This window comes from Phaseolus vulgaris, chromosome 2 (assembly GCF_051622355.1).
Source record: "Phaseolus vulgaris cultivar YP4 chromosome 2, ASM5162235v1, whole genome shotgun sequence".
Lineage (NCBI taxonomy): Eukaryota > Viridiplantae > Streptophyta > Magnoliopsida > Fabales > Fabaceae > Phaseolus > Phaseolus vulgaris.
The window spans coordinates 25,644,780-25,716,868 of NC_143499.1; the positions used below are offsets into that span (position 1 = coordinate 25,644,780).

At 32.6% G+C, this 72,089-nt stretch overlaps 4 protein-coding genes and 1 pseudogene across 7 annotated transcripts in view; all 5 read right to left on the reverse strand.

Annotated features, from left to right (window-relative positions):
* Positions 1-1,956, reverse strand: part of LOC137811078 (putative apyrase 7) — a 3,811-nt gene extending 1,855 nt beyond the window's left edge. Inside the window, exon 1 of one of the 2 annotated variants that reach the window (XM_068612664.2) lies at positions 1-1,956. This exon is cut by the window's left edge and continues 176 nt beyond it. In XM_068612664.2, the coding sequence (XP_068468765.2) occupies positions 1-1,631 (1,631 nt within the window). In that variant the 5' untranslated portion in view covers positions 1,632-1,956. The other variant, XM_068612663.2, reaches the window with a different exon arrangement.
* A 19,580-nt stretch (positions 1,957-21,536) lies between these two features.
* LOC137811079 (WAT1-related protein At4g19185) lies at positions 21,537-26,776 on the reverse strand. 2 transcript variants are annotated; one of them, XM_090298431.1, is made up of 7 exons: positions 26,410-26,776; positions 25,517-25,579; positions 25,310-25,426; positions 24,848-25,128; positions 23,971-24,126; positions 22,097-22,248; positions 21,537-21,966 (listed from the first exon to the last, which is right to left on the reverse strand). In XM_090298431.1, exons 4-7 carry the CDS (start codon positions 25,049-25,051, stop codon positions 21,762-21,764), a joined length of 717 nt encoding a protein of 238 aa, XP_090154557.1. In that variant the 5' UTR covers positions 25,052-25,128; positions 25,310-25,426; positions 25,517-25,579; positions 26,410-26,776; the 3' UTR covers positions 21,537-21,761. The 2 variants fall into 2 exon arrangements, with proteins under 2 accessions (XP_090154557.1, XP_068468766.1); XM_068612665.1 differs by having other exon boundaries at positions 24,848-25,133; positions 26,410-26,768.
* Positions 26,777-28,435: 1,659 nt separating this feature from the next.
* On the reverse strand, positions 28,436-36,033 carry LOC137811081 (WAT1-related protein At4g19185-like; annotated as a pseudogene). Its single transcript, XR_016518559.1, has 7 exons — positions 35,763-36,033; positions 31,844-31,906; positions 31,622-31,738; positions 31,134-31,419; positions 30,372-30,527; positions 29,176-29,327; positions 28,436-28,786 (listed from the first exon to the last, which is right to left on the reverse strand). The product of XR_016518559.1 is annotated as a WAT1-related protein At4g19185-like (transcript).
* Positions 36,034-40,782: 4,749 nt separating this feature from the next.
* On the reverse strand, positions 40,783-46,028 carry LOC137811080 (WAT1-related protein At4g19185). Its single transcript, XM_068612667.2, is given in 8 exon segments — positions 40,783-41,045; positions 41,048-41,192; positions 41,580-41,731; positions 42,676-42,831; positions 43,476-43,761; positions 43,973-44,089; positions 44,210-44,272; positions 45,419-46,028. Coding segments are annotated over 8 exon segments (1,209 nt in total). The 5' UTR covers positions 45,634-46,028; the 3' UTR covers positions 40,783-40,970.
* Positions 46,029-63,693: 17,665 nt separating this feature from the next.
* LOC137809265 (uncharacterized) lies at positions 63,694-64,392 on the reverse strand. The gene has a single exon (XM_090297921.1). The coding sequence runs from the start codon at positions 64,390-64,392 to the stop codon at positions 63,694-63,696; it is 699 nt and encodes a 232-aa protein (XP_090154047.1).
* Positions 64,393-72,089: the final 7,697 nt, after the last annotated feature.

A 72,089-nucleotide genomic window follows, 5' to 3' on the forward strand; every position in this document is an offset into this window, starting at 1 on the left:
ATGGGCACAAGAGCAAGAGGATTTATCTTGATCCGGAAAAACTTCAAATCATGAAGCCCAAATCTAGTGGAAAATGCCTTTCCAGCTTCCAACAAGGCAACCCCTAGTGTCCAAGTGATATTTCCAGAGCCAACAGTTATCTGATTATCATTAATGTGCAAACCCTCCCTCAGCAGAGAGGCAATGTACGGTGCCCTAAAGCAGTACTGCTCAATAAAGGGTTGCGGAGCAACATTTTTCTTTGCAACATCCCATCTCTTTTCACAAAAATTCTTACCCTTTGCCAACACATCATCAAGAGTAGCCTCAGAAGTCAAGTTGAAAAACCTATATACAACATAAAATCCAGAAATCACATAAAAATGTCCATAGGGGCGAGGCAGATTATCACGCAACGCACAAGGCTGCGCTCCACAATCAAGCCCTGCTCCAAGATCAGACCATTCAGACAAATTCACAGCAACTTTGGCTAGTGCACTGCATTCCTTCCAATTAGGAGCACCAACAAGCACTAATGGAGTTCCCACCCCTCCATCCCCACCCAATTCTTTCCCACCTTTGTTATTTGATGAACAACGAGAACAAAAGTATTCATCCCTATACCCATCCTGCAAGCAAGGATGTTTCAACTCAATATTTCCACCACTACCTACATCAACATTACCTAAAGCAAACTCCTTCCTATATAGATACTCCACAGACTTACCAAACGCCTCATTCAGACCGTACCCCGGGAGGGAATACGCAGTGAGATGATGGCTCACAGATCCAATGCTAACATACAAACTAGTCTCACTATTCATCTGTTCATCACTCTCAAACGTGACCTGCAAGGAAGAACCACCCAAGTCAAGTGCCCCATAAGTAGCCTTCCTAGGCCTAACCCCCAAAATACCACTATCATAATTAAGCGCAATCCACCCAAAATAAGCCTCCTCGGGGCCAGAGATAATCTTAACCCAATCCCTCTCACACACAAAGGGAGAGTTTTTAAGCACAGACCAAGCATTATCTAACAGCCACGTAGAATCAATAACCGGAAGCCTCCTCACCCCAGCAGTGGCATAAAGAAACAACGAAGTAGACTTATGAGCATGGACTGGAATCTGCTTCTTGGCCCACCTAAGCAACGGCTTCAACGCATTGTTCAACCCAGACACGTTGCGCACTAGTTTATCAATTCCAGGCTCGGTCTCCACTCGATCATAGGCGCGACCGCTAGGCTTCTTGTGCAAGGTATTCCTCAACGATTTAACGGCAATTGGAAGACTGCTACGACGTTGGAACCGAATGGAAGCGTGGTAGACATAAACGCGCGTGCCGGTGCTGCCGCAATCGAGTACAACGTAGTACTTGCCGGAACCGTGGTTCCAATAGGAGTAAAGGAGGAAGAAGAGAAAGTAGGTTAGGAGGAGGAAGGAGGCGAGAAAGAATGCGATTTTGAGGCATCTGTGGCGCGAGGAAGAGGAGGGTGGTGGGGGCTTGTAAAGGGGTTGCGTGGCGTCGACATGGCGGTACGAGGAGAGGTCCTGGAGAGAGGAAGAGATTCGGATGTTGTTGGGGAGAGAAGGGGAAGAGTTTGAATTGGGAAATTTGGTGGAGACAAGTGAAGCGATTTTAGCAAAGACCATGTCTTTTTGCGATTGCGGGAATACCCAGAAGGATTAGAGAAGTGGGGTTAAGTGGGGGATGAAGAAAGCATGGCATTTGGGGAGTGGGATTTTAGGGGTAAGAAGGGTTTGGGTTGATGGCCATTTTTGAGAGATGGGTGGATCTGGTTCCGGTGGACTTCAGTTTGTTGGGAAAGAAACAGAACCAAATCAATGTGATTGGTTGCGTCGTCTTCTTGATCCATAGGAACTATGAAGGAGTTATAACAGGCTAAACTGCCACAATGCACATCCTTTACAATCACTCAGAGGGTCATAAGATAAGGAAAATAATGGTAACATGAATGAAAAAAATTGTTTTTTGTAATGAATTATGATGTCTTTCGTGTCCTGCAATTTTTTGTAATAAAGTTCTTTTTTCTTGGATACTGATCAGTCAGACTTGTATGAAAAGTACTATTTCTAGATTTAAATACAAATAAAATCAATTAACTTTTGTGTTAATTAAGAAAGAAAGTTAGTTAAAATGTTTTTAAGTTTGTTAAATTCGTTTAAACATATTACTCTGTTGTCTAAAATGTTTTTATTAAAACTTGACATCAGAATTTAAAGAAGTCATTAACGCAGTCAAGAATTAGAAAAACATAATTTAAAATAGAATATTATGTAATTAAAGAATATGTTTGAATCATAAATTAGAGACAACTCTTTTTTTTATATATTTACTGATACTTTATAATGCATGAACGAGTATATGTACAAATATCTTAGAATATTGATTATCTAAATTATAAAGAAAAACGATTTACACCAGTATAAGATATACTCATCTTCACACCATTAATCGTCTTGTGTAAACGTGCTTTTTTATCAAACGTAATTATATTGACATAATATCTGGTCCAAATTAATAAAAATTGAATAATAATAATAATAAAAATAAATATTCAAAATATTACTATCTTTATATGTTTCTAAATTATTATTTTTACGTAAATTAAGGTTTCACTTTGGCTGATAAAATAAATGAAGGCATCACATGATTTTACATCAATACAATTTGTTTTTACATATATAAATAAGAACATTTTATCCAATTGTAAGATTGAGAATGAAATTTAGTAAAAAGAAAAATTAACTCTCCAAAATTAACATGATCAATCCTTTTAATTCTTAGGAGCCATGGTTAAATTCGCCTTTACATTATTCAAAAACAAATTTAGAGATTTACTCAGGTAATGTCTGAATTTGGATTTGACAAAATATTATTAGTGGAATGCTTAAATTAAAATGAAATTGTTTGTATATTACTAGTATCTTGACGTGCAATGCACGAAAATATTTTAAATATTTCATATTTAAATTATAATATTATAATTTTAAATAATAAATAAATTATATATTTAAATAATTTTTTTTTCTAAAATATAATATATTAAATTATAATATTAATTATACAATAATTTATAAGTTCAAATTAAATGAATTAAAAATCATATAAATGTAAAACACATACCATGGTTATATTAAAAATACAATATAAAAAAATTGAAGATTAATTAATATTTTAAAATACTTAAAACACGAAAAAATGAAATGAATAATATTTAATCGCACTATCATATTTTTAAAATTATAAACTTAATTTGTAAACCATATTAAAGAAGTAAAGAAAAATAATGTTAATATATTATATTTAATATTGTATTGAATATCATAATTATAAATCAAAATTACATCAATTATTAATTACATAATCTAAATATAGATAAAATCTACCAAAAACAAAAGTATTATGATATAAATTAATCATCTATACCATATAGCATGGAAAAGAAATACAAGATATAATTATTTATGAAATATTATTATCATATTAATAAAAAATAAATATTTGTAATTTACGCAGAGTTTACAAAAAGTCATGATTCTCAAATATATTATAATAAACTTTCAATCAAATCATTTTCATAATGATAATCTAAAAGTGTTGTCATATATGCTCATCATTTGTCTCAAAAATAATTTTATCCTTCTCCTGAAAGTGAGTGTTTTTTTATAATTTTTTTCATCCATCTGTTCGTTCGGACCATGCAAAGTGACATTTTGAAATCTACCTCTTCGTATATAAATGCGAAAGGCAGAGGCAAACCCTACACAACAATATAAAGTTAAATATTTGCATTTGTGGAAAAAATTACATTTTCATTTAATATATTTAATATATATAAAGCGAAAGTCTGTTATAAAAAAAAAATACCAGATGACTTGCTGTGCATTGGCAAGCAGTCAAAGTTAGTGTAAAATGCACAAGTGCAAGATATGTTAGTGAGCTTCGACTTCCAATCTCTAGAAAGAAATCTACGATAGTATCTTTCGACAATGTATCCTCAAATATTATTGCATCAAAACAACTCTCCCCCACATAACGGAAGATAATTTGATGAGATCCTTCTCTTAATGTGTACAAGTTATGCATTTCATTGCAGTCATAAACGATCAAGGGATTGTGGAGGTCCATGTTATAACGTACCTTGAATATATTTCCTCTTTGATCGGCAAGGGTCCATATAGGATCCAATTCCGTACCAAATATTATTCCAAAGGCCCGATCCACAAAAAGATCATCCTATGATAATATAAGAATGATATGAAAATGCAAACATAGAATAGTTAACCCTAAAATGGAAAGAAGGAAAAAAACATATGGACAAGTTCTTTTGGAAACCATTTGGTTGACAATAAATATGAGAACTATGATCTATGATGGTCTTGAATGTACCTAGTGTTTTCCAACTTATGATTTTCGTTGGGTTTGTGTTGTTCATTTTGTTTGTTTAAACCTTAATGAAGCACTCAAGTGGTTTACCAGAGGAAAGTATACATACAGGGGAGGGATATTATAGTTAAAAAACTTTTTAGAAATCCAAACTAATGGTGTGATTGTGGAAAGGAGTAAGATTTATAAATAATAAATAATAAGTAATAAGTAATAATTAATAGTTTTTATGATAATGAAAGAAGGAAAAAAATGTTTAATTTCATGGTATTGAAATGATGAATGGAAATTTTTAGAAATGACAGTTATACTAAATAAATTGCTATTTTCGATTATGAATGAGAAGTGTACTGACCAATGCCCAGTTCTCGATATTATTTTCGTATGCTCGGTTCCTTTGCGCCGTAAGGGACCTACTCGGTGCTTGAGCCTAAGCAAACCTGGGTCAATGACCTTAGTCAGGTTGGGCCTAGATAGCATGATGAGTACACAAAGTAATTTCATTTATGTGCCCCTTAAAAGATATATTTGGGTGGTAGATATAATTTTGTTATTATTGTTAATATGTGGCAATATTTTCTCTGTTACGTATATGTTACATGTTTCTGTTGCATATCTGTTACATGTGGCTAAGTTGCTATTAACCCTAGTAATATAGGGAGACGCTTGGGTAACAGAAAGTGGGCCTGCAGATAGCACTTGAAGATCATTGGTGCCCGTGGTAGGTGGTTTTCTGTTACCAATAAAAGTTTAATGTAATTATTTTCAATTAGGATTCACTGAGCTCCAGGGAGAGTGGTTGCATGTTGCATGTTGCATGAGCAGTGATAAAAAGGAGAATAGGTCTCCAGGAAAAGGTACGTTGTTTTTCGCACATCTTACTAAATTGTTACTTTTCGATGAGCCCTAGCTGACTTGATCGTCGGAGTGTAATCAATAGGTAGGGCGCTTCCAACGGTGCCATACTATAAGCAGCTAAGAAAGACGTTGAAGAAGGTGTGTTCATCCTAGGACAACGACAGTACAGTCAACCGGCAAGAACAAAAAGTGTAAGAATTGATGGCTTAAATAAGAGGGGGGTGAATTGTTTTATCAAAGATTTTCGCAAATGCTTGGTCTAGAATGAATATTTAACAAACAACTCAGATGAGCACTTAAGGAGGCAATAAAACAATCCAAAAGAAACCGATAACATAATTTTAACCGGTTAAAACTGCGTTTTAATCGATTGTTTATAGCAGCGAAAATTTCAAATAGTTTAAGAGTTTGAGAGAAAGAGAGATTTACACACAAGGTTTATACTGGTTCACTCAATCCCTGAGCTACATCCAGTTCTCAGACAAACCTCTGATTTTCCACTAGTAATCAACACAGATTACAAACACACACCACAAATAAGTGACTTTGAATCCCACAAAGCCTACTCACCCCTTTGCAAAACTTCACACCTCAAGACAGAACAACCTCTGTCTTTACAGGATTTCAAACACAAACAGTAAGTAAAAGAAGTACAATTACAAGACACTAAGTAAGGATAGAAAACACGTGGAATTACAAAACCAGAGATCCTATGATCAACACTTGTCACCACAACAAAGCTTGAAAGCACTCTTGCTCTTTTTGAAAACACTTTCAAAAACCAAATCTCTTTCTCATCAATACTTGTTGTATTTGTTGTATATTTTGATTTGAATGAAAGCCTTATTTATAGCCTTTGAAAAGGAGTCGTTTAAGGTAGATTTGAACAATTGAATCAGTTAAAACAAGTTTTCAAAAAACTGTTATGAAAACACACATTTAACCGGTTGAAACCACGATTTAACTGGTTGAATGAGTCAAGCAGTTACACAACTGATTTAAAAAGCAGTTTCAAAACTTCCAGCCAGCTAAGTGACAAACAACTGATTATTTCGACAAATCAACCGGTTGTTTTCCCTTGAAAAAACACTTAGTTTCTTAAAATAGATTTAATCAAGCTTTGTGTAGGCTTCAAGGACTGATCTTAACAAAGATTCTAAACAGCTTAAACTGAACCCAAACCCAGAAAGCAACACAACTTCAAGCTTCATGTGGATTTGATACATCAAAGCTCCCATCTTCAACAATCTCCCCCTATTTGATGGAGACAAATCCTTGGGATGCTTTTAGGAATGTTCTTTGTTCAGAATATGTTGAATCCTGCATTCATTGAGCAAACACAGGGTAATCTAATCCAAAACAGATAAGCATCATAAACTAGTTCTCACTAGGTGATTTCCAGAAGGAACATCGGCCAAATTAGATGAGAACCAACACACATACATAAGTTCATAACATATAAACAGTCGGTTATTTCGTAGGAATTACCGGTTGAAATTTTATAAATAAGAATTTTAACAGTTTAACAAAACTCAAATTTAAACCAGTTTAAGCAGTTTATTATAGCAATGTTTAAACCAGAATAAGTGCTTAAACATTACAAAACATTAACATTACAAAACAATACTTCTCCCCCTATTTGTCTCATCAAATAGACAAATGGTAGGATTAAAAAATAACATAAGGAAAAAGAAATTCGAAAGCAATGAACTAGAAAGAAGGACTATCCTTCCTTTCAAATTGTAGCTCCAAAATCTGTCTCTGGACTTCTTCAATTTGCTCATCCAGTGTTGAAAAGTGTGTATCCATGTTGCTAAACCTTGATTCACACATGCCATAGAGGTTCCTTTGATTGTCAGCAAAGGTGTCCATACGATTAATCATCAGCCTTTCAAAAGGTGACATTGTAGTCATCCTTTCTCCCATGTTGGTGTCATTGTGATCATCCTCTTGAGCCGCAATAGCTGGTTCATCTTGCATTGCTGCCTCCTCAGGTTCATCATCTTCATTTGTTCCACTTGGGCCAGCTTGGTCGTCATCCTTGCTTACCCATCTTCCACCAATTTTAGTAAATCCCAGTTGATCTTCACTTTATTCATGATACAGTAGATCAACATGAGATCTTCTTCAGAGAGAGTTGAATGATTGCTCCCATTAGGTGTGAGGATCCATGAAACTATGAAAGCCACAAGCCTTTCATCAAACTTTAGTCCACCAACTGAAAAATTCCTTACTTTGGAGTGGGGATTCTTGAGACATCCTTTGTAGAACTATATTTTGTTGAACTCTTCAACAACTCCAAGATTTCCTCTATTGATCCTCAGTCCAGTGGATTTTAGCCCAGTCACAGCAACCCATACATCACTTGTGATGACCATATCTACACCTTTTACATGTGAAACAAGTGAGTCACCATTAAATTGGAGGTTTGTGTAAAATACCTTCACCAAATTTGGATATATGTTGCCAGTGAGCTCTAGGAATCTCTTTAGTCTTTGCTCCTTGAGAATACTTCTCACAGAATCCAGATTTTGTTGTTTCATCCAAGTGAAGGAGACCACCTTGGGTGTGTTCGCACTCTTTCTACTTGTTTCAAGTAGATACTTGTTTATGAGATCAACATCACTTGAAAACCAACCTTCTAGTTTTCCACTACTCTTAACACCCCTGGATTTCATTCTCTTATCTGAGGGAGGAGTTCCAGCCATTTCAAAAACTCATAAACAAGCTTTGGCACACTGCAGAAAAAGCTTAAAACAAAGAGAAGAAAAAACAGATTGTAGGTGTGGGAGATAACAACTAATTGCATTGCCTTATATAGCCAGAGTTCATGGTCAAAGATGGCACAAAGAGAGATGTTTTCAAACCGAAAAATGAATCAAATTTGAACCATAAAGCTAACATTGTCAGTCAAATCAGAAAGGTACAAATTCACATGTGATTTTGACCAAACATTAAAGTCAGTTTTGATTTTCAAGATTTGGAGGAATCTGATCTATTGATAGCAGATGCAACAGAGTTAAACTGTATTCAAACATGCAATTAATGCAATTTTGGCCATAGACTTTACTGGGTTTGAACAAAATCAGAAATTAGAATTTAAATTGAAAAAACATATTTGCTCAGTATTTGTCAGAGAGAAAACAATCGGTTGTTTCGAGGAAACAATCGGTTGAATTTCTGCAATGATGGAAAACAAATAGAGTTTCAATTTCACATGTTGTATACAATCATTATTGCTTATCATGTTTACAAGATATCAATTGTACAAGGAATAGATAGAACACATAGTACTTACAAATAAGACATAGAGTATAACCACTGAATTGAATTTAGGAAGCACTTGTTTTTAACAAAGAATAAGAATTTTATTCTCAGATTTCAGATTGCAAAAATACAGGTAGTTCATGAAATCAGCACTAGACTTTGGCATGTACAAAAATCCTTTTGAGTTCCTGTTCTTACTGAACCTTCAAGCTAAGTCAGAATTCTACAAAACAAAACTTTGTCAAATTACAAGATTTGATCCCTTAAAAAATTTGGGACCTTTTGCGTTAAATTTTTCTTTTGAACCAATAATACATCTAGGAATCCATTTAAAGGTGCCTTTAGGCACAATGCATTTACAAAACCTGCAGTACCTGATAGAGTGACCTTTCTTCATGCAATAGAAGCATGTAACAACCGGTTGAATCGTCCTTTTTAACCGATTGTTTTTTTGGAGCATGTGAAAAAGGTTTTGAAATTCTATTTTTCTTGCTCTGGGAATAGAAGCCTAAACCTTATTTTCCAAAAACACAGTTTTGAGATGCAAGAACATCTTCAAAATTGGACTTTCTAGTTGTAAGCTTGTCCAAGGTTTTCAAAAGATAGTGAATATTCTTTTCAAGAATTTCACAATCTTTTATCTTACAACTGCAAGAAGAATTTTTGTAAACTAACTCCAGATTTTCAAAATCTTCTTTTGTTTTTCTTAGCTCTTCCTCTAGAGACTTAATCTATTTTCTAACCAGTTATTCAGACCTTTCAACCGTTTGAGAGGAAGTGCCAATCGGTTGGCTTCATCATGGGTTTCATTAAAAGCATCAAGCAATTGATAGTAATTGTTACATTTACTTGATGATGAGGAACTCATGCTACTCGTTACTAAAGCTTAAAGGCATAGATTAGCTTCCTTATCATCTGAAGAACTTGAAGATGAGACATCATTGTCATCCCATGCTACGTAGGCCTTCTTAGTTTTTCCCTTTTCCTTCTTGAAGTCTTCCTTTTCTTTGACTTCATTGTTGGGACATTCATCCTTAATATGACCCTGTTTTCCACAGCCATAACAAGTATACTTATTAGAATTAAATTCACTAGGTTTCTTTGAACCATATCTTTTAGAAGCTTGTCTTTTCTTCAAGAATTTGCTTAATTTACTTGATAACAAACTTATGTTTTCCTCTTAACTTCCTCTGGAATATGGTTGCTGCTTGCAAGCCTTAAGAGCTATGCTCTTGTTGTGCTTGTCTTCACTCTCTTGGATAACAAGCCTATGTATTTCAAGTTCATGCTCTCTAAGATTACCAAACAGAGATGCAACCGACATTGAGGTGAGATCCTTTGATTCAGAGATGGCAGTGACCTTTGGCTGCCATGTTCTATCAAGACACTTCAGTATCTTGATGTCAAACTCCTCCTCATCAAAACGTCTTACCAAGACTCATAAGATGGTTAACAATGTGAGAAAACCTTCTTTGCACATCAGAGCATGCTTGAATCAGAGCATGCTTCCTAGCTCGCTTGACATTAGTTGTGCCTTCATGTGTGACTTCTAAGATGTCCCACATTTCCTTGGTAGAGCTGCACTGTGAGACCTTGAAAAATTCATCACAACTTAAAGCAGATGTTATTATGTTTTTGGCTATCCAATCAAACTTGGATTTTTTGTTTTCAGCCTCAGTCCACTCAGATAAAGGTTTATCAACAAAAACCTCATCTCTCTTGACTTGAGGTATGAAGGGACCGTTTTCAATTGATTCCCAAATACCCTTATCAGTTGAGTGTATAAAGATTTTCATTTTCACCTTCCAAAACTGGTAATTAACCCTACAAAATAGTGGTGACCTATTTATGGAAGCACCTTTCCTAAAAGGCATTTTGTCAACCATAATTTTTTTTAAAAAAAAAAAACATAAACAAGGACTTGAGTAATTTTCAAGAACCTAGCTCTTGATGTCAATTGTAAGAATTGATGGCTTAAACAAAGGGAGGGGGGGGGGGGTGAATTGTTTTATCAAAGATTTTCGCAAATGCTTGGTCTAGAATGAATCTTTAACAAACAACTCAGATAAGCACTTAAGGAAGGAAATCAAACAATCCAAAAGAAACAGATATAAGAATTTTAACCGGTTAAAACTGCGTTTTAATCGGTTGTTTATAGCAGTGCAAATATCAAACAATTAGAGAGAAAAAGAGATTTACACACAAGGTTTATACTGGTTCACTCAATCCCTAAGCTACATCCAGTTCTCAGACAAATCTTTGAGTTTCTACTAGTAATCAACACAGATTACCAACAGACACCACAAAGAGGTGACTTTGAATCCCACAAAGCCTACTCACCCCCTTTGCAAAACTTCACACCTCAAGATAGAACAACCTCTGTCTATACAGGATTTCAAAAAGCACTCTTGCTCTTTTTGAAAACACTTTCAAAAACCAAATCTCTTTCTCAAATCTGAATCAATACTTGTTGTATTTGTTGTATATTTTGATTTGAATGAAAGCCTTATTTATAGCCTTTGAAAAGCATACATTTAAGGTAGATTTGAACAATTGAATCAGTTAAAACAAGTTTTCAAAAAACTGTTATGAAAACACACATTTAACCGGTTGAATGAGTCAAGAAGTTACACAACTGATTCAAAAAGCAGTTTCAAAACTTCCAGCCAGCTAAGTGACAAACAACCGATTATTTCGAGAAATCAACTGGTTGTTTTCCCTTTGCTTGGAAAAACACTTAGTTTCTTAAAACAGATTTAATCAAGCTTTGTGTAGGCTTCAAGGACTGATCTTAACAAAGATTCTAAACAGCTTAACCTAAACCCAAACCCAGAAAGCAGCACAACTTCAGGCTTCATGTGGATTTGATACATCAAAACTCCCATCTTCAACAAGAAGTATAGACAACCATAAAAAGGAACATTGGGTAAACAATAAGTTTGAAATGCAAGAGTTTGAAAAAGTCTTTAGAGGTTAGGTATACGTTTTACTTTGAAAAAGTTTCAATATCACTTTTTTTTAAAGACCTACATTGTTATCAAAATAATGAAATAATTATATAAGATTTATAAAATACAAAAATAATAAAAAAATCATGAACTAAATATACCTTTTATTTAAACATTCTTGGTAACCAAATGAGCTTCGTGAATGATGTGTTATTTTCATATATGATGTTTAATTCATTTGATATCTGCAAAAAATAAAGCATGTGGAATCTTTTAGATACAATGTCCATGACATACTAATGAAGAAAGTAATTTTAGAAATGATATATTCATGTAGTTACCTTATACATGTTAGAAAATGGTAAACACATTATTCCAAAAACAGCAAGCCAAAACTTAAAATATATACTCGTACATGTATGCATAATTTTGGAAAACATTGTATGTTGTTTTTATATTACTAAATAAAGACTTTTGACATAGTAATTGTCACATAACACAACATGTCTTGAATTATAGGAAATACTGTTATAGAATAATGCAACAAATTCACTACTTTTGACCAACTCTATTTAACGCTCAATCCATACAACAATTTTTCATCAATTTCATAGAAAATGTAAAATAATTTCCAAAACAAAAGAAGTCAGATGTATTGCTAAATTTAAGTTTGATAAAAGAAGAAATACTCAGTAAAAGAATAGAACATACTAAAAAAATTACAAAATGGACTACATAACTGCTTTTCTTTTGGTGCTATAATATGAGTGTTGATCAATATTGTATTTAATGTCAACACATCTCAATTCGCACAACACGTAAAGTGCATTATTGCAAAAAGTAAAAATTAAAAGAGAAATCTCAATATAACCATGGACAATTAATAAAATCAAGGAACTATTTAAAATTATGAGGAATGATTGAGTACCTGTCATAATGACCAAAGATGAAACCTTTACTTACCTTCTCGATTCATGTAGAAATATAAAGCACAAAATCTGCTTGTGATGATAAATCACTGTATACAAAAAGTCGTAACAGAGTAAGGATCCTGCAACAATGTAGACAACACAATAAAGAAATCTCTAAGAAGGCATGGAAGTAAATGCATTCTTTAAGAAAGGCTCTTTATGCGTTGGAAAAAGTATGAGTTGCCTTTAATTGACTCTTCGTGAACTTAAAAAAAAGGACAATAAATTGACACTACACTACAAGAATAATAAGATTTAGCTGCAATAGAAAGTGTGGGTCACACTATTTGTGTAGGTTAAGCCTACACAAAATGAAGAAGAAAAAAAATAGTGTCCGTCAAACACACGAAAAATCCACACTAAAAGAAAAAAAAAAGTAATTAGTTTCCACATATTTGTGGGGGCCAAATGTGGACGCATTTTTCGTCGACCAAACCCACTTAAAACGGATGCAAACTTAAAAAAAAATTATAATAATAAAATTTTAAATTTTTAAAGGTTTAGTCCACGCTATGCTTTTGAAGTTAAGTCCCCGTTATGCCTTTGAAGCTAAGTCCCCGCTACTTAAACGTTTTGAAGGTTCAGCCCACGCTATGATTTTAAAATTAAAAATAATAAAATTATAATTAATTTATTTCAAAATTTCTAGTTGTTGAAAGGTGTTGAACTTGAATATGAGCCAGAGAGCCCACAAAACTGTTGAGCGAACATTTCTTCCTCCACTCCTTTTTCTTCTTCCTCCACTCCACAAAACTCTGTGACGGTAACCGTGCTTCGACCGTGAACGTGCGACCGTGAACATTCATCCTCCACTCCTTCTTCTTCTTTGACCATGACCATGCTTAGACCGTGAACGTGCGACCATGAACGGTGAGTTTCACTTTTCTTCCTCCATTCCTTCTTCTTCTTTGACGACCGTTAATGAGTAACCCTAGGTTCTTGATGTAGGTTTCTGATATACTTACTTTTTCTTACAATTATGATGTTGATTTGTATAACCCTAGGATGATTTTTCTTACATGTTGATTTAAGAGGATGCTAAGTTCTCGAATGATTTTGATGATAAGTTCCTTGTAGGTCATTGATAGAGGACTGTGAATATCTTAGCCTTGTGAGGTTGGATTTTAGCAGGATGGTCCTTTAAGTGGATTTTAGTAGGATGGTCCTTAGTTTTCTAGGAGTGGAAGCATAGTTGAATCTCTAATGTCATTATATTATTGACTACCCGAATACAAATAGTCCTTTACCTGACATGTTACGAATAATTTGTGTAAAAAGGGTATAAGTCAATACACATTGGATTACTGAGGGAGTTAGGAGTAACAATGGTCCTTTGCGTTATTCAAATTGTTTGTGGTAGGCAACAAGAATCAAATTCCCCTCAACACCTTTCGAAAATGATTTCTGCTATTTTAATATACCTTCTAAAGTTTGACAACAAGAGCCTTGTGAGATCACAAATTACTATATATGCTGCAATGTTTGATTTTCTTTACCATTCATTTGTGTTCTGATAGTGTATTTGTGTATTATTTGTGTTGACAGACTACAACAAAGAAGAAAACTTCTTCTGCTTTCTCGTTTCCTGCTGAACTTGATATGCGGCATAGAATGTCTGAGTTGTCTCATTTCGACTTGGTGTATGACTTGTCAGCTGTACTGATTCACAAGGGAATTGGTGCTAATAGTGGTCATTACATTGCTCATATTAAGGATGTAAACACTGGGCAATGGTGGGAATTTGATGATGAGCATGTTACTAATTTGGGTTGTCATCCATTTGGCGAAGGGTCTTCAAATTCTACCTCTAAATCCATCAAGACTGATGCAATTCATTCTAATTGTTCTCAAGCGATAGTAGCTGACAGTAATGGAAATGGTTTGCATGCCTCTCATTCAAAATCTTCACTTGTGGAGACATTTTTGTCTAGTGATGCGTACATGTTGATGTACCATCTTAAACATAAAAAAATGTTGGTGAAATTGGGAGTGTAATTTGTGGTGCTAAGCATGATGAAAGAGAGGGTGTGGAAGTTGCTTTGCAAAATGGTGTTTCTCTTGCATCTCATCTTTGTAATGAGATTCAAAATTTCAATGCCTCATATGATGAAGCTTGTCAGGAGTACAATAACAAGAAAGAGTTGGAATTGGGTCGTATTATTGGAAGTAGACAGAAGGTTCGATCTGTTTTAGCTGAAGCTCCTGTTCAACCACTGTAAAAACTATTTTATTGATTTTCTAGCAAATGGCTTCGCTAGTAGGCTGACAACATTATTCCAGTGTTTGTGCTTTTCCTTTCAAACAATTATTAGAGTCAGGTTAATTGATGTATTAGTATTTTATAGGAGGCTTACTTTGCAAGGTATATGCAGTCCTCTTGACAACTCGTTTGTCCAATGCTCACATGGGAAAGTCCCAGTTTCAAAGGTTACCTCAATGAAACGAGTGTCTGCTAAAGCATGGGATACCTTGTTCTCCAAGGTAACTTTTTGTTGGTTTCCTGTTACATATTTTTTGTGGATTATTAATTATCTACATGTGGTATAATGTTGTTAAGGTTTGTTTGGTGTTCAAGATATGATAGGATGATACTGGGATAAAAACAACTTACGATATGAATATGATAAAAACCAAGCATGATAAGCTTAAGCCAATCAAATGTTTGGTGCACCTCAGATAATTGGATAACTAAATTATCTTACCTTTTCCTGTGTTCAACATGGACCAAATAATGGTAAGATATGATAAAAATTATGTTCAAATGACAAAATTACTCTTCCATTAAAATTACATATAGTTTCTCATATTTTATTGCTTTCTAACTTAGTTCCTCCCTCTGAGGATAAGAAATGCTTTGCACAGTTAACAATGATTATGTCTTGGGAAAGGTCAAAATTGACAAGCAACTCTTTCAACCTATTTTTATGTTTTCAGTTGGGCAATACTGGTAGGAAAGATGAAAAGAAAATTTACAAGATGTAGTGGAGAGAAATCTAGTTCTATAACTGAACTTTAGAAGTTGGGGGAGTGGTTGTGTTGTCCATGACCACATTTTTTATTGGTGATGTCAGTAAGGAAACTAGTGTTTATTGGGGGCTGATGGAACATAAACTTTCTTAGAAATGCTTATGTGAGGAGGAAAATTTTGTTTACTTAGCTAAATTAATTACAATTTCTGGCAAGAGTATAGGTCGATGTTATGGCACTGCAGACTTGGCTTCCAACATTCGCCATGGAGTGTCTTCCCTAACCCAACCTAATGTACAAAATAATAAAAAAGTAGAAGTTTCTTTTCCTTTGGTGGGTGATTAGATAGTAGCAGATATTGATTTGTTGTAAGCAGGGTAGGGTTTAATAACTCAACTTATGATTATGATATGATTATGCAGGGGGAGTTAGATATCACGAAGTAGCTGCTAGGATTATGATGGTTTTCTACTGCAGTTTTGGTGCTGGTTTTGCTGGTTTTTATGTTGTACAAATGTTGGTTTTCTGCTGCAGTTTTGGTACTGTTTTTAGCTGGTTTTATGCTATATAAATGTTGGTTTATGCTGCAATTTTGGTGCTGGTTTGGTGTTGTTTTGATGATGTTTTTTCTGCAGTTAAAGTGCTTTTGATGTTCTTTTTGGAGCCTAGGTACTGTTGTTTTAAGGTTTAGTAGCAGGGTGTTAAGAATAGTTTGTTTAAGTGTGTGTCCTTGTTCTTTAGGAATGTTTGTAGTCATCTGTTATGTAGATGATCTCTTTAGTTTTAGGCTCTTTCTTGTTATGTTAAAACAAGAAAGGTTTCAAACTGTTTAAGATTTAACTTCTCTAGGTTGACATGATCAGAAAGTAGAAGTTTCTTGGAACCTTATATAACTCAACTTCTGTTTGTCATCAAGTTACTATTTTTTAAAGCGTGTTTTCTGTTTTTCTTGGTATTTTGAAGAGTGTGAAGGTAAGCTTGTCTTGGTGTCTACCAGCTCAACCTTAGTTAATTAAAGTAACTTTAGTTCAATTTCAATCAAAATATCTTCAATAAAAAACCACAGATATCACATTTCTACCTTTGTATTTTTGTACAAAATTCCAAGTTTATTATCGTGGGCCTTGTATTAGAAAATAATTTTTCTTGTTCTTTTCCTTGTTCTTATTAAAAAAATATTTTTTCTTGCTCATTTTAAAAATAATATTCAATTTTCAAGACAAGTAAAAAGTATAAAGAAAAAGTTATAAATAAAAAAAATTTAGTAAGAAAAACATTTCTTCATATTAGATTGTTTCCTAAAATAATTTTATCTTGAATAATTATATTGAAAAAAATGAAATAGGTAAAAAAATAGGATAAATGCAATAAGAAAAAGAGAAGTAGAGTAATTTAAAATTGATTTATTTTAATAAAAAAATAGTTTTCTTTTCAAAATTGATTTATTTCAATAAAAATATATTTCAAACTGAAATTCTTTGTGTGCTTGTAGGCTAAGCCTACACTTTTTCAAATAAAAAATATAAAAAATATTTTGAATATTTTGAAAGCTAAGCCCACGCTAATTTGTGGCCAACATGAAGGCTTAGCCTACGCTTATTATGTGCCCCTCGTAGCTAAACTCACTCTGCTTGGACATTTTGAAGGCTTGGCCCACGCTAATATAATTTTGTGTGGGCTTAGCGTGGGTCAAACTCACAATTTTTTATAAATTTCTAAACTCCTTGTGGGCTAAGCCCACGCTTCACCTACGCAAAAAACACCCCACACCCGCCAATATATCTTTACGGCGAGTATATTAGCTTCAAAATTCTTATTAACGCTATGCCGACGATAATCACCCTTTTGTGTAGGTTTTTCATACTTAGCCTCAGTTTTTTGCCCACGATAATAAAACTTTTTTTTGTAGTGCTATGCTTACAGACGTAATCGTCCATTTGCTTTTTCGAAAAAGTTCCTCCCACAAACCAAAATTAAATAACATTAAAATCTTTTGTATTTGAATTCATTTTAAAAATTAATGATCTTATGTTCATATTTATGTAATATTATTATACTTCATTTTTCATTATTTAAAAAAATGAAACCTTACTCTTTTCAAAGTTGTTAGACAATTACTTTATGCTATGTAACATTTTCAATTTGTCTTGTTTTTTTATTAAAGTACAGAAATTATAAATGTCCATGGTGTGAAAGAAATGATAAAGTAACATTCAAATAGAAAATACAACATAATATATTCCATAATATCAAATAACATGAAATTACATTATTTTAGAAATGTAATTACTAAAAAGTTCATAACTAAAGAACACTAAGCAGAATAAATTTTGACCACAAAGTGGACATTACAATAAAAATTCTAGAATTATATTGGTATTCTGGCCAGCAGCTACATTCTGTAGGTGCTATCTTTAGTCAATATAATTTTAGAATGTCAAATGTCAAATAAATATTACATAATTCGAATGATAAAAGTAAAATAAGAATTAATGTTAAAAGTAAAATTAAGTACATCAATTCGAATGAATCAAAATGTATTTTTCTTAACATAAACATGATTTTGGTGAAAGTCACATTAAGTTATGCAACCACCTTGTCATTAAAATTCAAAATTATAAGAAATAAATATTATGAAAAACAATATTACAAAATATTAAGACAAAATAAGCCATGAACATAAATATAAATCCTAATTCTGAATGATTTAATTTTGTAAACAACATGTACATTACAATAATTTGAATCTTATGCATTTCTCATGAGAAAAATTGTGGTGATGACACGTGTTTAAACTTATCATGAGAGTCCTCTCCATTTGTATTATAGATAGAGATAGATAATCACAATCAACAATCTAGAATATTAAATGAAAATAAATAAGAAATGAGAAAAAAAATGTGAAATAGTTTTTATTGGTTTAATGTACTGAATATTGTTATGGTGTTAAGCATATCAAATTATGTCAACACATTATAAATATGTCAGATAATGAATGAAAAATTTAACACATTATGTATGCATATTGCAGGCAACAAATACAATGAAAAATATGGTGAATCCACCAAAAATAAGTAATAGTTATGAAATAAACCACCAAAATTAAATATTTGTCTTTGTTTCAAAACACTGGAAACGATTAGCCTAAAAGGATAACAAAAAAAGTTCTCTGCCTTAGTTAACATAAAGACTTATCATCAAGAGCAAAACCCTGATATGAGAAGAAGGGTTCCTGCTATCACATTCAAAGATAATTTTGTCGCCTTGATGGAAACAATGAAGACAACAAAAATTCTTCCGACCGCTACCAAGTTTAATGGTTCTATAAGGAAACCTTCCTTTTAAAACCTTGCATTTGACCTCCTTCAATAGTCCATGCAGCGTAACCATTGTGAATCTACCTTTGCAAAGATATTCAGAAAATGCAGCAGGTATATCTTTCAAGAACATCCAAATAATAAGTAAACAAAAGGAATAGAATATAAGGTACGTCATTTTTTAAAAAAGGAATGCTAAACTCACCAGAAAACTTGCATGGACGTGTACCTAAAACAACTTTATGGAAAAATGGTCAAAGGGACCAATGCTCAGCGGTTCCCTCCCTTCAACTTCGTCCAAATAACGATTTACACCACTTTCAGGGACATCTCCCATATAAACAATTATATGGAAAGCGTTTTGGCCAACGTAACGGAATAAGATAGAGTGATCCCCTTCAAAGCCATAAAAATAAGCCAAAGTCCACCACCCATTCATCATTTTTGGAGATAATAAATTTTGGTTATAATGTACTATATGTACATTCCCTATGCTATCTACAAGGGCCCACTCGTCACCAAGTTCTTTTTGAAATTCAATAGCAAATGTACGATCAACATATCCAAACTATAAGTTTTGAATAAAAAATAAAAAGTAAGCAACTATAGAAACTGTGTAGAAGTAGAAATTTAAGAAAATACACAAAAAAATATATGTTTCACCACGGATGTTCATTGAAAAAAACAGACCTCGTGTGTCAAGTTTAAGAATTTCTTCAGCAGAGGGCGCCATGAAAGTGAATAATAGAACAACAACAATAAGCAAGTTGGAAAGAAAGTAGGATACTGAATAATAAATGAATATGTTGAAAGTAGTGTATAAAGAATAGAATGGTGTTATAATTATTACTTGTTGCACTAAATATCTAAGAAATCTGCATTGGAAGAAGAAATGAATATCTTGAAAGCAGTGTATAAAGAATAGAGAACGATCACAGTATATAGGAAAAGGAAAAAATAAAGTTGGGACTTAATTGCTCTTATAGGTATTTAATGATGTTAATTATATGCTTCCTATAAAAAAATGAAAAAGAATAAAAAACAAAGAACAAAGACAATGGAAGATGTTGAATGCATCAAGTAAGCAATTAAGTACATATAGTAAACAAAATATTAATTCCCATACCATAAGCAAAACAAAAAACGTTAAACAGAGACACAAAATCGGCACTCGAAAATGCATCATTTGCAAAAATCTAAAGAACTGCATCACTTGCAAAAAAAGTAACAAACACAGAACTGAAAACATATAAAGTAATGGAGTTAAGAATGAGCTAAAATCTTGAACATAAAACACTACAAATCTCCACCATAAACTTCGATCAGAAAACAAAAAAATTGTTAAACACGGGCACAAAATCGACACTTAGAAATGCATCATTTGCAAAAATCTAAAGAACTGCATCACTTGCAAAAATCTAAAGAAGTGCATCACTTGCAAAAAAAAAAGTAACAAACACAAAACTGAAAACACATAAAGAAATGGAGTTAAGAATGAGCTAAAATCTTGAACAAAACCACTACAAATCTCCTTCAGAAACTTCGATAAGAAACCAAAAAAAATGACCTAAAATCTTGAATAAAAACCCTAGAAACAGAAAGCCTAGGAAAGCCAGAAACTTTGAACAGAAAACACTACAAATCTCCATCAGAAACTTCGATAAAAAACCCCAAAAAAATGACCTAAAATCTTGAACAAAAACCCTAGAAATTGAAAGCCTATAAAAGATAGAAACTTTGAACACAAAAGCCAGAAACTTTGAACAGAAAACACTACAAATCTCCATCAGAAACTTCGATCAGAAAACCAAAAAAATTACCTAAAATCTTGAACAAAAATCCTAGAAAAGCCAGAAACTTTGAACAGAAAAGCCTAGAAACAGAGAACCAAGAATGTCACAAAGAGTGGAGAAAACAAACTGAACAAAACAAACCATGAAACAGATAAATAGTATCGATCGAAAAGATAAAAAAGACAAAAAAATATAAAAAATACAACAAAAATGTGAGAATGAGATGAACAAAGAATAGCATAGATTACCTGAACCATGGAGAATGAAAAGAAGAAATACGAACAAAAATAAAAAAAATGGATCTATACAACACATATATATAGTGAAAAAAAACATTTCAAATTTTCAAAATGAGGCGCCATTTCTACGGATGTCTAATGTTATTCTGAGGCAAAAATGTTTTCCAATGTCGCAGATTTGCAGTTCCATAAATGGTGAAAGAAGAGAAGGGGGACGAAAGTTTCCGAGAGAAGAGAGTGATACAGAGAGAAAAGGGGATAAACTTTTGAGAGAGAGAAGTTTTACTTTTAAAAACTCCTACGTGACACGTTTTGGTTGGTTCAGATGTATTATGTTTATTGGTGAAAGTTTTTCTATTTTTGGTATTAAATGTTTTTTATTTTTATTTTAGGAAAATTGTGGTGATGACACATGTTTAAACTTATCGTGGGAGTACTCTCCATTTATATTATAGATAGATAGTATATATAGCATTATCCGAACTTACTTTTCTATATGCAAACACTGAGAGCATGTTTTAGTTTATAGTCGAAAACTATTTCTTTTAAGACACAGAAATCACTGAAATGTGTTCTTTTAGGCACAATTAAAAATTAAACCCTCAATCAATGTACTTTAAAGAATCTAATTATCTGCCAACAAATGCAGGACTTTGCTTAAAGAAGTGGTTCAAATTGTTCCATATTTTATTTGCACTGATCAGTGTTGCTACGAAATTCACCTTTCTTTGGGGTTAATGTTTAAATTGTTAAAAAGGCTATTACAATTCGAGGAAGAGAAGGAATATATTCCATTTCAAAATTGCTCATTTCAAAATTGCTCATCAAATTCAGATACAACACATTGAATTTCAAAATTCAGATATAACATGACAACATTGACCGTTAGTCCCAGAAATACAGGGACATAAACAAATACAGATTTACCTAAAAAACTAAAACAGTAACAGAATTGTGAATCACGAGACCAATTTTTACAATTGATTGGCATTTAACAACTCATTTCATTTCCTTAATCTGATAATGTTTTGGAGGGAACGGTGGAGGACCCCGAAAAAGCGTGGCCTTTCTGAAGTGCACTTCTGTCGTGAACAAGTGGTTCTGAGACCCAAGAGGCAAGATTAGCTACTCCAACTCCAAGAGTTGCTTGTTTTTCTCTAAAAGATGCCCAAGTAACTAAATATAGACCAGCAATGATGAGAGAACCTCCTAAGATGCTGTCGTCACATGCATGTTAAAACAGAATAGTAAGAAACTTCTAAATTAATTTCAAACCGTCATGCTAAAGGAAGCCATCTTCACGTTAGAACAGAATACATCAACAACTGGGAATAAAAGGAGCTTTACCTTCCCAAGAAAATTGGACTTCCAAGGAAAATTTGGGAGAGGATGGTTGAAAACGCAGGTTGAAGCGGATTGTAAAGGGAAACCATGGCTGGGCCCAAGATTTTGTTGCACCATGTAATGAGTCCATAGTTAAGGGCAGATGCAACAGTTCCCTGAACAGATAAGGAGATTTTTTGTCAAGATACACATGTTAAAAAATCTACCAAAATATTTGTAAGAACATGGGATACTTAAATCTTTTCAACCATTAAGAAAATACTCTCAGCTTTTCCACTAGTTGTCATAACAGCAAAATCCATCTTACTCTCAACGCATGGTGCCCCTAGGTAAAATAGTATTGTGGTTTCTGATGGTAGCATGATAGGTACTTGAGTATTATAGGATGGCTAAGTCTTGCATTGGGTTATGGAGATACACGATACTCCCTCATTGATGGTTAGTTATTAAGAGAGGATCCCTCAACTGTTTGAGTGCCTATTGATTGGTATAAGACATGTCTCTTAGTAGCAAACTAACGGCACAGGTGGTGATGCTGGCATTGCAGTGTTTGTCTGGGATTCAAAGTGCTAGCTAACAGCCAGATTGCATGGGCTTGAGGACTGCTGAGTGTGGTGGGATATTAGCATCTAATTATGGGACATAGGTCCCACATTGGAAGTATGGGATTCTAACGTAAGGATTACAATACCTTGGGCTCTCCAACAGGAACAACTAGCTTTTGTATTTGGTTCCCTCAAGGTTCTTATCATTAAAACACCTTTCTGTGGTTCATACAATGAGATTGGATCACATCATTTAGTTTCTAGAAGTAGACACTAGAACGTGTCTTACGGGTGACCATTAGCAAAACAGAACTATAGTCTGCACATACAACATAAACATTTGTCATCATCTATTCCCTACATATTTGATCTTTTATTTTCTTTTTTTCATGCCGTGGGTAATACAACAAAGACTCAAACTAAAATTTCAGTTTAGAATAGTCATACAAAATAACATAAAGTAACATTGATTATTTCGTTTGAACAGTAGCACGATAACTGTTCAAGATGTCAACAAGAAAGATTTTTAACATGGATTATCAAAATATGAACAAATATGTAACTTCCTAAAGTTTTTCACAAATAGTAAAAGTAAAAGAAAAAAAATACATTGAGAAATACTTCATCAACAATCAGGATAACACCTGTTCCTAGAAAGGAAACCGATGACTTACAAGAGTTGAAATAAAAATCAAAAGATGAATAGTGCAAATAGAATTCATTTAGTGTAGAACTCTTTATAATGCAAAACAAAGGTTTTCACTCCCTGTGAAACATTTTTAACAATTTTTAAACAGGTGACAGTAACACCAAATAATTCACAAAAAATGGTTAAAAAAAGCTTTTACAATTATGTTATCCAGAATGAAAACCCAAAACTAAGATAAACTAGTAATAGAGGAGAACAATGTTAGAAATTAAAGGCAACCATACCTAACAGATAAAAAATAAATCTTTATATACTCTTGTAATTTAGAAAATCATCTGTAGGAAGATTAATGCTCCCTCCGCTCACGTGTAGGGAACAATCTTTTGTTCCAAGATTGTCCTATTTCCTTAATACTCATAGTAGTGACCCAAAACTTGGACAACTTTGATTATTAACAAAGTAAGAACATTACATTACAACATTGACTCCACTTCAACAAGTTAGAATGCTCTCCTTTACAAACCAAACAACAGTCAATAATTGATAGCCTGATGTGTTGAATTGAATGGAAGAATGCAAATAATAAAAAAGGGCCAAGTTTAGAAGACATCTCCAATAATTCAATGTAGTGAGTAGATCAAAAGCATTATTAATAACCAAAAAAAGCTTTTCGAGTGACTCACAGCATAAAGAACAGCAAGGATTTCTGATGATGTCAAACTCCAGTCAGTTGACTCGTTATTCATGAATAATGATACTATCACCATTAGTAAAGTTCCGAAGAAGTATGAAAATGCTGTGACCGATATGTTTGCGGGATATTTTTTTAATACCGGTGCCTGAAAACAGTTAAAGGTAACAATTTAGAAACACCAATTATTTCACATGTTAAAGAACCTAAGATCACAACAAATTAATTGGTCAAGTTTAAGAATCAGCAGTACTAATTTGATCAGTGAAGAAATTTGGAATGAGTGACGAGTCAATGACCTGGCGCTAAGAATGATGTTTGCAACAATATTATTTACAATAACATGCATGAAAAGCATGGAGAAGTCATCCAATCTAATCTAAGTAAACTTATTAAGAGTGTGTTTCAATACAGGAGGATTGAGGAGAGGGAAAAAAGAAATTATGTTACTTATAATTCAGCAAACACTTTATCAAAATATTAGGGGATCTTACTTTGATACACCTCCAAACTCGAAGAAGATAGTTATAGGGAAGTGAACCGATTAGGACATGCAAGAAATTTGCAACATAAGCAATTATCCAATACAACTATCTGAGGTCTACATTATTCTAAGTCATATGAGACCCAAAAAGAAGTTGGAATATTGAGAATTGACCAAGTATCGTAAGTTTCTTATCAATGAGATTTGAGTGAAAAGGAAGATTCCTAATAAGCAGGAACATATAGAGTCATCTCAGCCTCCCAGGGAATGCACAGAGAAGTTGGGACTTGGTAAAAGGGTAACAGGCAAGTCATTGATCACTAAATTTATCCCATAATTGCTGTATTCAACAGTCACCCCATGCATATGACAAAAAAGATAATACCTGAATGGCTAGAAACGCAGCCATACAAATGCAGTTCCCTATCAAGCACAGAACCCCAAGATGAAAATGGTCTAACCCGAAGTCCTGTAAACTACCAATTAGCCATCCAGATGGCTCTGGCTGACCCTTGGCACTTATTTCATTTTGTACAACATGATCGATTTCAGTATATCCTACCAAAGCTGGACCACGATACAAAACCATCAATACGGCACCAGAAACACAGATGATGGTTCCTCCAACTTTTGCCAGACCATCATATCTGACTAAGTTCACTCTTTCTGTACTGCATGAAAAGGTTTGTACAGATAAACATAATTATATGACCTGGTGTATCTGCATAAATTTATTAATGTAAATATTTATGAACTAAAAGTGAGAGTGTGCAGTTGTATTTGAGTAATAGTACACACACACACACAAATTGAAACGGATAAATGTTACAAGTGAAATGAAACTGACCCCATCATTACAGCCAACATAAAGGTAAAGACCGGAATGGCTGGTTGTATGGCAGCCGCATAAGTTGGATTAGTATAGCTCAAACCAATAAGAAACAAAAGCTGGTTGCCAAATATCCTGATCATGAATCAAGAATGCATCAATAAAGCACCGTATCTTTATATATAGTGAAAATGGAAAATAAGTAGTATATACCAAGAGCCTCACCCAGTTAATCCAAGAAAGAAGAATGACACCAGGAGGTTCTTAGTAGTGGGTGGTCGAATCCGTCTACAGTCCAACATGGTATGATCAAGATATCCATTCAACAGAAGAAAAAGGAGTAATATGACAAGACATAAGAGGGAACAAAAAAGTTGCAAGTTAAAATGTTACATTTAAAGATTGAATGTGAAGCACGGTTATATTTACAGATCAGGAATATATGCAGCCACATCCACACAAAAAATAGTTATCATCCTCTTAGGTAGTAATCATGGAACTCCGGAGTCATTACCCACAAACACACATTAAATTTTAAAAATATATTTTAGAATATGATTAAATACCTTAAAACAATGGAAACATAAGTATAAGCTATACGATAATATTACTTAAATATTAAGAATGCTCTAAATAATCAGACAGAAAGGTCCAGATATCAATGAACATGAATGTAAATTTTCATACAACTAGAGTTACCCAACAATCCAAACACTCCAGCGCTTAGAAAAAACATACGTCCAGAGAAATATTATTATAATTCATAGATTCAGAGTGCCGTATCAAGCACATGCAAACAATCAGAGTGTTGCAAACATCACCAACCCTCCAAATTGTGGAACAAATAAATGTGCTTAAGCATCCAATCCCAACCGATCTAAGTATCCAATAACACCAAATGGAAATGTATCCGCAATACTCAACCTTTTCAGAAAGGGAATCAATAAATATTGTAAATAAACTTAGAAAACAAAAGGCCAAGGTGTGAGGGAGGAATCCATTTATTTTTCATCCAACCGAGGGAAACAACAGAACAAAAGGGAGCATATTCATAGGTTTTGAAAAACAATGCAAGCAAAATCTTGAATGGTTGATTTGAAAGAGATAAAGGAGCATACTTTTCACGGATATAAGCAAGGGGTGCGAGGATGGAAAGGGCAAGGAGATCGCGGAATACGCAGAAGACTAACTGGTTGATGCCAACATTAAGGGCCACTTTGGTGATGACATGGTAGCCGCCACTGAAAAGCTGCACCATGGCCATGGCCATATGGGCCTTCCATATGTCACCCCCCGCACCCACTCCAACTCCAACTGTTGCCATTGAAATGAATCCACTCTCTGCAACAAAGTCCCACAACCTCTAAAACACCAAATGGGGTTGTTGGATTCGCTCCTTCGTTCGTTGAAACAGTGATGCCAACACCAAACCCGATGCTTAGTTCGGAATCCACGGACAAAAAATAATAATAAAAAAACACTTACATAATTATTGATGGTGTTGAAATTTTTAATGATACTCTTTCTCAAACTTCGGACTTCAGGATTAATAATAATAATAATATAATGATATTTTCATTAAACTATTATTAATGCATGATTTCTTCCCTTTTTAATTACTATTTTATTTATTTTCGATAATGAGGTACTTTTACAAACTTTGCTCTATCAATCGGTTATAAGAAAAATTATCAGTCAGAAACTTAAATTTGATAATAATATTTTTTTGAATTTATATACAGACAATACAATACTTAAAAAGAAATAGTGCTTAATTTAAGGACAGTTTTAAAATTATGATATTAAATTAAATTGAAATAGTTGGAACTTATTTATATTTCTATCCACTACATTTTTTTTATATTTGAGTTCACAAAATATATATTAATTTAAAGTGTGTGTAACAATGGCAGCAATTTTGTGTGTGTATATGGGTTTGTTTGACAGAATGAAAGACAAGCAATAGGTGCAGGGCAACTCTTCCTAGCATGCACGCCTTCTTTCATATATAAGAAGATAAAGAAGAAAGTATTATTGCAAAAAATTGTAAAAGATTTAAATACGTTTCAAGACCCAATAATTGTGTTTATATTTAATTTTAATCTTTGTAAAAAGAAATACTTTTATATTTATGTCATTTTTGTTGTTTTATAATTGTCATTTACTGTAGCTAATTAAATGTTAATAATAAAAAATATCAATTAAATTAATAAAATATTTTTAATTATGATAATTGACCTATTTTTAAATGAATAATTCTTTTTTTTAATTCTCTTATTATTTAATTGGTCGTATTAGACTGATGCACATCATATCAATTAGGTAACCATACATCAAATTTAATCTAATTAAAGTTCATTTAATATAGATTTTAATTATTTTAAATTGAATTGAAAAAATTCAAATCGATTGGATTCACTCGGAAGATTTTATATCCAATATTTTTATTGAAATAGAATTGTTTGGATTTGTATTGAATCTGACTGGATTTAAAAATCCAATTCATAAACAACCCTAATATTAGACGTTTTAGTTTTATCAAGTTTAAATTATAATTTCATATTTAAGACCATAACTTTAAATTTTCTTATGGATAGTGTGATTTTTTTGAATATACTATTTATACTACATTATATAATCAAATTATTTTTCTAATGTAAAATAAATAAAAATAAACCCGCGTGTACGGGTCTAGGACTAATTGTTTGAAAAAGTTGCACGTACAAGACAAAACATTCTTATCCAGTAACCAAGTCATTTTAGTAAGTGAAAAAAGAAACTATTTTGCTTTCATATATTGTTACAATTGCCCTGAAAACACTAAAGTCTCAATGCAATAGAGAAAGAAAAAAAAAAAGCTTTGTATGAAGTCTTATGTCTTATAGTTGGAATGATGCCTTTTCGCAAAGTTTTTAATAGCTTTCTTGTTTGGTTAAACTGAAATCAAATAAAAACAGAGTAAAATTCACTAATATTTATTTTTATCGATATACTTTCAGTTTTTGTTATATGTCTTGTTTATTTTTATTCATCTTTCATAATTTAATCTCTTTTCTACCTTTCTGTGCAAGGAATGGAAGGTAAAGAAATAGACCAAAATATTCAATTACTTTTGTATCGTAATGAAAAGTTATCTAAGAATTGTTGACGGTTAAATTTGAGAGGATTGTGATGATATTAATATCATATTACATTTCACATTCACAGTTTGTCCTCAAACAACATTTCACATTTAGGGGATAAAATACATGCATACCAATTTAAGAACCATCAGACCAATTTTCACAATGCATTGCTATTCAACAATGAATTTGATGTGTTTGGCTTTGATGTTACCCCGGAGGACCCTGACTGTGACCACTCTGGTATTCATTTTTTTCATGAGTAAGTGGTTCAGAGATCCTAAAGCCATTGGCAGTAACTCCAAAGGTTTCTTGTCTTTCTCTATAAGATGCCCAAGTAACTATATATAGACCGGCAATGATGAAAGATCCCCTAGGATGCTATCACCACATGGATTCAAAAACGAGAATAAAAGTAAGCTTCTAAATACTATACTGTTACAGTGCAATAGACAGGTTGGAACTTCCACTGCTTCAAGTAGATATGGCATTTTATTAAGCTTCCATATCAGAAATCAATTTTGGTATACTTTCTAGGTAGTTATAGTGAAAGACAACATAATTATATATATGATAGTTTCTAATTAGATTTCAACCTAAAAAAAACTTTTATGCAGTCAATGTGTCTGTGTATGTATTCTTAATAGATTTTCCTTAAATGTTTTAGTTTTACCCTTTACAGTTGGTGAGTAGGTTTGTTGTGAGATGGTAAAGTTAGAAAAAGAGTGCATCAAATATGTTGAAGTGGTAGGAGAGGTATACCTTCCCAGGTAAATTGGAGTGCCAAGGAAAATTTGGGAAAGGAAGGCAGAAAATGCAGGTTGAAGCGGAGTGTAAAGGGAAACCAAAGTTGGCCCCAAGATCTTATTGCTCCATGTAATGATTCCATAGATAAGAGCAGAAGCAATAGTTCCCTGAACAAATCTGCAAAATCTACATGTTAATAAAGAACCAAATAATCCATTAGAAGGTGAATCAATTAGAAACTATGTAGGAACTTAACATACAAGACTTTCAATCTTTTCACCCCTTAAAAGAGAAAAAGACCCTCGTTGATTAACTTCAGTAGTTTACATCCACTGTTATATTACTTAAATACAACTTTCAGTAACACATTGACGTCATCTTTGACTTCTGTGCTAGACTGCAAGTCATTTTTGCCCTCCATTTAACAACCATGCTTCACCAGTTACAACAAATTGTTGAACATGAACATCACAACAAAAGCCCAACTTATTCTCACCTCTAAATTATTGATACTACCCGGTAGAAGCAGTGCTGTGGCTGTTCCCAATAAGGTGAATACCAATGTGAGTTTATTAGGTAAGCCTATCTATGTAGCTCATATATATGAGAAAGGATCACACAAGTTCTTTAATTCATATTTTCACATTAAACTATTAAAACTGGATTATTTTCTCAAACTAAATACCCTCCATCAAGAATATTTGCAGAATTTGGGAGCCGGGGAATCCACATTTCATTGTCTAACTCAAGAATTTCATGATAAAAATATAAAGAACTTGATCTAATTTTTCTCTTCTTTATTTTAGACTGCTAGACATGAAAGTGGCTATATAATTATTAGCAATACAGAACTAAAGCTAGCAGAAGTAACACAGACATTTGTTTCCATTTGATCCGGACAGATTTTTTCTTTGCTTTGCTTCTTTACTTAATATCTACATCCTAATAAATCAACACAGACAAAAGAATTGAAATTTCAAATTTTGATCTGATATACAAGATAGAAAAAAACTTATGTCTATAATTATTTGAATGATGTCACGATGTTAGTGATATGTCATGTCTGACCTATTGTCAACTGCACAAGCTAATAAACAAAGGGTTTAGAAGACAACATAAACGGTTTCATTAGGTAAAATGGACCAAAGGATCTGAAATGACTAATATGAGTTCATGAGAATGAAGATTGATTTAAAATTTCAGTGACTCACAGAATATGCAACAGCTAGTATCTCTGATTGTGTCAAAATCCAGTCAGTTGACTCGTTAACCATGAAATATGATGCAATCACCATCAGTGCAAATCCAAAGCCGAATGAATACGCTGTGACAGATAGATTTGCAGGATACTTTTTCAATACTGGTGCCTGAAAATAGTTAATGGCAATAACTTAAACATGCCAACTGATCAAATAACCAAAGATTACAATAAATCAGTTCACAAACTAAGTGATGTTAAAGATTGGTGCTTCTAGCAATAAGTAATTTCATCCGTTAAAAAAGTACAAAATGATTGGTTTAATCCCAAAGAATTGAAAGAAAAATGTGAAAGCTTTGTGAAGTTGTCCAATATCAAAGTGTGTGATATATATAGAGAATTCCGAATGGAGGGAAATAGGAGCAAAAGTAAGGGTTTATACAGAGTGAGCTCTAAAGGCTTTTGCTGTAAGGATGCATAAATCAATATACTACAACATAGATGAACTCGTTAGAAACTCAAATGAGAAACCGTGTAAAGAACAACTTGATGTATCTCATCATAATTGGTGTGGAAAGGAGAAATCCAAGTAAGAACTGATAGAGTCATTCCACACTCCCATGGCAATAATAAATAGAAGCACGAGCATAGTAAATTGGTAATAGAGGAAGAAATGAACAGATAAAAATCTTTTCCTGATGCTATAATCAGCAGTCATTTTATGGACTTTTATTTTAATAAGTGTCTTTTGATGAATATAAAAAATTGTAGATACCTGAAAGGCTAGAAAAGCAGCCATGCAGATGCAGTTCCCTATCAAGAACACAACCCCAAGCTGAAAGCTGTCAAGTCCAATATCAAGTAAGCTGTTGATTAACCATCCAGAAGGCTCTGGCTGACCTCTGGCACTTTTTTTAATTTGTGCAACTTGATTCATTGTTTTATCCCCTATCACAGCTGGACCACGATAGAAAACCATAAATATGGCACCTGAAACACAGATAAGAGTTCCTCAAGCCTTCGCCAAACCTTCATATCTGAACAAGTTCAGTCTTTCTATGCTGCAAGAATGAGTTTGTTAAGCACATTGTGTTCTGGTCTATATGAACAATTTCATGAATCTGGAAATTTCTTTACTGCAATATGATTGGGCTTTTTGTCTGTGTACTAGAGAAAAAAATGAATTAATGATCCATAAATAAATTTTATATATTAATACAGACATTTTAATGCTAAGAAGAAATGGATAAGAGTGAAACTGACCCCATCATCAAAGTAAACATAAATGTAAAGACTGGAACGGTTGGCTGTACAGCACCAGCATATGTAGGATTAGTATAACCTAAACCAATAAGATACAAAAGCTGGTTGCCAAACACCCTGATCATAAATCATGGAGAAAAAAAGTATTATGCTGCAGTAAAACACTATACCATACATATACCACAAAAATAAGAAATAAGTGAATATAGGAAGAAATCTTACCCGGTCAATCCAAGAAAGAAGAATGACATCAATAGCTTCTTGGTGATGGGCGGTCTAGTCCGTCTACAGCCAGTATGGTAAAAATGTATGATTAGGATAGTCACACATCAGAAATAAAGAAAATACTATCACAACTCATAAGAGAGCAGAAAAAAAGTTTCAGGTTCAAATTGTGAACAGAGAATATAACTTTTATTTCACTGTTACTTTTCAAATGAGAATACAATCTCTCTAAATAATCTCACAATAGACTACTCAAATCCTACATTCTCTCTCATAAAAGTTATAATATAAATTATATTTAAAATCATAGTATAAATGACATTCAAAACTAGAATTAAAGGTAATAATCATTGACCTTTCAAATTTCTAAATAAAACTGATAACGCTTTGAGTTTAATGCTAACAAATTCCTCCCTTAAACTCAAACCTTTCATATTCTTCATTCAGATTGCTTTTCTGATTGTCATTGCCTACACTTCCAATTTTATGTTTTGTCTTGACCCCAATTGCCTCCAATATTTTCCCAACAGCCACCACATTGTTCTAGGTTAGAAGCAACTTTAGTTTTCTTCATTGCACCAACTTATGTAGAGTTCTGGTTTGAAATACTTTTAGTCTCCCAAACAAAATCTCTTGCACTTTCACCCGTTGAATTAAAAGGATTTAAGAAATGCTCTGGCTTTAATGAACTTGGAATATAATGATTAGACCATACATCCCTTTCAGTTCCATTTACTATCTTTTCCCAACTCAAAACCATTATCTTCAAGTAAAACACATGAACCAAGTTTCTTATTATCACAAAGAACTTTACTGCACCCCACTGTCAGACTGTCTGAAGTATTATTTCCTACACTCTCATCAACAATAACAAAAGATGGAATATACTTGTCATTGATCTTTGGTTTTGTCCTTAGCTTCTTGATAGCTTCAAGGGCATTTGTAAAATTATAATGGGCTTCTAATTTGAATTGTAATTCATTTACCTTTCCTTTTTGTGCCAAAAGCAACAAATGGAGTTCTTCAACTTGATTGACTCTACTTTCTTTGTCTTTCTCCATATTAACATATTTTTCTTCCAATTTTGTAAACCTTCTTTCCAGGTTACCAAAATTTGCTTCAACACTCTCCAATTGAGATACCAAGACATTCCTTTCATTTAGAAGATTGTGTTTTTCATTATTCAGCAAATTGCAAAATTCTTCCAAACTACTTGATTTTGTCCTTAAACCTTTAAGCTCAGTTTTTGCATCACAAAGGGACTTCTCCAACAAGATATTCTTTAAGTTGAGTTTGAACATCCGATTCTTTTCCATCTCCATCCATGTTTGCAAACACTCGTCCATTTTTGTCCTTCAAGTGCAAAATCCAATCTTTCATGAAAACCGAATAACATTTATCCAATAATTGTCCCAACTAAGAATATTACTCTTCAAATCAGTACATAATAAACTTCCTCCATTGTACCTTCTCTTCCGTCCTTTTGAAAAAAACATATTTTCCCCCGACCTTCTGATTGGAATTTTTGTTGAGTCTCCAAAAGACACATGTCCATCTTCTATCTCTTGTATATCAACAAAGAGATGTTTGTGCCCGCACATATGATTACTAGCACAAATGTCTAGATACCATATCATGTCACTATCTAGAGTGACGTCTTCATTGACCATCATGAGAATTCCTTCATCTTTTGTCTCATCTTCCTCCACTAAATTTTCATTCTCTTCCACTTTCTTCTTGGCATAGCACTCCTTTGCATAATGTCCATATTTTTCCGCAGTTGTAACATTCAACATTTGAACGACCACCACGATCACGACCTCATCCACGCCAGTTTTGCTGGTTCATTTGTCCCTTATCTTCATTGTTGTTTCCATGACCATGACCTCCACATCCATGTCCTCTTCCTCGGCTATGTTACACGTACATCACCTTGTCTTCTTTAATGGTCATCTTTGTTTGTAAGGCTTCCTCCAAGACTTCTTGTTTCTTTTTCTTTCTTTCGTTGTTCATGTGCTTCAAGAGAACCCGCGAGATCATCATGGTCATCTCTTCCAAGTTTCTTGACTCCTCGATTGCACATACAACATTTTCAAAGTCATCGGTCAATGATCGAAGAATTTTCTTCATGATTCTTGCATCCGTGAGAGTTTCTCCATTGCGTTTAAGTTTATTGGCTACCGTTTGCACATGAGTGATGTAACTAGATACATCTTCTGAATCCTTCATCTTCATGGCCTCCAACTCACCTCGTAGAGTTTGAAGACGCATTTGTTTAACTCGGATTGCACCCTTGAACACCTTTTCCAAGATGTCTCATGCTTCCTTTGAAGTGGAAGCACCATTAATCTTCTCAAAAATGGTCTCATCAACAGCTCGATACAACATGTACAAAGTTGCCTTATCTTTCGATCATGTCTCTTTCAACACTTTGTTTTGGGTCGCCAAGTAACCAGTGATATTTTCTAGTTCTTCAAAACCTTCTTGAACCACCTCCAATTGTCATAATTCACCATCTTTATTAATCGAGACAGGGACAAATTATTGGTTATGCTGACCATAGCTCTGATAACAATTTGTGAACAGAGAATATAACTTTTATTTCAATGTTACTTTTCAAATGATAATACAATCTCTCTAAATAGTCTCACAATAGACTTATCAAATTCTACATTCTCTCTCATTAAAGCTATATTATAAATTACATTTAAAACCATAGTATAAATGACATTCAAAACTATAATTAAAGCTAATAATTATTGACCATTCAATTTTCCAAATAAAACTAATGACGACTTTGAGTTTAATGCTAACACAAATTCCACTTCCAAAGTTTGACTGTGTATCCAGTTAAATATGCAAAAAAACAGGTCATCATAAGTCCCTGGAACCATTAGCAGTAGACAAGCATAAGTAGAATATTTCCAGAATTTTTGGCTCATGATTATGAACCTCAAAAAAGGATAAGCCAATTGATATCAGTTAAATACCAAGAATGCTCTAACTCAGCAGAAAGAAAAAGATATCAATATACTACAGTGTACAGTTTCATAAAATTAGTATCATGAACCAACTATCACAGGTGTTTGGGAGCCTGCTTTGCAAATGGGAGTTAACACTTTACAAAGCATGAAATTAGGAAGCAAGATTCTGTGTCATTGCCATTAAAAGTCAATTTGCCCCATTTTAACCTTTACTCGAACATAGACATCGCTAGATGAAAACTCAATAATGATTTTATATTACTTCTTTAGCACGTCCTATCACGCAATTTGTTCTGAAAGATTGTACCCAACACCCTTTGGCCATACACCCTTTGGCCATAAATCTCCAACAGTATTCATGAACCAACTATTTCCAAAAGCTTAGCCATTTAGATAAAAAGAACACAATACATCTTTAGCAATTAAGAACATGCTACTGCCCAAATTAGAATATGCTCAGTAAATAGTACCAATCGCTACACATTTTTCTAAGTGCGAGTAAAAATAAAACAACAGCCCCACATTAGCGGAGTTACAAATGTGTTTAAGGCTTTTTTAAGCATCCAATCCAACCGTGTCAAGATTTCTAAAAAAGTCCAAATTTCTATCAATCAGAAGAAGTTGAAGGCAAGATGCGAACGAGCAACCATTCATTTCTATAAGTACTGCATCTTAAATTTTTTGCATAAAACAGGAATGTAGGAAAAAAATTAAAAAAGAAGAGACACTTTTATTGCCTTTTTCAGTTTAATTGTCACTTCAAAATTCATACAGATGTAACAAATAAGAAATTTCCCTAATCTTAAAAACTTACTATTAAAAAGTCAATTTACTTTGTGATTGTGGATAAAAGTGTTACACTCTCATGATATCAATTGGGTATTTCATCCCCACTATAGCATAGGATTGAAGGAGAGGGAAAAAGAGCATGCCTTTCAAGAAAAAAAGCGAGAGGAGCAAGAATAGTGAAGGCAAGAAGATCCCTGTAGAAGCAGAAAACTAGTTGGTTCACCCCAACATTAAGGGCCACTTTGGTGATTACATTGTAGCCAGCATAGAATAGTGGCACAAGTGGCATGCACACATGAGCCTTCCACGCGTCACTCCTCACTGATACTGCTGCCATAGATTGTGAAGCTTCTTCAGCCATTACAGAATCTCAGTATCAGCAAGCAAGCTAGAGAGACCAAAACATATGGGTTTGTTGACTAGCATAAGATAAAGAAGACAATATTATTGCAAAAAAATGTAAATGATTTTAAATACGTTTCAAGACCCAAAAATTGTGTTTATATTTAATTTTAATCTTTGTAAAAAATTGTTACTTTTATATTTACGTCATTTTCGATGTTTTTTAATTGTCATTTACTATAGCTAATTAAATGTTAATAGTAAAAGAAATGTCAATTAAATTAATAGAAATATTTTAAATTTAGATAATTGACCTATTTTTAAATGTATAATTTTTTTTTCAATCATCCTATTATTTATGAAGAAAAACAATGACTTTTTTTTTTATAAAATTTTCGTGTTAGGCATCACTATGCAACTTGACATCTCAACTAAGCTGACACCTCAAGAAACAACAATCATCTGCCATCACATGAAAAAAAAAATATTATTAAAAAAAAGAAAAAAGAAAGAAAATACAAAAATATGGGGGGACTAGACCAAAACACATATGTTAACACAAACAATACATAGGTAGATTATACCTATTCATAAAGAATTCTAAGAACAGACTAGCTGGGAGTCTATTATACCAATGAAAAGATTCTCTATGAATAAATCCTAAATTAGCCAACTTATTAGCACATGCATTCCCTTCACGAAAAATATGAGTTACCCTAAACCTGATTGTCCCACAAAAATTAAGACAAGTATTCCATCGATTCTGAAGCATCCACGGAACATTAGTCCTAGCAGTAAACGCAGCACAAACCAAGGCAGAATCACATTCAAGCCAGACATTAGTAAGTCCCATTTTTTGAGCTTCCTCCATAGCATGTATAACTCCATAAAACTCAGCAACCAAAGCAGTTTGAACTTCAAGAAACGCTGAAAAAGCACCAATAAATTCTCCCATACTTCCACGAAAAATATCTCCACAAGTAGCAAGACCAAGATACCCCCTAGCAGCCCCATCAGTATTAATTTTGACCCAGCCTGGTGAAGGAAATTTCCATCTAATAGGAAGAGGACGAAGAACTTTACCACTATGAGTCTTAATACCGAAAAACTTAATCACGTTGAAGTCCAACATATCATTCTTCATTGAAGCTTTAGACGAATTTCCCACTAGACAAGTTAAATCTTTAATTATCGAAATAGCCTTAGAAACCCCAATCTTATCCTGAAATCTAGCATAATTCCTCATACGCCATATCATCCATATAGAAAAGGTTACCACCGCAAGCTTAATCAATTTAACCAAAGGACTACCATCACTCTTAATAAAAGAAAGTAGATCATCCTTATTAGAGAAATGAGAAGTAAGAAAAATTTGTCGTACCCAACTCCAAATATGCAATGCGTTAGAACATTTAAAAAATAGATGTTGAATAGATTCCTCTTGCTTTTCACAAAGCGAACACATAGAACATATATGCAAACCCTTATTCTGAATATGTTGATTTGTAGGAAGTCGCCCATGAAAATTTTTCGAGAGTACTAGAGTTTTGGAAGGCGGAATAGATGAAGACCAAATGAATTTACCCCAACTACCTGAAACTCCTGATTCCAAGAAAAAAGTCCTAGCCGATTTAAGAGTGAAACGACCAGACTCATTTAGAATCCAATTAGGAATATCATGTTCCTCTCTAATCATGATATGATTAAAAAAAAGAGACATCTGCTGTAAAGATAAGGGAATATTCCAATCACAACTTGCCCAAAATTGAGAGACTGTATCCGAAATGCTAACACCATCAGATAACCCTGCAATATTTGCTAAAGAAGTAGTAGAGCATCATTTATCATTCCAGAAATTAATAAAAGAACATGTACCAACAGTCCAATAAGTATAGTCAAGCATGGTAGAATAAAATTGCTTAATTCCAGGCCAGAGAGAGGAAGATCTATAAACCGTTCGAAATTCATATTTTGATTTAAGAACCCTGACTTTCAAGAGTAAAGACCAAAACAATGGCTTTTATGTGTGGTATTATTCAATAAAAGAATATGTCTATTTTTATATAAATAAAGTTTTTTTACTTTTTTTTTTTTTTGTAATATCCGAAATATTATTAGAGATAATTCCTAAATAAACAAAGAGTAAAAAATTGATAAAGAGGTTATACACATTGGTTCTTTGTCATTAATAATTTTATCTTTCTAAAATTTCATTTTTTTCAGTATTTTTTTTTAGTAAAACTATAACTATGAGTTAATGAACTAACAAAATTCAATTCCGATGAAATAACAATTAAGAATTTTCAACTAAGAATTTCCAAAATTATTGACTACATTCAGAAATTCCAAACCATAAAATTAAACTAAAGCACCAATAATGTTTTTAAAATTTAAAATTTAGGATTTTAAGAAATTAACATCATATTATCTTATAACATGACAATAAATAAATCTCAAGGACAAAAAATAGTTTTAGTGAAATTATACTTATCGATTTTTATGACCATTTATAAATAACAATTTCTAGAATTCCGAAAAAAATTGTATTAAAAATATTAATTCATGATAATAAAAAAAAATTCAGAGTTCTACAACAAATGTTGTTTTTAAATTTATTATAATTTTTATGTATAAATTGACACCAAAGAGTCAAATCTAATATTATATTCAAGTAATGATCATACATGTTTTTATATCATTCTTAAGTTCAAATATAATCTCAACAATATATTTTATTTTATAATTTTTTATTATTTTCGATGAAAACAATCATTCAAATCCTTATAAGTTATTTTAATTTTAATTATAAAATCTATAATACATAGTTCTTGAGAAGCTTAATTATTCTCTCTATTTAAATACATGTTTCAAATACATATTCATAGCAAACATCCAATTTAGTTATTTTTTATTATACATATATTGATTTTATCTTCATATTTTGATTCATACAATATTATTTTTTCTTTTATTAGGCTTTTAATGGTATATTTACACTTTTTTTTTTTTTGAAATGTGTTAATACAAATTGTATTCCAATTGAAAAGGCTCAATAAAAAAAAATCATATATCTTGTAAATAATAAATAATATATAATCTATGATATTGTTTGTACCAAGTGTTTATAGTAGAGTTATCAACCATGTATACATCTAGATTGATTTTCACCCACACCAAAAACCCTTCAATTTAGAAATTGAAACTCAGCTTCCCAAAAACACTTTACATGTGTCAGATATATCCTTAACAAATCAAAGAGACAATGTCTATTTACTCAACAAATCAAACAAATTTTCCCAACAACTCAACATCAAACCTGCATGTGTTGTTCTTAGCATAACCTATCCCAAATTTCTATGTATCGATAATAATTCATTTTCAAAAGAATATTTTCGATTCATAATTATATTATTAGGTGTTTTAGTTTTATTAAGTTTAAATTGTAATTTCATATTTAATACCATAGCCTTAAATTTTATTTTGGATAGTGTGATTTGTTTTAATATACTATTTATGCTACATTATATAATCAAACTAGTTTTCTAATGTAAAAAAAATAAAAAAATAAACCCACGCGGTACAAGACAAAACATTCTTATACAGTAACCAAGTCATTTTAAGCTAAAAAATAAACTATTTTGCTTTCACATATTGTACCCAAAAAAGGAGAAGATAATATAACAATTGCCCTGAAAACGCAAAAGTCTCAATGCAATAGAGAAAGAGAAAAAAAAACTGTTTTTATTGTATAAAGTTTTATATATCTTATAGTTTAAAAGCTGCATGCCTGTTGGAAATTTTTATTTAATAGTTTTTAATACCCTTGTTGGGATAAATCAAAATAGAGTAAAATTCACTAATATTTTTATTTATTTATTTTCATTCAAATATCTGTATTTTCTTTTACTTTTTTATTTTTTTCAGTTAAATATATACTTTCATCTTTGTCATGTCTTATTTATATTTATTCATTTTATATGTCTTGTTTATTTTTATTCATCTTTTATAATTTAATCTCATTTTCACACCTCTGTGCAAGGAATTTAATCTCTTTTTCACCCTCTGTGCAAGGAATGGAATGCAAAGAAATAGAACAAAATATTCAATTACTTCAATATGGTAATGAAAAGTTATATCGGAATTGTTGACTCAATTTAAGAGAATATGTGATATAAATAACAGGCAAATTCTCCACTCACCTCCACATCTTCTTCTTACTCTTTAACTTCATATTTTTTTTAACTGTGAATTCTAACAATTCATCTTCTTCTTACTCTTTAACTTCATATTTTTTTTAATTGTGAATTCTAACAATTTTTTGATAGTTAGTTATGATGATTACTTGTAACAATATTTTCAAATAATGATTGTTAGTTGTTACTTATAATGATTACTTGTAATAACGGATAATTTTTTAGTGATGATGATTATATTTTTGTTAGTCTTTTTAAAGCCATAGAATTCAGAAGAAAAAAAAATCAATGAAGTATAAATACAAAATTAAAAAATATAATATTTTCATATCAAAAATCAGATATAACAAGAATATGTTTGTAAATTTTCTTTCGCACATGAAATTGTTATTTCAAATATTATGATTAAAAAAAAATTATTGCAAATAAAATATTTAATATGGATATGCAACTAAGATTATGTAAAAATATAAAATTATGCATCATTTAGAACTATCTCAATTTAAAAAAAAATTAAAACTAATTTTTCACAATATGAAGGTGATATATTACATTTCCATTTAAGAAATAAATTTTAAATCTAAACTAGTCTTATAAAAAAAACTTAAAATGTGAAATTTATAACTCCTTATCTCAACTTTATAAAACTAATTTATAAAATACTTATAAAATAGAGTTCAATAATTTATAAAATAGAGTTTGCCCTAAATGTGGATCTCAAACATCCTCCAACAAAATTTCACATTTACGAGATAAAATACATGCATACCATTTAAAATGATAACAAAAACAAAATCAAGAATCATGAGACCAATTTCACAATGCATTGCTCTTCAATAATGAATTTGACGAGTTTGGCTTTGCCGCTACGCCAGAGCACCCTGAATGCGACCACTATGGTATTCATTTTTTTCATGAATAAGTGGTTCAGAGATCCAAGAACCATTAGGAGTAACTCCAGAAGTTTCTTGTATTTCTCTATAAGATGCCCAAGTAACTATATATAGACCGGCAATGATGAAAGATCCCCCTAGGATGCTATCACCACATGGATTCAAAAACAAGAACAACAGTAAAAGTTAGCTTCTAAATACAATTATGTTACAATGCAATAGAAAAGGTTGGAACTTCCACTGGTTCAACTAGGTATGGGATTTTATTAAGTTTCCATATCAGAAATCAATTTTGGTATACTTTTTAGGTAGTTCTAGTAAAAGACAACAAAATTATTATATCTGATAGTCTGTAGTTAGATGTCAAGCTAAAAATAACATTTATGCAGTCAATGTGTCTGTATGTATTCTTAATGTATTTCTTTTAAATGTTTTAGTTTTATCCTTTACAGTTGGTGAGTAGGTTTGTTGTGAGATGATAAAGTTAGAAAAAGAATGCATTAAATATGTTGAAGTGGTAGGAGAGGTATACCTTCCCAGGTAAATTGGAGTGCCAAGGAAAATTTGGGAAAGGAAGGCAGAAAATGCAGGTTGAAGCGGATTGTAAAGGGAAACCAAAGTTGGCCCCAAGATCTTATTACTCCATGTAATGATTCCATAGTTAAGAGCAGATGCAATAGTTCCCTGAACAAATTTGTAAAATCTACATGTTAATAAAGTACCAAATAATCCATTAGAAAGGTGAATCAATTAGAAACTATGTAGGAACTCAACATAAAAGGCTTAACTTCAGTAGTTTACATCCACTGTTATATTACTTAAATACAACTTTCAGTAACACATTGACGTCATCTTTGATTTCTGTGCTAGACTGTAAGTCATTTTTGCCCGCCATTTAACAACCATGCTTCACCAGCGAGAACAAATTGTAGAACATGAACATCACAGCACAATCCCATCTTATTCTCACCTCTAAATTATTGATACGACCAGGTAGAAGCAGTATTGTGGCTGTTGCCAATAAGGTGAATGCCAAGGTGAGTTTATTAGGTAAGCCTATCTATGTAGTTCATATAGATGAGAAAGGATCACACAAGTTCTTTAATTCAAATTTTCACATTAAACTATTAAAACTGGATTATTTTCTCAAAACTAAATACCCTCCATCAAGAATATGTTGCAGAATTTGGGAGGCGGGGAATCCACATGTCATTGTCTGACTCAAGAAGAACTTGATTTAATGTTTCTCCTCTTTATTTTATACTACTAAACATGAAAGTGGCAATATAATTATTAGCAATACAGAACTAAAGTTAGCAGAAGTAACACAGACATTTGTTTCCATCTGATCCTGACAAATTTGATCTTTGCTTTGCTTCTTTACTTAATATCTACGTCTTAATAAATCAACAGAGACAAAAGAATTGAAATTTCAAATTCTTTCTACAATTATTTGAATGATGTCTCAATGTTAGTGATATGTCATGTCTGAGCTATTTTCAACTGCAAAAGCTAATAAACAAGGGGTTTAGAAGACAACATAAACAGTTTCATTAGGTAAAATGGATCAGAAATGACTAATAAGAGTTCATGAGAATGGAGATTGATTTAAAATTCCAGTGACTCACGGCATATGCAACAGCTAGTATCTCTGATTGTGTCAAAATCCACTCAGTCGACTCATTAACCATGAAATATGATGCAATCACCATCAGTGCAACTCCAAAGACGAATGAATATGCGGTGACAGATAGATTTGCAGGATACTTTTTCAATACTGGTGCCTGAAAATAATTAATGGCAATAACTTAAACATGCCAACACTCTCACAAATAAAATAACAAAAGATTACAATAAATCAGTTCACAAGCTAAGTGATGTTAAAGATTGGTGTTAGCAATAAGTAATTTCATCCAATAAAAAAGTACAAAATGATTGGTTTAATCCCAAAGAATTCAAAGAAAAATGTGAAAGCTTTGTGAAGTTGTCCAATATCAAAGTGTGTGATTTATTTAGAGTGTATTCCGAATGGAGGGAAATAGGAGCACAAGTAAGAGTTTATAAAGAGTGAGGTCTAAAGGCTTTTGCTGTCAGGATGCATAAATCAATATACAACATAGATGACCTCATCCCACTTTCCCCCTAATTTGGGGTACATGAACACGTTAGAAGACTCAATGAGAAACCGTGTAAAGAACAACTTGATGTATATCATCGTAATTGGTGTGGAAAGGAGAAATCAAGTAAAAACTGATAGAGTGATTCCACACTCTCATGCCAATAACAAAGAGAAGCACGAGCATAGTAAATTGGTAATAGAGGAAGAAGTGAACAGATAAAAATCTTTTGCTGATGCTATAATCAGCAGTCATTTAGTGGATTTTTATTTTAATGTGTCCTTTGATGAATATAACAAAAATTTAGATACCTGAATGGCTAGAAAAGCAGCCATACAGATGCAGTTCCCTATCAAGAACACAACCCCAAGCTGAAAGCTGTCAAGTCCAATATCAAGTAAGCTGTTGATTAACCATCCAGAAGGCTCTGGCTGACCTCTGACACTTAGTTTAATTTGTGCAACTTGATCCATTTCGTTATCCCCTATAACAGCTGGACCACGATAGAAAACCATAAATATGGCACCTGAAACACAGATAAGAGTTCCTCCAGCCTTTGCCAAACCTTCATAGCTGAACAAGTTTAGTCTTTCTATGCTGCAAGAATGAGTTTGTTAAGCACACCTTATTTTGCCTTCTGGTCTATATGAACAGTTTCATGAATGTGCAAATTTCTTTACAGCAATATGATTGTGCATTTTAGTCTGTGTACTAGAGAAAAAAAATGAACTAATGATCCATAAATAAATTTTATGCATTAGTATAGACATATTAATTGTAAGAAGAAATGGATAAGAGTGAAACTGACCCCATCATCAAAGTAAACATAAATGTAAAGACTGGAATGGTTGGCTGTACAGCAGCAGCATAAGTTGGATTAGTATAACTTAAACCAATAAGAAACAAAAGCTGGTTGCCAAATACCCTGATCATAAATCATGGAGAAAAAAAAAATATTATGCTGCAATAAAACACTATACCATTCATATACCATAAAAATATACCATAAAAATAAGAAATAAGTGAATATAGGAAGAAATCTTACCCGGTCAATCCAAGAAAGAAGAATGACATCAATAGCTTCTTTGTGATGGGCGGTCTAGTCCGTCTACAGCCAGTATGATAAAAATGTATAATTAGGATACTCACATGTTAGAAATAAAGAAACTACTATCCCAACTCATGAGAGAGCACAAAAAAGGTTTCAGGTTTAAATTCCACTTCTAAAGTTTGACAGTGTATCCAGTTAAATGCGAAAAACAGGTCATCATAAGTCCCTGGAACCATTAGCAGTAGACAAGCATAAGTAGAGTATTTCCAGAACTTTTGGATGATGATTATGAACCTCAAACAAGGATAAGCCAATTGATAGCAGTTAAATACCAAGAATGCTTTAACTTAGCAGAAAGAAAAAAATATCAATATACTACAGAGTACTTTCATAAAATTAGTGTCATGAACCAACTATCACAGGTGTTTGGGAGCTTGCTTTGCTAACGGGAGTTCACACTTTCCAAAGCATGAAATTAGGAAGCAAGATTCTGTGTCATTGACATTAAAAGTCAATTTGCCCCATTTTAACCTTTAACCGAACATATACATCTCTAGCATGTGTTCAGATGAAAACTCAAGAATGATTTTGTATTATTTCTCTAGCATGTCCTATCACGCAATTTGTGCTTAAACTAAACAATTAATTAGAAAAAATGAGGGATGCAAGATTGTATCATACACCCTTTGGTCATAATTGCTCCAATAGTATTCATGAACCAACTATTTCCAAAAGGTTAGCCATTTAGATAAAAACACACAATACATCTTTAACAATTAGGAACATGCCACTGCCCAAATTGGAATATGCTCAGTAAATAGTACCAAAGGTGTTTTAAGGCTTAAAGCATCCGATCCAACCGTGTAAAGCCTTCTAAAAAATTCCAAATTTCTATCAATCAGTAAAAGTTGAAGGCAAGATGCGAACGAGCAATATGTACAACATCTTTAAATTTTTGCATAAAACAGGGATGAAGGAAAACAAATTAAAGAAAAAGATACTTTTATTGCCTTTTTCAGTTTAATTGTCATTTCAGAATTTCTACACAGGTAACAAATCAGAAATTTCCCTATTCTTAAAATACTTACTATTAAAAAGTCAAATTCCTTTGGGATTGTGTTCAAAAGTTTTACACTAATTAGATAGTTCATCCCCCACTATAGCATATGAGTTAGGATTGAAGGAGAGGGAAAAAGTGCATGCCTTTCAAGAAAAAAAGCGAGAGGAGCGAGAATAGTGAAGGCAAGAAGATCCCTGTAGAAGCAGAAAACTAGTTGGTTCACCCCAACATTAAGGGCCACTTTGGTGATTACATGGTAGCCACCGTAGAATGCCTGCGACAGTAACATGCCCATATGAGCTTTCCACGATCCACCCCTCACTGGTACTACTCCCATTGATTCTAAACTTTCTGCCATTACAGTATCTCAAATGGGGTGGTTGGATGTTCCTTGAAAACGTGAGCAGAGAATGGAGGGAACACCAAATCTTATGCTTTCTTCCAGCTTCAAAAACAATTTAACAAGAAAAACACACAAAAAAAATAGCAAGTTTTCAATAAGCAGGGTTGAATATTGGTTTTGGTTTGATCAATTTTCTGAGTTTGTATATGGTAAGCTCCAAGTCTTATCCTAATCAATGCGTGTATCTGACAATTTGTATGTAAAGTAATACATACTATCTTACTTTATATTAAGGAGTATGTTTACCTGATACAATTTATGGATCGATACTGACTCTAATAAATAAACAATCTAAACACAATGTTTTACTAATGATGCTATTGTTGAAAAATTTAACAAAATAAAATGTTATTCAGCAGAGACATATGTGATGTGATGTGAGATGGCAACATGTCAGGAGTTTCTTTTAGATTTTCACGAATCTTAATAATTCATTGTTTTATGGATTAAATTGAAGAAATTTTACATTTTTATTTGTTATTTTAAACCTTTCTGGTCCTAATGAGTTTAATTATAAAATCCAAAAAAACTAAAAATAGTATATAAAAAGCAGACATATTGATTAAAAAATATAGATAGAAAACATAAAGGTTTACTATTTTGGAATAGAAAATTAAATAATTGCCTTTGTTTTATTTAAAGAAATATTAATAAACAATGAATGGTATAAGAGGACGTGTGTACTTCTGCAACTATTTCTCCACCATCTCGTGCTTATCCGATGTGTGGACGTGTAAGAAGTAAGTGAAACATTAAAGTAACGTACAAACATTATCCATAAAAATATTGTTTTAATAAGAATTTTAAAAAAGTTATTAAATAAATAATTCATTTAGTTTTAAAAGATTCATATTTATAAACTATATTAAAATATTCTTTAAAACAAAAGAGCACTCCTTCATTCACTAGGGCGGGGTGGGTTATCCGGGTTGGTTCACGACTCCTTAATTAAAAATGCGGGTTGAGTTTGACACTGATAACTTGAACTAGAAAAAAAATATTAATATTTTTTAATTAATTATGTTAATTGTTTATGTTTAATATTTTTGAATTAGATGTTTTTAATGTTTTTTAAATAAAAGAATATTGATATTTGATTTTTATTTGATTATATTTGAAATGGAAACAAAATATTGATGTTTGATAGTAACAAATATATTAATTTAATTTGATAATTTTTTAAGAAAAAAAGTAAAAAATATTTTCACTGAATTTCTAAAAGAAAAAAACAAATACAGACTGACCCACAAACCTGCGGACTAATCCTTATATAAAACGGAATAGAGAATCTAGGATGTGATCATTATATAAAACGGACCAACCCAACCTACATTTTAAAGACCGACGATTATAAGGGACAAAACGGTCCGCTTTGCCATCCCTATCTTCACAATAGAGTTAAACTTTTGTTTTACATTTACACACTTAAATTTGGAGAAAAGAATGAAAGAAGCTTTAAAAGCTTGCTTTTGCTTTTTCTTCAGCATAAATCTGGCAAAACATCTGCCTTTGACTAACTATGAAAGAGAAATGAAAGCTACATTTCTAGCCAATTTTTTAATGGATCTTTATTTATTAAATAAGGAGGAGCAAATAAATTTATGTTATCATTCAAATTAATCTAAATGATGATTTTTTCTCACCTAGCAATGTGCCAAAAAAAATCTTTATCAGCTACTATTCACAGTATGTATTCATTCATATAGCTTGATCATGGTCACAATATTTAAATGTTCATGATTTTCCAATTTTCAACATTTTTGAAAATTATTTGCTTGATAAAAATATATATAAATTAATAAGTAATTTTATTATTAATGAATTTATAAAAAAAATTGTCTATTTTACACATACTGATTTTTCGATTTTTAATTTAAAATTATCAATTCTTCTTGTCTAATGGTTTCAATATTCATTCATTGGAAAATTATTTCCATCTCATAAAAATAATTATTAGTACATTAAATAATTAAATGCATATTTATGATGTTAACTTATTATAATTAATTTAAATTATAACTTACATTTTTAGTTGTTATCGTTAAATAACTTTTTCACTATTGAAAATGTTATTATTTTAAAATTACATTACATAAAAATAATAATATTTAAAAATACTATCATACTTAAAAAATAAATAATTATAATTAATATCATGATCAATATCAACATATTTTTTAATAGTTATGTTATTGCAAAAAGGGGTCGAGGACTCTTGTTCAAGCTGATGACACAATCTTCACGGGTTGATCTCTTCAGGTTGGACTTTCGGCTTCTCCTCTCACAGTTGGGTGTGTGTACCTGCAATGCAATGAGCTCTAATGCCAAAGTCAAAAATATTTTATATATTCATTAGATAAAATTCACTCCTCCTTACCTCTTGGGTTGATCCTCTATTTATAAGGTTATCTTATTGGGCTTATAACTTATTTGGGTCTTTCATTCTGCACCACTTATTATTTTAAACACACCCCTTAATTTGGGTCTTATTAAATTGGGCCTTGCTATAGTGATTATATATATATATATATATGTTTATTTTATATATAGTTCTTGGCATAACCTCTCGGTATATTCTTTCGATCATACCTCTCGATCCTAGCAGTACACTAGCCCCATGCATAAAGATTTTTATTTATTTAGAAAAACTTTATGCCTAAAATTAAAAATGTGTCAGAGAAAATCTTTATTTAGAAAACATTTTGATTTTGCATTAAATGTCTCGTTTTACGTGTTTTTCTTGATCAAAACAAATGATTTGATGTGAACAATTCACCCAATCATTAGATGCAAAGTATTTTAATGGTTTAAGATGTGACGTTTCAAACTTATGGTTTTACTTCCATTATAAATACCTTACTTCATTTGCTGTTTTTGGTGTTATCTTATCTTGTTATTTTCTGAAAGGTCCAGCGAATTGTTTTAAAGGTATAATGTCTATCTCGAGCTCTGTTTACGTTTCTAATGAATTTACGGGTTTTTTGAGCGCGGGTGGTGAATCTATTGGACGAGTGATACGAGTCGATCGAAATCCTGATTCCATCTCCCCATCTGCTACTCTTTCATGTACGAAAGATTCAAATGAAGCCACTAACGCTATCGTAGCCAACATGGCCGAAAGGATTGCACCAAAAATAAACCCTCGTCTTGGTTATAACTGGGTTAATCCTAAAGTCCGAGAATTTTTCTCTCTGTACTGTTCCTCGAAAGAGCTCCGTATTTTCTTTCTAATACCCATATCTATTCTTCTAATATTGTTGGGGATATAATTTCTTTTTGGCGTGCTGGGAATGTTGATAACGTTTGTCATGGTCGTGAGAATGACAACAATGATTTTTTATTTATTTTTATGCATGTTTTTTTTAATGATCTTCACATTCGACTTCCATTGAATGATTTCCAAATGGGTGTACTCAATTTTCTTAACATTTCTCTACCCAACTTCATTCTAACAGTTGGGCTTCTATGCAAGCTTTTAGCTTCTTGTGTAAATTATTCTCCCATTCCAAAATCTTTTTTGTATTACTATAGTTCTCGGTCTAGTAAACGACCAAGCTGCTTGTCTTTAATTAGTAAATCTCGAATTTGTTTTCTCAAACCCTTAACTTCCTCATATAAGGACTTTAAAGAGGTTTTTTTTCAAGATTTTGATAGAGGAAGATGGAAGGAAATATTTCTTTAATGGTGATACCCCAAAATTTCCTTTCTATTGGACTAACCATCCTTTGAAGTTCAACTCTTGGTCATGCCACTCAATGGACGCCGAGGATCATCGTGTGATCGAAGTTCTTGGTCACTTCTCTTACCAGATTCCTACCCACGCTCTGTTACGATTATACACTTAAAAAACGCCACGAAAAGATTTCATTGGTATGTATTTGTTCAAACTTTTGTTACGCAGTAAGATATTTTTAACTTTGCTAAATGTTTTATTGATTTTCAGATTTAATGGCGGCCACTAATCCGAAAGCTCGGTCTTACTTCTCGAAACTCATGAGCAAAACAGGTTATTTAACTCCTCGTCCTGAACCAGTTGTCAATCATGCGGTGGAGATAGAAGATGTTGAACCTATCTCTCGAGTCGAAGCAGTTGAGCCTTTAAATGATGATCATATTGCTGGTCCTTCAAAAAAAACAAGAAAATAGATCAAAGTTGTAGAATATCTCATTCGTCTTCTCGGCGTCATTACCATGTTCAAGGAAGTTCATCACAACCACTTCCAGATTCAATCTTTTCTGCTACTACTAGGTTTTCAAAATTTATTCAGACTACTATTGATGAACCTTTGTATAATATGCTCAAGGCATTCAATGCTCCATCTTTGACTGATTCTATTATCAAGCTTTCAAGTCAGACTTTGCTAATTGGAAAAACGATGAAAGAAAAAAGTGCAAATGGTATTTCTTCTGCTGAGTTTGAAAAAATGAAGAATAAACTTGCCGAAGCAAATGAAAAGATTAAGTTTTTGACCCTTCAGGTGAAAGAAATAAATGTTTTGAATATTCAGCGAGAGACTGAAAAAAAGAATCTTGAAAATAAGATTGTTGAGTTGAATGCCGAAAAGCTAAAGAGTGATGAAGAAAAAATGCAAATTCAAAATGAAAGTCAAAGTTTGAAGGAAAAGTTGTTGGAATTGTCTACTACTAAAGAGAATGACAATAACACCATCTAACTCATGGAAAAAGAAATAAATCAAATGAAGGCGAACCTTTCTGAATACGAAAGCTTTGTCATTGAGAAACATAAATTAGGTTTGGACAAAGCTCTTCAACAAGCCAAGTATTTTTACAAAATTCCTGTTGATGAAGGAAACTTTGATGTCAAAAAGGACTTTTATAATGGTGAATTGATTCCTATCAACGAGATTCTGGATGAAGATGCAACATAAATTAACATCATCAACTGAATTGAATGAGTATTAACTCGATTTTTTGTTATAAATCCCGCTTAACTTTCGAGTTTCAAATCATTTTGAGTGCCGCTATGGCTGCACTAATGTATTACTCAGTTTATTTAATATAAAACTTTTCAGCTTTATTATTTTTTTATTATTCATTCTTGTGTCTTTACCACGAACAACTCAATCAATTTAATCTTTAAACTATTTGGCTAAGTAAATTAACAACCCCTTTCGGTCATACATCTCGGTCTAACTCTCTTCGCGTTACTTAAAACAATTGTTTAAAAAGATTTTGACCATGAATGAAAGTACTTAAACTGATATTTTTTATGGTACTCTTCTCTTCTCGATATGGTTTTATCTAAAAAAGCATAAATGTTTAAAGAACTTGATAATCTTTCGGTCATACCTCTCGACCAATGTGATTGGTTAAAAACGTACATGCTTAATGTACTTCATAACCTTTCGATTGAACCTCTCGGCTAATATGATTGAAAACGTAAATGCTTAACGTACTTCACAACCTTTCGATCATACCTCTCGGTCTGAACTGATTGGTTAAAAACGTACATGTTTAATGTACTTCATAACCTTTCGGTCGATCCTCTTGGCTAATATGATTGAAAACGTAAATGCTTAATATAATTCACAACCTTTCGGTCAAACCTCTCGACTAATGCAATTGTTTAAAAACGTAAGTGTTTAACGAATTTATAATTTTGACTTTTCGTTTTATTCATAATATGCTCTCCAAGTTACTTTGAATAGAATAGATTTCACGAAGAATGAATTTATTCATAGTTGAGATACTTTTAAGATAGATTTGTCGGGAGGGTTCCACCTGGAGTGAAATCATTCAAGCCCGAGAAATTTTTAGAGTGCTTTCTTTGCAGGGTTTCATTTGTAATGAAATCATCCATGACTAAAATATTATAATATATTTCTCTCGGGAGAGCTTCACCTGGAGTGAAATCATCAAAGACCGAGAGGCTCTTAATACTGAACCTTTTTTAGACAATTTTTTTCGACTTGTGAAATATCTTCATTATATAATAAGTTTGTACACAAAAAGAAACTCTTTACATCATCTTCTAGCTAAAATAAAACTTTAAATGACTTGCATTCCACGTTCTTGGTATTGCCTTCTCTTCCAGTGTTTCCAATCTGTAAGCTCCATTTTTCAAATTTTCTAAAACTCTGAAAGGGCCTTCCCAATTAGACGGATACTTCCCTTGTTGTGGATCCTTTTGAGCATCAGTTCGCATCCTCCAAACTAGATCTCCTTCTCTAAAACTTCTAGGTTTTACTTTGGCATTAAACCTTTTTTATGCTCTTCTCTTTACTGCCTCTTCTTTGATTTTTTTATTTTTCTCTAAGTTCTTCAATGAGATCTAAATTTGTTCTTAAACATTCATTGTTGATATTCCAGTCTTCTATTTGTCTTCATAATATTGGCTCATTAATTTCTATTGGTAACATGTCATCAATGTTATATGTAAGATTGAATGGTGTTTCGCCAATTGAAGTTTGCGGAGTACACCTATATGCCCATAATATTTCTGGTAATTTCTCTGCCCATAATCCTTTTGCACTTCCTAATCTTTGTTTTAGTTGTCCAAGAATAATTTTGTTTGCTGCTTCTGCTTGTCCATTTGTTTGTGGATGCTCAACTGAAGTTGTGGTGGACTTAATTCCTAAATCTGCATAGAATTCCATAAGCTTTTTATCAATGAATTGTCGGTCATTGTCAGTTATAATAGTGTGCGGGATTCCAAATCTACAAATTATATTTTTCCACAAAAATGTTTGAACTTGCTGGGTAGTTATTTTTGTCAAAGCTTCTGCTTCTATCCATTTAGTAAAGTAATCAACAACGACAATCATGAATTTGGTTTGTCCACGTCCGAGTGGAAATAGAACAAGTATATCCATTCCCCACTTAGCAAATGGCCATGGAGAAATGATTCCTTGTAACTCTTGTGCTGGTATATGATTAAGACTTCCAAACTGATGGAGTTGTGCCTTCATCCGTTTGCAATTTCTTTGGTGGAGTGGTGGAAGCTTTAATGGAGGAGAATGAGCAAGGATCTCACGTAGAGAGCTGGACTCCTTGAAGGTGCATGCTAGGTGTGGAGAGTGAGTGGTGAGGTCATCTCACTTGATGTAGGTGAAGGATGAAGACTAAAATGTCTATCCTAGGGAGGTAGGAGACAAGGAGCAAAATTGGCAGCAATTCACTCAAGATTAATCTTGCAAAATGAGAGCTAAACACCTCATTTTATAGCATTGGAGGGCCGAAATTGGAAAAGCCAAATACAAGTGAAATGAAAGCTAAATGCAAATGAAGGTTGCATTTGAATTTGGCGCCTATCTGGACGTAGCACATGGAGCATGTGATGGAAAGCTTTTAGCACATGTGGAACATGTGCACTCTTTTCCATGGCTTGGTCATAACCGGCCTTGGTTAAATTAGGTGTTCAAGGAACCCTAATTTAACCTAGGTTAGTTATTAGGTACCAAATTTTACTTAAAAAAATAACAAATAAAATTTCCTATTCTACTTTGACAAAAATTAAACCCTACTCTACACTAGAGTTATGGCATTTTAAAGATGTACAAGAAGGTTTCCCTGCCATCAGTAGCAATATTCCAATCTTTTTTATTCTTCTTGGCCATGGATCTAGTGGTTGGGCCATATATTCTCTTTATGGGGCTTCCATTTGGGCTTGTCCTTGGGCCTCTTCCATCATCCTCTCCATCTTGAAAAGGATTTGTCCTCAAATCCAATGCTTCTACTTTTTCTTCTTCATTACTTCCTGCAAAAAGGCATTAAGTCCATAACATTAAAAGTATTATGAACTTCATATTGTTTAGGTAAATCAAGAATGTATGCATTGTTGATGATAATTTTGAGAACTTGGAAAGGTCCATCACCCCGGGGACTAAGTTTGGACTTTCTCTTAGTTGGAAATCTATATTTCCTAAGATGAAGCCAAACTAAATCTCCTTCTTCAAAGATTATCTCTCTCTTCCCCTTATTGTTATGTTTTACATATTTCTCTATTTGTTGTTGTATTTATTCTTTAATCCTCTCATGCATTTTCTTAATAAATTCAGCTTTTGTTACTCTTTCCCTATGCACAAATTCTTGTGGATTAGGAAGTGGCAACAAATCTAAAGGAGTAAGAGGATTAAACCCACAAAAAGCCTCAAATGGAGAAATATTAGTAGTTTTATGGACTACTCTATTGTATGCAAACTCAATATGGGGAAGATACTCATCCCAAGATCTATGGTTGCCTTTCATGACTGCCCTAAGCATAGTTCCAAGAGATCGATTTACAACTTCCGTTTGTCCATCTGTTTGAGGATGACAAGAAGTTGAAAGTTCATTTTGGTTCCATGTCTTGCCCAAAGGGTTCACTAAAAATGACTTATAAATTTTGGATCTCTATCAGAAACTATTCTTCTAGGTAGACCATGAAGTCTTACCACATCTCTAAAGCAGAGTCTCAAGATATTATTAGCATCATCCACCTTGTGGCATGGAATAAAATGTGCCATTTTGCTAAACCGGTCCACAACCACAAAAATGGAATCAAAACATCTTGTTGTCCTAGGAAGTCCTAAAATAAAATCCATGCTAATGTCTTCCCACGAAGCACTTGCAAAAGGTAAAGGAGTATATAGTCCATGAGACATTGTTTTAGATTTAGCTTTTAAACATGATATGCATCTAAAACAATGTCTCTGAACGTATTTTCTCTTATGTGGCCAAAAGAATTTTCCTTTTAAAAGCTCTAGAGTTTTGTCAACTCCAAAATGGCCCATGAGACCTCATTCATGAAATTCTTTTACAAGAAGTTTTCTATGTGTTCCTTGGGGTATGCAAAGTTTTCCTTCTTTAAAAATATACCCCTCAGACACATAAAACCCTCCTTGTGCTCTATGTTCACATTTAGCAAAGATGGATGCAAAATCATGATCTTCTTTGTAAAGTTCAATTATGTTTTCAAATCCAAGAATTTGGGCTCCAGGTTTTGAAAATAGGGCGTGTCTCCTTGAGAGAGCATCAACCACAATGTTTGTACTGCCCTTCTTGTACTTGATAACATAAGGGAATTGTTCAAGAAATTTCATCCATTTTGCATGACGTTTGTTCAACTTATGCTGACCTTTTCAAATATTTTAAAGACTCATGATCACTATGAATGACAAATTCTTTAGAAACTAGATAGTGCTCCGAAGTCTTTAAAGCCCTCACAAGTGCATAGCGCTCCTTATCATAGGTTAGGTAGTTGAGGGTGGCACCATGAAGTTTTTCACTAAAGTAAGCAATTGGGTGTCCACCTTGCAACAACACTGCCTCTATGCCTACTCCCGATGTATCATACTCTAGCTCAAAAGTTTTTGCAACATTTGGTAAAGCTAGAATGAGTGCATTAGTGAGTTGAGCTTTTAGCCTCTTGAAGGCTTGATCTTGCTTCTCGGTCCAACAAAATGGAGCGTCTTTCTTCACTAACTCATTGAGTGGTGAAGCTAGACTTGAGAAGTTAGGCACAAATCTTCTATAAAAGCTTGCTAATCCATGAAAACTTCTAACCTCTCCTACATTTTGTGGAATTGGCCATTCTTGGATGACTTTGATTTTTTCGGGGTCAACATGTACCCCATTTTTGTTAACTATAAATCCTAAAGATACTTCATTATCAACACAAAAAGTACATTTATCTCTATTAGCAAACAAACTATTGTTTCTAAGCACTAGGAGCACTTCCTTAAGGTGACTTAGGTGAGATTCTAGGCTTTGTCTATATACTAATATGTCATCAAAATAAAATACTACATATTTACATGTACAATCCCTTAAGACATGATTCATTAGCCTCATGAAGGTGTTAGGTGCATTAGTGACCCAAAAGGAATCACTAACCACTCATATAGTCCAAATTTAGTTTTAAAAGCGGTTTTCCACTCATCACCTTCTTTAATCCTAATTTGGTGATACCCACTTTTAAGATCAATTTTAGAAAATATGGTGGAACCATGTAATTCATCAAGCATGTCATTTAGTCTTGGAATTGGATGCCTATACTTGATGGTGATGTTATTGATGGCTCTACAATCACAACACATTTTCACTTGCCATCTTTTTTGGGCACCAACAAGACAGGTACAACACAAGGACTTAGGCTCTTTTGAACCCAACCCTTATCCAACAAATCCTGCACTTGTGATTCTATCTCCTTAGTTTCTTCAGTATTAGTTCTATAAGCTGGTCTATTGGGTAGACTGGCTCCTGGAACTAAATCTATTTGATGTTCAATTCCTCTAAAAAAGGGAAGTCTACTAGGGCCTTACTTATAGAATGTGTCATCAAATTCTTTTAAAAGATCTTTTGCTTGAGGAGGTAGAACACAAGTCTAAGTAAGTGTGGCAGTGCATGTAAGTGTTCCTTTACAAAATATGAGGTTTAAAGGTTGTTCAGATAGAATTATTTTTCAATCTTGTTTTCAATTTTTTCTTCTTCTTTCTGAATGACCTTGTGGGAAGGAACACTCTTCTCCCACGCCTCTTTTCCCCTAAGGGCCTTTTCTTGGTTTTCTACTCTTTTTTTCTCTTCCTCTCTTTTTTTTCTCATTTGCACTTGGTCCTTTACCACTTGTGAAGGTGATAAGGGATAAAGTACAAACTTCTTTTCTTTGTGAGTGAAAGTAATCTCATTGGTAAGACCATTGTGCATAGTTTTCTTATCAAATTGCCAAGGTCTTCCCAACAAAATATGACAAGCTTCCATGGGAACTATATCACATAAAACTTTATCTTTATAGTTTCCCACAGAAAACTCGACTTTCACTTTTTTGATCTACAGTTAATTCCCCATCTTCATTGATCCACTGAAGTTTATAAGGTTTAGGATGAGGTATTAATTGTAGATTTAACTTCTCAACCATCCTAGCGCTACAACAGTTGCAGCAAGAACCACTATCCACAATGAGAGAACATACATTTTCAAAAACTTTACACCTTGTGTGAAAAATGTTCTCCCTTTGTGTCTCTTGGTTCATACTAGGTTGGTTGTTGAGGGTTTTACGAATCATCACTAACTCACCCTCACATGGATAGGCCCCTTCATTATGTTCTTTTTCTTCTTCCCCACTAACTTCGTCACTTTGGCTACTATATACATCCTTACCTCTTAAGAATATGGTTCTCGTATTTGGGCATTGGGCAGCTATATGACCTCTTCCAAAGCATTTAAAATATTTGGTATCTCAGCTACGGGGTTATGAGGTTATCACTTCTTGATCTATATTTTTGGGAGTTTCCTTAGATTTTTCCTTTGCGGTTTCCTCCCTTTTATACTCTCTCTTGGGATAGGAGTTAGAGTATGAACCTTCTCTACGACTTGAAGTTTTCCTTAAATTTTGTTGTTCAAATTTGATACAAAGTTGAACTAAATCATTCAAGTCTCTATAGGGTAAAAGTTAAACTTTATCTCTAATCTCAAAATTGAGTCCACTCAATTGCTATGGTGGTGGCCTCAGACTCCCTAATTGAGGCTCTCATCATATATAATTCCATTTTCTACCTATACTCCTTTACACTCATAGTCTTTTGTTGGAGTCTTTGGAGCTTGTCCATTAACTCCCTATTATAATAGGAGGGAATATGGCAGCGTCTTAAGGCTCCCCTAAGATCATTCCAATATTCTATGGGAGGGTCCTTATGAAGTCGCCTATCTTGCTCAAGGGCATTCCACCAATACATAGCATTACCTTGAAAGCTTAGGGTGGCTAAGGGTACCTTTCTTTCCTCACTTACTCTATGACAAACAAACAATTGTTCTACATTCATTCCCAATCTAGATAAGCTTCTACATTTTCTTTCCCATGGAAATAAGGTAGATCTACCCTAACCTCCTTAGTGCTTTCTTTTCTAGCTCTCCTAGGGGGTGGTTGATAATAGTCATTAATTCTAAGGTTTTGTTCCCCAAAAGAATCATTTTACCTAGAGCTAGATGCATGAGAACTTTTTTTTGATTTGTTGTATTCATCCCTTTCTTTAACCATTTTCAACTCTTTTTGCATCAAAGCAAAATGTTCATCCCTCTCTTTGAGTTGGGTCTCAAATTGCTATTGTCTATATGAAAGTGATTGAAAGTCTTGTGCTAGTTGTTTCAAAAGAGATTTAATAGACTCTCTATCACTTTCACTAGAATGATGAGAATGAGAAGACATGGTTAAAGTTATGTGTTAAAAGCAATTAACCAAAAGAAAGATAAGTGGAGTAATGTAGGTAGATTCCCAGGAAAGCGAGGTGAATCACTTGGATTACTTAAGTACCAAGCCTTTCCTAGCCAAATTCTATCCTTCAAGATTTTCACAAACCTTTCTCTAAGTAATTCACTTAGAGCACAATCAAAAATGAAAACACAATTTTATGCAATCAAACAATACAAAGCAATAAAAACAATTAATAGAAAAACAAATTGCTATCTAGAAAAGCTTGTAAACTAGGCGTTTCCTAAGGTGAGGCTTCTTGGCACTTTGAACCTTGAAGACACACTCACTGTCTAATTACGCAATTAATCCACTAATTATTCAAGGTTTTGAAAATTACAACTCAAAGAAAATTGAATTGGCAAAATTTAGAAATCCTTATTCTATGCAATCCTTCTTTTACTTTTGTCACTCTTTCTTTGTGTAAGTGTTTAAGCTCACTTGCTGTTGTCCTCTTGCTCAACCTCTCAAGGATATTCAACTTCAAGAATTCAAAACAACACCTACTAAGTGATAAATCTCTCACCAAAGATGTTAGCTCCAAACTTAACAATGCACCTTTGAATTACTTATCCACCAAGAAATGAGGTCAACAAAAGTTAAAGCAACAAAAATCAATTTGAAATTGGAATACAACAAAAGGAGTTGATATATGACAACTTGAAAGAGTAATTGAACCAAAAATTGACAAACAAACAAAATAAGGTACACAACAAAAGGATAGCACACAAATTGAACCTAATGAATGACACTAGAATTGGATTAATAAAACCAAAACAGTACTACTGGAATTTTGAGGTTTCAAATGCGTGACTTAAAAATTTATTCTGAGTTGGATCTTTCCAATTTGAATTTGAATTTTAAACCACAGACAGCTCAAGATCTTAACTAACTTTTGGCGTTGGAATCATGCTAAAAGAGTGCATCAATTAATTATGATAAATTTTTCAAATCTGATGTTACTTCACCGTTTATTTCGCGCCAGAATTGCACATTGTTTGAATTTGATTTATCATTTTTTTTTCTATTTCGAATTTTGCTTCACGTTTTTTTGAACTTTCCTTCTAACACCTCAAACTGTTTAGATCCAGAATTTCATAATTTTTCTCCAACGAATTTTAATTTCATAAATAGAAACAGCTAGCACAGAATATAGAATCCTAATCTGGAATTAAAAACAATTTTAAAAAACTTAAAAAACACAATAGAATTGATGTATAGGAACTTGTATGGATCTAGCACACAAGTATGAACTCAAATCTAAAAATTAAAATGCACCAAAGGATCAAACACAGAATTATAAATCTGGACACAAAATTAAAATCAATGAACCAAAATTATCAAGAAAAGTATTACAAAGAAGTGATGACAATTTAGGATGCACATGACTTGACAAAACATCTATGGATTCAAAAATCAAAATGACTCAAACTCAACAATATGGACCGCTTAAAATTGCAAGAAAGACTCAAAGCTAGCAAAATTAAAACAACAACATCAAAACTCAAAGAAATCCTACACAAAATTGAAATTAGAAGCTCAGGAACAATTTGAACACATTGCACCGATTGGATTTATCCAAAAAACATCTAAATCAAAATTAAAATGCAAAAACAACAAGTCATTCAAGGATACAAGATGAACAACAGAAATCATGAAGAACAACACAAAATTAAATTGAAAAGAAGAATACACACTTAGCTCTTGAAGAACCTAGGCTCATGATACCACTTGATGGAGTTGTTCCTTCATCCGTTTGCAATTTCTTTGGTGGAGTGGCGGAAGCTTCAATGGAGGAGAATGAGAAAGGATCTCACGTAGAGAGCTGGACTCCTTGAAGGTGCATGCTAGGTGTGGAGAGTGAGTGGTGAGGCCATCTCACTTGAAGTAGGTGAAGAATGAAGACTAAAATGTCTATCCTAGGGAGGTAGGAGACAAAGAGCAAAATTGGCACAATTTTGGCAGCAATTCACTCTAGATTAATCTTGCAAAATGAGAGAAAAGCACCTCCTTTTATAGCATTGGAGGGTCAGAATTGGAAAAGTTAAATACAAGTGAAACGAAAGCTAAATGCAAATGAAGGTTGCATTTGAATTTGTCACCTATTTGGACGTAGCACATGGAGCGTGTGATTGAAAGCTTTTAGCACATGTGGAACATGTGAACTCTTCTCCATGGCTTGGTCATAACTGGCCTTGGTTAAATTAGGTGTTCAAGGAACCCTAATTTAACCTAGGTTAGTTTTTAGGTACCAAATTTTACCTAAAAAATAACAAATAAAATTTCCTATTCTACTTTGACAAAAATTAAATCCTACTTAGAGTTATGGCATTTTAAAGATGTACAAGAAGGTTTCCCTGCCATCAGTAGCAGTATTCCAATCTTCTTGATTCTTCTTGGCCATGACTCTAGTGGTTGGCCCGGATCTTCTCTTTGTTGGGCTTCCATTTGGGCTTGTCCTTGGGCCTCTTCCATCACAAACTCTTGACATTTTTTTGCATGCCTTGACATATTGATTGCATTCTTCTCGGACTGACGACCAATAGTATCCAGCCCAACAAATCTTTGTTGCCATTGTTCGGGCTCCACAGTGTAGTCCACAAATCCCTTCATGAAGTTCTTTGGTCATATATTCAGCTTGTTCCTGTGAAAGACATTTTAAAAAAGGTGTTGAATACCCTCTTTTGTACAACTCATCACCTATTAGAACAAAACTGGTTTTTTTCTTTGCTATCTTAGAATCTACTTCAATGCCATGTTCTTGATTTTTTATCACTTCTACATATGCCTTGATCCAATCATCTTTTGTTGTTGTAACATTGAAGCATTCTTCTAAACCAACGGTAGGATTGTTAAGAGTTTGTTGTATGACTGAATTATGTTGAATTTGCCATTGTTGACTTGCCAACCTGGATAATGAATCTGCCTTTGAGTTTAGTTCTCTCGATATGTATTTTATCTCGGCCTTACTAAAGCATTGCATAATATTTAGAACTTTATGATAGTATTTCATTAACAATGGATCTCTTACCTGATATTCTCCTTGAATATTACCTACTGTGAGCTGAGAATCACTTTTTCATATGACATTATCAACTCCCATGTCTCTGGCCAAGAGTAGTCCTGCAATTAAAGCTTTATACTCAGCTTGATTGTTGGAAGTTTTGAATTCAAGCCTCAATGCCATCTCTATTTGGAAATTTTCTGGTCCTTCAAGTACTATCCCTGCTCCGCTTCCCTTCTTATTCAACAAACCATCTATATGTAAAGTCCATACCTCCTGTTGTGTTATTGTTGGCAGTTGAATAATGAAATTTGCAAGAGATTGTGCCTTAATTTCTCCTCTCGGTTCATATTTGATTCCAAATCTGAAAGCTCCACTACCATGCTAGCATTCTACATGCATGTTTTGGTTTTCTTAAAATTTAGATATTGGATAATTAGTTCTCGCAATTACCTGATGATTATGAAAATATGGTCGAAGGCGTCTTGATGTGTACACAAGTGTTAAGGCTATTTTTTCAACCAGGGGGTATCTGGTTTCGGCATTTTGGAGGGATCTACTTACAAAGTATATTGGTTTTTGTTCTGGGTTCTCTTGGATCAAGGTTGCTCCTATAGCTTCGTGTGAAGTTGCTAAGTAGATTATGATTGGTTGGGCTAACATGGGTTTGATTAGAATGGGTGGTTCGGCTATCATACTCTTTATTTGGGAAAATGCTCGCTCACATTGTTCATTCCACTCAAAAGTTTCAACTTTTTTCAACAGTTTTACTATTGGTTTTGTTCTCTCGGCTAGGATTGGTAAAAACCTTGCTAACACGTTTAACTTTCCAACTAGTCTTTGTACCTCCTTCAAATTTGTTGGACTTCTCATCTTCATTATTGCTTCACATTTGTCAAGATTCGCTTTAATTCCTCTGTTGGTTAGCATAAAACCTAAAAATCCCCCCCCCTCACATTGAAAACACACTTTTCAGGATTTAAACATATGTTATACTTTCTTATTCGTGCAAAAACTTCTTCAAGATCTTTTACATGTCATTGCACTTCACATGACTTAACAATCATGTCATCAACATAAACTTCCATGTTCTTTCCAATTTGTTCCCTAAACACCTTGTGCATCAACCTTTGATATGTGGCTCCAATATTTTTTAAACCAAAAGGCATAACTTTGTAACAATAGTTAGCCGTATTGGTTATAAAAGTTGTCTTAGGGATATCTGGTCCATACATCTGTATTTGATTGTAACCCGAATAAGCATCAAGAAAACTCATCATCTCCTGGCCAGATGCTCCATCAACCAATCGGTCAATACTTGGTAGTGGATATGAATCTTAGGGACATGCTTTATTTAAATCAGTGTAATCGGTACACATTCTTCATTTACCGTTTGGTTTCTTAACAAGCACCACATTGGCTAACCATGTTGTATACTGAGTTTCTTGAATGAAACCAGCTTGCATTAACTTCTCGGTTTCTTCAATTGCTGCCTTTCGTCTTTCTTCCCCCAACTTTCTTCGTTTTTGTGCCACCGATTTTGCTCTTTGACAAACAGATAGTTTGTGAGAAATTACATCAGGATCTATCCCTGGAATATCAGTTGCCTTCCATTCAAACAGATATTTGTTTCTTCGCAACACTGCAATCAATTTATTCAACAACTCTTCAGGCATACTTCCGCCTATGTATGTACATTGTTTCTCATCTTCTCTAAGCATAATAGACGTTGTTTCCTCTTTTGGTTCTAATCTCTCATCATTCATTCTTGGATCTAAATCCACCATGGCCACCATATTCCTGCCATCTTCTCTATCCGTTTTTGAAGTAATCTTTAACCCAACTGCATAACACTCTTGGACATCTCTCTGATTAACATAAATAGTTGCTATTTCACCCTTCTCGATTGGGAATTTCATGGCTAAATGTGGCGTTGATACTATTGCTCCCAACTTGTCTAAAAAAGATCTTCCAAATAAGGCATTATATGACGTACGGACATCCATTACCAAATACCTGATTTTAATTTTCCTTGTTACACTTCCTCTTCCAAATGTTGTTACTAAATCAATGTACCCTTTTGTATTCACCCTTTCACCCGAAAAGCCAATAATTTGTTCTCAGAAGGGCACTATATCTTCCTCTTTAGGTGTAACTTCCTAAAGGTATCCCAGAACAATATATCCACTGAACTTCCTTGGTCTACAAGAGTCTTCATAACCACGTACTCTGCTATTTCTATTGTTATTACGATTGGGTCATCATGATCAGGATCGATCTCCTGAAAATCTTCATCTGTAAAAAACATTGGTGGCAAAGTTCTCTTCTTAAAAACATGATTGACTGATCTGACACTTCTCCAATATTGTTTTCTTACTGACGATGACTCCTTTCCAGAAAATCCTCCCGAAATTGTGTTGATAAAACCTCTTACAGGTCTTCCTAGACTCCTCTCTCTACTTCTTCTTATTGATTGAGCATTTTGATAACTTCTTCCATTCCTTCTTTCTTCCGGTCTACCTTCTCTTCTATCCATTCTTTCTATTCTTCTATTATCTTTTCCCTGAAATCTTTCTAGCCTCATTTCTTCTAATTCTCCACCTCTCGATCCTCTCTCAGGACTTTGCCTTGTTCTTGTATTTCCACTTCTGACAAAATGCCTCAGTTGTCCAGCTTGAATCAACTTTTCTATTCTATCTTTCAGGCCAATACATTCTTTTGTATGATGACCATGGTTTTTAGGATACTCACAATGCTAGCTATGATCTGCTATCTCAGGTGTTCTTACTTTTCTTGGTGCTGGTATGATTTATGCTGCCATTGCCTCCTATAAAATTCTCGTTCTGTTGGTGTTCAAAGGTGTATATTGTTGGAACTTCCGGCTCCGAAACTCCTCTTTTGCTCTCTTGGCAAAATTTCTGCCTTCTCTTTCAACTATTTTCTTATCACCTCCATTTGTTCTTGCGTGATTACGAAATTCTCTCAATTCTTCCATCTGCATAAACTTTGATGTTCGTTGCCTCAATTCATCAAGGTTGGTTGCCGGTTTCTTACAGAGACTATCGGCAAATGGACCTGGCTTCAACGCTATTATCATATGATGCATTGTGACTTCTGGACTAAGATTTTGAATGCCCAAAGCCACCTTTCCAAAATGTTCCATGAACATCCTCAAGGACTCTCCCTTTTCCTGTCTTATATTCACCAATGCAATTGACGTCAAATGATGAGACCGACTAGTCACAAACTGAGCTCCAAACTTTTCTACCAACGTGTCGAAACAATCAATACATAACGATGGTAAACGTGTAAACCAACTCAGAGTTGCTCCTTTCAATGTGGTTGGAAACACTCGGCACATCACAACATCATTCCATGTATATAAACTAATCTGAGTTGTATAAGCTGTAATATGCTCATCAGGAATTGTATTTCCATCATACTTATTTATGGTTAAGTTTTTCCAATTATCAGGCAATGGGGTTTCCATTATAACATCATAAAATGGATGTTTCCTAGATGACATTCCGGCAAAAGTTCTAGATATTTCAGGTCATCTTTTCCTTGTTGTTTGAAAACTTTCATCATTATGAATTCTTTCATTTGTTGGCACTCCCGGTTGAACAGTTTCAAACGATGAGTTCAACACTGTCTCTTCATGCAACTTTCTTTTCATATATGCTTTTTCTGCTCTTAACATACTTAATTCTTCTCCATTATTTTTTTTTAATATTTCAAATTCTTTTTGTAATTGCATCAACATTGCCATCAACATCATATTTTGATTATCTCCCTCCTCTCCACACTGTTCTTCTCTTATACTCATATCTGCTTCAGCTTCTCAATTATCTCTAGGTCCCATGGTGGGCGCCAAAATGTTCTTGCAAAAAGCGGTCGAGGACTCTTATTCAAGCTGATGACACAATCTTCACGGGTTGATCTCTCGGATTGGGCTTTCGGCTTCTCCTCTCACAGTTGTGCTATCTAAGTTGGGCTTTCAGCTTCTCCTCTCACAGTTGGGTGTGTGTACCTGCAAGGCGCTTCGATGCCAAAGTCATAAATAGTTTATATATTCATCAGATAAAATTCACTCCTCCTTACCTCTTGGGTTGATCCTCTATTTATAAGGTTCTCTTATTGGGCTTATAACTTATTTGCGTCTTTCTTTCTGCACCACTTATTATTTTAAACACACTCATTAATTTGGGTCTTATTAAATTGGGACTTGCTACAGTGATTATATATATGTTTATTTTATCATTTATATATATAGTTCTTGGCATAACCTATCGGTATATTCTTTCGGTCATACCTCTCTCATTCCTAGCAGTACAAGTTACATTAACTACTAAAACATCTCAACATTCTTACACACAAACAAAATATATATATATATATATATATATATATATATATATTATATATAACAATCGTGCCTCTCTTAGTTTACTTACTCTAATGAGTTTCCTATATTTTATCTAATAGTTTAATTAGGAGAATTTGCTTATAAAAACACATTGCTTGGTGTGTATCAATTGAATTAGAATCAATTGTAAAGTTTTCTTTCTACTTTCTGATGAGTGTGACTGAAAGTGACTCTTGTACTTCCTACAGTGTAGATTAGGGAGAATAGGTGCTCATCACAAGGGACTAAAAGTACCTTGCAATTGGACAACATTTGAAAGGGTGGTGGCAATGTAACAGCTGGTGTTTGATGTTGAGGTGTTGTAGCTACAATGTCAAGCTTCTTTCAACCAGCTGGAGCAGCTACTGGAACAGCTTCACAGAATGAAGTCTATCACTCACATTTTTATAAGAAATTATGCCGTTTTATAACTTAGCACTATCTATAACAATTCATATATCTTTTCTTTTCGTGCATCTAACTGTTGTTTGGGTTGTTTATGATCTACGTGTGAATGTTGGTTCTTATATAACAGTTATAACACTTTTAAAATATATATTTTTATTTTATTTTATTTTTTTGTCAATAAAAAGAGTTTATGTGAACTTTACGAGCGCCACATAAAACCAAGTTGATGAACGGATGAACCATGCAAGGTTATCTCAATTTTTGTAGTATATATATATATAGTAAATATACTCTGCCACATGAGTAAGAATCTCCTTAAAACTACAACAATGTAACAATGTGTGTATATTTACTGGTGATTGAACAATGTGATTATAGGTATTTTTGACTGGGGTTATTTTTTTTTCTTTTTACTAAAATGGGGTCCGTTTAAAAAAAATTACAAATTTAGGCAAGTCGTGCCAATTCGGCACAACTTCATATGCACAAATCGTCCCAATTAGACACGACTCTGTCATGTCATACTGAAGTCGTAACAACTTGACACGACTTATGCCGCATCTTTTTTTTAAAAAATTTATTGTTTATATATTGGGTAGTAAGTTATGTAATGTTAAAAATTAATTTGATACATAATTTTCTAAGAGTGTTAGTTTTAAGGAACAAAAAATTGGATAATCGTGTATGGATCATGTTTGGATAATTAGCTTATTCAAACTTTGAGCCATTAACTCCTGAGGACATTGCCGCCGGACATGGTTTCCCACTAACCAAAAAGTATATTTTGATATTTAATGTCTCATGTATGCAAATTTTTTGATATTTTGATATTTAATGGCGCCGGACATGATCCATACACGATTATCCAATTTTTTGTTTCTTAAAACTAACACTCTTAGAAAGTTATGTATCAAATTATTTTTTAACATTACATAACTTACTACCTAATATATAAAAAATAAAATTAAAAAAAATATGACGTGGCAGAAGGCACGACTTTAATATGACAGCGCAGAAGTCGTGTCAAGTTGGCACGACTTCAGTATGACATGACAAAGTCGTGTCAAATTGGAATGATTTGTACATATGAAATTGTGCCGAATTGGCACGATTTGTCTAAATTTGTAATTTTTTTTAAACAGACCCCATTTTAGTAAAAAGCAAAAAAAATAACTCCATCATGATAAAAACCCGATAAAAATATAATTTATCATTATTTAACTATTATTTGTGACTACTCATTTTATTTGTCACAAATATTATTCATAATAGTGAAAAAATTAAAAAATGTTACAATAGTTATATTAAAAGGTTGAGAACACATAACATAAATAATTACTAAAATATATATAATAATTTTTTTTATAACAAGAATATAATTAATATAAATTTATTAAATATTTATAAATTAATAGTTATTTTTTATCAATGATAAATTATTAATTATTAGTCTATTAAAATATGTCTCAATAATAATGTGTTATAATTTATTTTTATATATTTAATAAAAAAATTACAAATACATGTATTTATATTAGTGATAAAAAATATTAAATTTATGTTATTTTAAATTTATAATTTTTTATAAGTTAACATCATTTTCATTTTATGATAATATAATTAATAGTGATAAGTAAAAAAATTGTGACTATTTTTTTTAACTTGTCACAAAAAGTTAAAAATAATTGTTCTACTTTAGATTTGAATTCAAAACCCTTTAATGAATGAAATTTCTTCCTCAATACCACTTTAGAATTATCACTATCAATAATAATATGTCATAAATTTATTCTTAAAAAAAATTATTAAAATTATTAAATTTATGTCATTTTATATTTAAATATATGATTTTTTTTATAAGTCAATATTATTTTTATTTTGTGATGATGCAATTAATAGTGTTATATATAAAATTTGTCACTATTTGTATATTACTTGTGATTACTTTTAAGTTGTCACTAAATTTTTATTTAAAATAAAAAAATATACATGTTATAAATAATTATTTATTAATGTACAATACAATATGAAAAAAAAATTATTTCAATAAAAATATAATTAATAAAAAATTATTAAATTTTTATAAATTAAGAATAATTATATAATATAAAATATCACATAATTATTATTATATCACTAATAATTGTTAAAAAAATATTAAATTTTTTCTATTTTAAATTTTAACTCATAATCTTTTATTAAAGAGACAATTTTACTTTCATTGTGTCACTTTATAATTACAATACTTATTTTAACACGATCGGTCGGTCACCGAGACCGAGTGACTAACTCGTCCAGTACCGACCGGTACATTAACAATTTAAGAAATTATACAACTAATGTGTTAAAGTGAAAATGAAAACATATAATCAGAATTCATGAAATTATTGAATAAGTAATTAAAAGCACATAATTCATCGATCAACAATTTTTTTTATCTTTTCTTTTTAATTTAACACTCTTTTTATTTGATTATGTTCTTCCTTTTTTCTTCATACTTTATAAATGATATAAACTTATACTATTTATTAAATTTTATCTCTTTCTAAAAATAAATATAATGATAATATATAAATGATTAAGTACAAAGTTTGTTATTATGTATAATTGCATAAATATAGAGGATAAGGAATCAATCTCTATTTGTGGGCTTTTAGTTATAACTGGTTAAAATATTAAAAAATAAGTTTGAAACTTATAATTTAGCCAGTTATAACTAAATCAATTATCATGTATTGTTCTTCACATATGTTGAAAGAAGATATATATCCAAATATCTCAAAGTTAAGATACGAATAAGATGTTAGTATTTAGGCTTATTAGGTTTATCAATGTTGTCTTACAAAATATACACTGAAGTTTGTCATTAACATCATAATATATAATATACAATTATTTAATTATGATTATTACTTTATTATGAAGCTTATAATATATTTAAATAAATAATAAAATATAAATAAAATTATATTTAAGTTAATATATAACCAATGTTAAATAAAATAAGATAATTAAGTATTACTGGATTAAAAGATATAAAAATGTAACCTCATTTATTAAAATAAAAAATTATAAATTCATTTAAAAAATTAAAAATACATAAGTTTTATTAAAAGATTATGAAAAATAAATATTCTTTTAAGAATATAAAAGTTTGGCATTAAAGAGAAACTACTCTTATTTTGGATTTCTTAGATGGATCTATCACATATGTAACCTTAAGATGAAATCTCTCATCAACATTACTCAAAGACTCAATGTTTGTATGTTTGTGAATATCTAAAACTGAAGTTGTTACTCTCGTGGGATGTCTAATCTGAATAATAATAATAATATTAATAAAATTAATAATATAAATGATATTAAATATATGAATAATATTAATATTTTTTATATTATTAATTATATTAATATTGATAATCATACTTATCAGTATAATAATAATCATAATATAACAATAAAACTTGATTGGTGTAATGGTTAAAATTTATTTTCTCATTCAAGGGACTTTTTCAAATCCCAACTGGTGCGGTTTATTTCTAACATTAATAATAATTATAATAACATATATAATAATCCTAAAAATATACATAAATAATATTTATAAATAGTAATTGAAAATAATACCAAAGATAAATTAATTTTTTCATTTAATACTATTAATTTTTTTTGTAGTACTATTACATATTATTATTCACTAAAGTTAATTTTCGTTGGCGTGTATGTATATATGCATATATTTTTTGTTAACAGAATTTCTTTGGTAAAGGTTTATAAGACACTAATTTTTGGCTTTGCCATGTAGTATTAACATATGCAATGCTGCTTATGTGGTTTTGGCGTGTTCCTGTGGCTAGCGTATATCGGCAACTTGTGCAACCATTTGGTAATGCAATAATGATTGAATGATACTTTGATTTACTAAGTTGCTTATTTAACCCTTTCACTCATTTGGACAAGATCTGCAGACTTTCTAGCATGCGAAACAAAAATTAGCTTTCAATTGGCTTAGAATAATAAACACACAAATTATTTTCTCTGGTCCTTCATTCATTCCCACAACATAGTCTCTCTGTCACATGTTCTTATTTCTTGAGTCTCTGGACTATTCATGCTTATGAAGAAAATCAATATGGTATCAGAGCGGGTTATCCTCGCTATGTTCCGCTGCCACCGATTCTCTTCTTCCCCTTCATTCCTTTAATTTTCCTATTTTGTTTCTTGTTTTTCTTTGTCCCTTTCCATGGCTGCAACCCAACAGATGGTAAGTTATAGAGATTTCGAGCGGGTTATGTGTTTCTTGAAAGGATTGGGAGAAAATTGTAACACTGTCAAAACACAAGTCCTTCTCATGGAACCCCTACCAAATATGAATCGTGTCTTCTCACTTGTCCTGTAGCAAGAAAGGCATCTGAATGAGAATATAGGCATGGATACAAAGATCTTGCTCAATAGCGTTAACCATCAGAGCCAAAGAACGAACAACAAGGTTAACCATGGATGACAGAACCCAGGAAGAGGAAGAGGAAAAAACTATGGGAAGCAATACTCTTTCTGTAACAAGATGAACCACACCGCTAATGAATGTTATTCGAAACACGGTTTTCCACCATGGATGAAGCAAAAAAACTAACTACACTACAAATACCATTGAGAGAAATGAGGATTGTGATGGTGAGAATGAAGAGCCTTCACAAGGTAAGACCCACAATGAGAAAATCTTTGAAGCCCTCGGCCCTAAGCAACTGCAGTAGCTCGTTGACATGATCCAAAATTCAAAATTCAAAGAAAGGGCAGTAAACAATACCATGGGTGAAACTTCAAAACGAAATCCAGGTAAAGAAGGTAAGTGTTTTTGGATTCTTGACACGGGTACCACTAATCACGTAGCTTGTTCTATTTCTCTTTTGATAAGATATCACAAAATAAAACCAGTAAGGGTCAAACTACCTAACAATCAGTGTGTGTGTGTGCTACTCATGCTGGAACTGTTTTTCTTTCCAAAAACATTACTCTGCATAATGTCCTGTATATTCCAGATTTTACTCTAAATATCATATTTGTTCAATGCCTTATATCTTCTTTAAAATGTCAACTTGTCTTTACTCACAATATTTGTCAAAATGGGCTCTATCATTTGTATGCTGATGAAGAAAATAATTATGTTTAGACTTTACATGTTGACTCTTTTGATACTAGACACAATCTAGATATTTGGCATTATAGGATGGGTCATCCTTCAAATAGAATATTAGATTTTTTAGCTAAACAATATTCTGATATACATTACAATGATAAGAATATTTGTGCTCCCAGTCATCTTGCAAAACAACATAAATTGTCTGTTCCTCTTAGCAAAACCAATAGTCAAAATGTTTTTTATCTCATTCATATAGACATATGGGGACCTCTAGGTATTCTTGCTTTGCATGGTCATAAATATTTTTTAACTATTGTAGATGATTTTAGCAGACATACTTGGGTTCATCTGATGAAAAATAAAAGTGAAACTAGAGACCTTTTACAAAGTTTTATTGTTTATGTTAAAAATCAGTTTTGTAGGAATGTGAAAATTATTAGAACTGACAATGGTAAAGAGTTCTATTGGAAAGATTTTTATGAGAAGCATGGCATAATTCAACAAACCTCTAGTAATGAAACCCCTCAACAAAACTTCATTGTTGAGAGGAAACATCAACATATTCTTAATATCACTCAGTGCCTTATATTTCAGTCCAGATTGCCCAAAGTTTTTTGGTGTTATGTTGATTTGCATTCTATTTTTCTGATTAATCGCCTTCCTTCCCCTGTTATTCATAACAAATCTCCTTATGAACTCTTATATAATACTGCACCTTGTCTTTCTGATATTAAAGTTTTTGGTTGTCTTTGTTTTGCATCCACTCTTGAACAAAATAGACATAAGCTTGATCCTAGGGCACGTAAGTGTATTTTTCTTGGTTTTAAACAAGGTACAAAGGGTTATGTTGTTATGGATATTCAAACTAGAGAAGTTTTTATATCTAGAAATGTTATTTTCTATGAATCTTCTTTTTGCAAGCCTCATAATGAAATTGATCAAGCTTTCATACAAGAAGATGATGACTTCACGGGAATTGCATATGATGATACTCATATACAAAGGGAGACAAAAAACTGAACTAAGCAAACAGAAACCATGATACATGATGATCTCTCTATACAAAATGAAGCTGGAAATTTCACAGAAGAAGAACAACTGAGGTGGTCCACTAGAACTAGGAGAACTCTAACATTTCTTGAAGACTATCATCATCAGCTCATGATATCACCATGTGAAGAAAAATCGAAAGACAATGTACGTTATCCTCTTAATTCGGTTATGTCCTATAAAAGATTATATGAAAAACAACTAAAGTATATTTTTGTCT

What these genes read in the sequence shown, in the direction of transcription:
- LOC137811079 (XM_068612665.1), bottom strand. Translation starts at nt 26,615, where the DNA reads ATGGCAACAGTTGGAGTTGGAGTGGGTGCGGGGGGTGACATATGGAAG. An exon ending in ATGTTGGCTGTAATGATGGG is followed by an intron (nt 25,134 to 25,309) that starts GTCAGTTTCATT and finishes CTTTTCATGCAG; the next exon opens with TACAGAAAGAGTGAACTTAG. An exon ending in AGTCCAATTTTCTTGGGAAG is followed by an intron (nt 21,967 to 22,096) that starts GTAAAGCTCCTT and finishes ATGTGACGACAG; the next exon opens with CATCTTAGGAGGTTCTCTCA.
- LOC137809265 (XM_090297921.1), bottom strand. Translation starts at nt 64,392, where the DNA reads ATGTCATCTAGGAAACATCCATTTTATGATGTTATAATGGAAACCCCA.